This window comes from Peromyscus eremicus, chromosome 9, assembly GCF_949786415.1.
Source record: "Peromyscus eremicus chromosome 9, PerEre_H2_v1, whole genome shotgun sequence".
Taxonomy (NCBI): domain Eukaryota; kingdom Metazoa; phylum Chordata; class Mammalia; order Rodentia; family Cricetidae; genus Peromyscus; species Peromyscus eremicus.
The window spans coordinates 111329766-111401854 of NC_081425.1; positions in this window are offsets into that span (position 1 = coordinate 111329766).

Here is a 72089-nt window from a genome sequence, read left to right on the forward strand (position 1 = left end):
TATCTCCTCTGCTTTCATAACGTATTTATTTTATTGTTCAATTTTGATCACCTTACCCCCTCAGTTTAGAATTGTCCTCCTATTTCATCATAATTTCACTCTTCATAGTAATAAAATCTCAGTGCAAATATATACCTCATATTCTTCAATATTTATTCCTATGATGGATAACTAGGCTAGTTCCATATTTGGCTGTAGTGGATAGTGTAACAATCAACCTTGTGTACAAGTATCTCTATGGAATGATGACTTATAATCCCTTAGTTATATAGTGGTTTGAATAAGAATGGCCCCATAGACTTACATATTTGAGTGCTTAGTGGGGAGTGGCACTATTTGAAAGGATGAGATGTGGCCTTGTTGGAGTAGGTGTGGCCTTGTTGGAGGAAGTGTCACTTGAGGTGGGCTTTGAGGTTTCAAAAGCTCAAGCCAGGCCCTGAGTCTCTCTCTTCCTGTTGCTTTTGGATCCAGATGTAGACACTCAGCTATCATGGCTGCCTGCATGCCACCATGCTCCTTGTCATGAGGATGATGTACTAAACCTCTGAAATTGTAAGCAAGCCTCAATTAAATGCATTCTTTTTATAAGAGTTCATCATGGTGTCTTTTCACAGCAATGGGACACTAAAGTAACATAGATACCCAGAACTGATACAGCTGGATCATATTGTGGCACTATTTTTAGATTTAGATTAGTGAGGAACATTCACATTGACTTCCATAATGACTGTACCAGTATACATTTCTATCTGTAATTTTAAAAAGCAAAGAAAAAAAGTTAATAAAAGAGGTTCCTCTTTTCCCACATCTTCATGAATATTTGCTATTCTTTGTTTTCTTGATGATAGTCATTTTCATTGGTATATAAGAAAATTACTGATTTTTCCATGTTGATTGTGCACCCTGCTATCTTGCTAAATGTGTTTATCAGATCCAAAGTTTTCTGGTGGAGTCTTTAAGGTCTTTTAGGTATAAAATCAAGTTATCTGCAAAGGGGATAATTTGGTTTCTATTCCTATATGTGTCAATTGTATTTACTTTTTGTAAGTCCTTTACCTAAGACTGAGCAATATATTCAACAAGGGCTTAGAGAGTGGGCACCCTTGTCTCATTCCTGATTTTAAAAGAAATGCTTTCAGTTTCCTCCATTTAGCATAATGTTGGTATATCATCAATAACCTTTATTATGTTAAAGTATGCTTCTTCTCTTCTAAGTTTCCTCAGGAATTTTACCACAAAGTGATGCTAAACTTTGCTGAAGACCTTCCCTATGTCTATTGATATGGTTATGTAATTTCTGTTAATAAATCTATTCAATGTTGTATTATATTTATTGATTTGCTTATGTTGAACCATTTTTGCATACCTTAAATGAAACCTACTTGCCCATGTGCCTATTGGTCACAAAGTTATGTAATATTGTGTTAGTCTCTTTACTTCATATAGATTTGTTAAAACTGTGGTGTCCTCTTGGTTTAATTTTAGTGGGCCCTATGTATCTATGAACTTATTCTAGAGTTTCCAGATGTAGGAATATAGACTTTCAAGATATTCCCCAATGGTTATCAGGATCTCATTGTAATCTGTAGTAAACCCCTGTTTTATGTCTGTGGGTTCTCTATGTCTCTCACATTTAGCTGATGAGGGTTTGCCAATTTTGTTTATCTTTTTTTATTTTTTAGTTTTTCGAGACAGGGTTTCTCTGTGTAGCTTTGCGCCTTTCCTGGGACTCACTTGGTAGCCCAGGCTGGCCTCGAACTCACAGAGATCGACCTGGCTCTGCCTCCCGAGTGCTGGGATTAAAGGCGTGCGCCACCACCGCCCAGCTTCGTTTATCTTTTAAAAGAACTAGATCTTTTGTTGATTGAATTCATATGTTTTTCTTTTAGTCTCCCTTAAGGACCCCTGATATTAACTATTTCTTGTCATGTACTGCTTTTGGTTTTGCTTGCTCATGTTCTAAGATCTTTAGGTGTTTTGTAAGATTATTAATTTGAGCTCAGGCAGCTATGAACTTTCCTCTTAGAAATATTTGAGCCACATTGCAGATGTTCTGGTAAGTTGTGCTTGTATTTTCATTTGAGTCTAGGAATTTTTTAATTATTCCCTAATTTCTTCAATGACCCACTTGTCAACAAGACTGTGTCCCTCAGTCTGCATGTATTTGTGTAGTTTAAGTCATTTTTTGCTATTGATTCATAGTTTTATTTCAACATGACTTGATAAGATACAAGAAAATATTTTGATTTTTTAAAAAATTTGTTAAGACTTGATTTACAGCCTATAAGTGAAACCTATTTTAAAGAAGATGTGTTTCTTGGAGGCAACAGATAGTTGAATCTGATTCTTTTGTTTGTTTGGATGGTTGGTTTTTGTTTTGTGTTTTGGTTTTTGAGACAGAATTTCTCTGTGTAGCTTGAATCTGATTTTTTAATCCAGTCAGCTAATTCTGCTCCTCCTCCTTTCATTTTTCTGATGAGGTGGAACCATTCAAGGTTATTGTTGAGAGTGGTTTTCTAATTCCTGTAGTAGTTTTGGGTGCTTTTTTGGTTAGCTGAGCTACTGGTTTCTTGTTGTTTCTTTTCTTTCTCCTCCATTAGTATTAAGCTTTGTTATGTTGCACACACATTCCTGTGTAGCTCTCCTTTGTCCAGTTATTCTTTCTTGTGGTCACTTTCATGAATAAAAGTTCTTCATTTGTATTTGTATATAGTGTCCCTTAAGTTCTATTCTACAGTGCTGGGTTGGTGATCATGATTTGCCTTAGTTTGTGCTTCTCTTAGAATTTTCTTAACTCTTCTTATATTAAAAGATATTTTGAGGAGAAAACAAAGATAGTTGTGGCTGTCAGCACCCTCCCACAGAGCTTCTTGGAGTCTGAGAGACCCATGGAGGCTACAAAGGGTGATGTAGTAGGGAAAAGGAGTTTTCAGGGCCTGCAGTAGCTCCAGAACAACCTAAAAAGAAAAGAAAAAATAGACAAGTCCCATGGGAAGATGTTTTTAAAAAGTGGACTCACAAAATTGTAAAGAAAGATGGTTTAACAGAGCTGTGCATGGTGGATAATGATGAATCTCTACCCTTTGCTGTGGCATCTCTGCCAGCAGGCTGCAAGCACAGAAATGGAGTGTGGGACAGAGGTGCTCCCTATAGCCTACAAGCTCAACTGTCATGCCTAAAGAACCTTGGGGCAGCCAACATCAAGAACAGGGTGCTGTGCAAGAATGCCTGGAGCATTCTTGGAAACATGCCGTCACTGAATAGGGCTAGTTCTAAGCCCTCTGCCCCACAGCATATAGCTGCTGCAGCTGCACCCTGTGCTGCTTGCCTTGCTGGGAGACAGAGAGCTCTGGTCAGTGGCGCTGCTACAAGCACAAATGTCAAGCCTGGGTGGTAGATATTGAGGTGTGTGACAGCCAAGAACTCCCACAGACCCTACCCCCTGATGTCCTGTCTAGCCTCAACACCACTCTGACTGTGGACAACAGCAGGATATGCAAAGTCAAGTCTTGGCAATGATCCAGTATTTATGGTGCTTCAGAAACCAGAAACCTTGAACCAGATAAACCAGTTAGTTGTTGCAAGGAACATTTGCTTGTAAAACTGTTTGGGCAAAAATTGTACTGTTTGACACACTGTAGTTTACAATGCCACTACTATGCTATGAAGAGGTGGGAGACATGTTGGGACTGAGCAGTGAGTGCATGGTGGAGAGAGGCAGAACTAGAGACACAATGGCAGCGGCAGTGTGAGGGATGAGAGAAGGCTGCAGTGCTCAGGGGAACATGTCTTTGCCAAATTGGGCCAACAGGGTGGTGTGCAACAGCCTGGAGCTTTTGAATACTCATCCCCCAAACGCATTGCCCAGCTGCACGATTGCCCTGGTTCTGAGCAACCATAGGATGTCCAAGATGAAGAACTGTTCAGTTCTTTGATTGAACCTCCTCAAAAGACCACAATGGTCCATGCTGCCATTGGAGGCCATGTTGATATCCGTGGTCCACTTCCCCAGGCCATGTTGAGCCCAAAGTTCATGTGGATGTCCATGGTCTGGGCTGCCACTGGAGGCCATATGGATGTCTGAGGCCCTCGTTAGCTCCAGATGCCAGGTGGACTTCCATAATCTGTGCTACAGCAGGAGGCCATATTAGTGCCCATGGTCCAAGTTGCAGCCTATGCTGCTGCCAAGGATCATGTAGGGGTCTACGGTGCTGCTGCAGCTGGGGCTGTGTTGATGTCCATGACCTGTATTACTACTGAAGGCCAAGCAGATGTCTGTAGTCCGTGGAGCCAACTGAGGCCATGTTGCCTGTGGTTCTTCTATAGCCAGGGGTCATGTCTGAATCTGTGGTCCTGCTGCAGCTGTGTTGGTGTTTGTGGCCCACATTACCATTGAAGGTCATTCCAATGTCTGTGGTCTATGCCACTGTCTGAACCTATGTTGATGTCTGTGAACCATGTTGCCACTGAGGGCAATGTTGATGTGAGAAGCTTATATAGCCACCTGCATCCATGTTAATGTCCACAAGCCCACCTGCCACTGGAGACCACATTGGTATTCATGGCCCATGTTGCTCTGGAGGCCATGATGAAGTCCTTGGTCTGTGCTGCTGCCAAGGGCAATGATAATGTCCATGGCCTGCGCTTTGGCAGAGGGCCTGTTGATATCTATAGTCTATACTGCCACCTGAGACCATGCTGATGTCTGAGACCATATAGATGTCTGTGGTCAGTGCTCCCACTGACTATAACAGGCAAGGAAGCAACTTTTGCAATGGTACCTATGACTGCAGACTCACAGTTGAGAAAGAGAGACGTAGATAGCTTTTGTGACAACCCCTGCCCCCACTCAACCCACCCACCCAAAAAAGTAACAGTCTAGACAGGAAACCATTGAAGAGAACTCTTAAAAATTTTGAAAATGATGCTGACATATAGCTCTCCATAATTGAGGGCATTGGCAGGTAGGAAAGAACTGTTTCCTTTAAGAGGCTGGCTGCTAGGAGTTTGACCACACTCAGGTAAGCATATGGGCAACACAAATTGAACTTGTGGTTTGAGTTTGTTTGTTTTTTCTTCTTTTTTGGGAGGTTGGTGGTCACAAGAATGGGGGACAGACTGGGGAGGAGTGGGGAGTGTGATCAGGGTGCATAATGTGTAATTCCCAAATAATCAACAAAAATATCATGTTGGGGGAATAAAAAGCAATTATAACTGGGGTTTTTACTAGCAAAAAAATAGTTTGGCTGAGTAGAGAAACCATGATTGGCAGTTATTGATTTTTTTAGGGCGTGAACTACTACTCCATACTTCCCTGGTTTTAAGGTTGCTTAATAAGAAAACTGACACTACTTTGTTATGTTTGCCTTTGTAGGTGAGTTGATGTTTTGTCCTTATAGTTTCTTTGATTTGTGTGGAGAGGTTCTCTTTTGATCATAACTATTTGAGTTTCTAAATGTGTGATATGTTTTTGCATGTCTGGATTTGCATGTCTGAATTTCATCAGTTGGTGTTCTATAACTTGAATTTTTATCTTAGTGCTTTGTTCTGCATTGTGAATTCTTAGGTTTGGTTTCTAGATCATGTTCCAGAGATCTTTGACATTACTGTCAAGCTCATGTTTTTTTTTTCTTTATTGGTGTTTGAATGTATTATTTCCTCTCCCTTGACCTTTATGGCTGATAGTTTTTCCCTCTGCCTGTTTGATTCTATTGGTGGTGGTATCCACTCTGCTTTATTGATTGATTGATTGATTCATTCATTCATTATGCGATTCATTTTCATTTATTCTTTATTTTAAAATGCCAATTTTCTTGCTGACTTTCTTTCCCATTTAGATATTCTCCCTCACACACTTGCTCATGCTTTCACTGCTTTGTTGGCTTTCCCACTGTGTTGTGGGCCAGCCTCTCCAGATCCTGTGTAGATTTCCTTACTTCATCCATCTACTTGTTTGTATTCTCTCTGAGGCCATTAATTGCTTGTTGTAAAATTTTAAAAATATCCACTGGTGTTTACCCCCTTCAGTAGCTTTCATTTCAGTACTTGAGGAGTTATGATCTTTTAAAAGAGTCACATTGCCTTGAATTCTCTTGTCTTGCAGTTGAATTTGGTGTGCACATCTGTGAGACAAGGCTTCTGCTTTCTCTCCCACCGTGGGGAAGCTCTGGGGCTCAGCTGATTTTACTTGGCTTTCTTTAATTTCTTTTCCACGCACTGCCTTGTTTCTCTGAACTTTTCAGCTCTTCTATCTCTGCTTTTGTAAATTTCCAAAGCTCTTCCTCTCCCCTCACCTGTAATAGAACCAGTTTGTTTTCTTGCTTGTTTACTTACTTGTTTTTTTCCCTTAGCCTGATACTTCTTTTTCATCTAGCCACATAAGTTATAGCTTTAAATCTGCCACCAGTACATCACAACTAAATAGTGAAGGTTTTATTGTTGTTGTTTCCCTTCTCTTAATTAATTATGGTATTCACCTCCAGAAATAAAGGGCTGGTAAAGGCAGCATGTGAAAAGGGAAAAGACCACAAAGTAGGTGCTAAAGAAAGTTCCACTCTGGTTGTTCTCATCAAAACTCAAAATTTTTCCTAAACATAACAATCAACAATTCTACAGTAGCATAACAAAACCGTGGCATCACCGACCAACAGAAGTCACCTGCCTCCTGCCTTTACCACATCAGACTCAGAATTTAAGCCCAATATAACCCAAGGAAGAAGGCACCAGGAACTATTGTAAACAAAATTTGGGAAAGTCAGCTCTCATATGATGCACATTATAATAATGCTTCAATAATTATCTGTTGAAGTATGATCCTAATTAGTCTTAACAATAAAAACCCAGAGTCAGATATCAAGGATAAAAGCTGAAATATCAGAGAAGCAGAACAGCAGCTGCTAGAAACTTCTTACCTCTTCGAATCCTCAGACCGAACAGGGGGTCAAGATCCTATCTCCACCACCTTATATTTCTGTTTCCACCTCCCGATTGTGTTGGGATTAAAGGTGTGAGCCATCACTGCCTGGCTGCTATGGCTAACTAGTAGCTAGCTCAAGCCCTCCAATCTCCAGGCAAGCTTATTTGTCAGAGTACAAATAAAATATCACACAACCATCTGTTGATAATCAATTCTGAAAATGCTGCTGTGTTGTACCTTTTCCTGTCCTTCCCTCCTCTCCACTGTTCTCCTGTAACCACATCTACATTCCAAAATCTATGACAAAAAGCCAGGCTTTGACTGGAATATTTTCTTTGAACATTCTGTTTATTTTTATGTATATATAGGGTATTTTGCCTACACATATGCCCAGGTACCATGTGCATGCCTGGAGTCTGCAGAGAATGGAAGAGGGCATTGGATCTCCCTGGACTGAAGTTATAGGTGGTTGTAAATGGTGTGGATATTGGAAATCAAGCCTGGGTGTTTTGGAGAAGCAGCCAGTCTCCTTAACCCTGAGCTATCTCTACAGCCCCTTCTTTGGATTTTTACTACCAGTATTTTGTGAATACTGTGCAGTGTACTAGTCTAATATAGAAATGATTTGCATTAGCTCCTTCATGTGTGTGTTCATTTTACAAACTTATGAATCAATTAATTTGAAATGTTAATGGTATAAAATTCAATGTGTATTCATGGTGATTATCTACAAGGGAATGTCAGGTCCCAGGCCCAATTATGTGTACTTACTGAAAACACATTCACAAATGAATAGAACTCAAGATCATGGGTTCTATTAATTTTAATGTTCCCAAGATGAGTCAGAATTTTTAAAGAAAATGGTTCATTTGCTTAGATCTCTAGCTTTGGAAGTTGTTTTAAATTAGTGAAATTGGATGTCCTAAAATGTTTAAGTTGATGTAGAGTTTTCCTTCCACTTGTGAGGATCCTTTCAGTAACTAAAGAGGTTCTTAATTTTATTTTAGTATTAAATAAAAATTTTCCCTCAACATTTAATATTTTAATTGAATATACATGCTTTGCCTTGCATTATTCAGTTCAAAATTGAGTTTCAACCATTATAGATTGAACTTTATCAGTGTTCTAATGACTCTGTGAATTGCTGTATCATTTCCCACTGTTCAAACCTAAAATATTATGCGACAATAAATATTTAAGAGGATATATTCATAGCAATTTTGGCTGATAGCATTCACCATAATGAAGGAAAATATTATAAAAAATATGTAAGATCCATTCCACCAGACTATTGAATATTCTCAGTTGACTCTAAATTTTAGTAAAATATTTTGATATGATAGACACAATCTTGTACAAATTATTATCCAGAGAAGTAGCTTAAGTTAAATATGCATTGGCTTAAACACTTAATGATATTTCTTAATTCCTAATACTTATTTTCCTGTTCACAGATAAATTTAGCTACACATGACTGTACATCTATACATCTATTAAGAAAATTGTGATATGATTTAATGTAGCATTTATGTGGCTTTACTCTCACACAATAATTTATACAGATGAATACACACACACACATACACACACACAGTTTTCATAGAAAGTGTCTATAACTCCCATCAATGGATTAATACATTGGTGAGTTCAGACTTAATGATCTACTAGTAGGTGGTGCATAGTTGGAGAATATAGAACAATAGCAATGTTTCTTTGAAGGGTATATCTTATTGTTGGTCCCTTCCTGAGTCTCTCTCTCTCCTGTGTGTGTTTGTGTGTGTGTGTGTGTGTGTGTGTGTGTGTGTGTATGTTGAATGTACATGTTCATCATCCTTAGCCATCAGAGAAATTCTAATTAAACTGTATTGAAATTCCACCTCATGCTATCACAATGACTAGAATAAACAGGACAAAAGATAACAAATGTTATTGAAGATGTGTTGGAAAAAGAACCCTACACATACTAGAGGGAGTGGGAACTTGTACAGCCACTGTGTAAATGAGCATGAAGCTTTCTCAAAAGAATAAAAACAAAACTTCCATATGACCCAGATATACCATGTATGGATACAGAGACATATCTTAGTGCACCAGTCACAAAAGTGATGAAATGGAATCATCTTACACATCCATCAAGAACCAGATAAAGGAAATGTGTTACATATCCTCAATGGAATTGCATGAAGCCATAAAGAAGAAAAATCGTGGGCTGTGGAAATAGCTCAGTCAGTAGTTAGTAAAGTGCTAGCAGAAGTAGATAAGTCTGATCCCCAGCACTTATGTAAAAACTAAACAAAACAAATTGGCTGTTAATACATTCTTATAATCCCAGAACTGAAGAGGCAGAGAAGACAGGAGAATTCATTGGGGCCAGCCTCACCAAATTGGCAAACTCCAGGTCCCAAGTAGAAACCTTTTCTCAAAAATAGAAAATGAGATAGAAAGTTTCTGAGAAATAACCTCAATATTAACCTCTGGTCACCGTGTGCACACATGCACATATGTACTCACATCTGCAAACACACACACCATACAAACATATATGCACAAAGAGAAGAAAAGTGAAATCATGGCCACCTGCAAGAAAATGGATGGAGGTGAAACTCATTATATTAAGTAAAGTAGGTTAGATTCAGAAAGGCAAATACCACTGTTTCTCTCATATGCAAAAACCAGATTTAAAATACTGGTGTATATGTGTGTAGAAATGCTGAGGAAAAGTAGAAGAATTCTTAGGGACAGAGAGGGTAATGGAACACATGTGACATGAAAGGAGAAAGAGAGGTGACATGGAGGAAGGAAGGGGACCAGACAGAGGGACATCAGGAGCACCAGGAAAGACAGCGAGCAAGGGAATGGATTAAAGCAAAGTATAATGATACATGTGTGTGAAGACTCTTTGATGAAACCTATTAATCTATACAGCAAGTTCAAGTTCATTAAAAAGTGAAAATGGTGGAGAAATAAAAAATACTTCAAGATAAGCTCAAAGTAAAGCAATGAGGAAATAATTAAAGGAATCCTACAAACATTGCAAGAAGAGTCTTAATCATGAGAACACAGGAAGGAATAAATTTTATCCATGAAATAACTGAGCAAAGGAGTACTAGAAAAGAATCAATTACAGTCACCTCAGTAGACCAGCAAAAGGGAGAGTCAAAAGAACAGCACTGATCATAGCAACACAGAAAACAGCCAACAAAGTTACAGGAGTCAACAGCACCCCTCAATAACAGCCCAAATTTACATAGTCATAGTATTATATGTCATCATTCTCTAATTAAACAATACAGATCTGCTGAATGGATTGAAAATCATGATTCAACTGTTTGTTGCCTGAAAGAAATACATTTCTTTGCCAAAGACTCACACAGACTCAGAGTGAAAGAATAGATGTCAATATATTAAGCGAAGGGAACACAAAACAGAGCAGAGATTGCTACAGTTATACCAAGGAAGTAAACATAAAGTCGAAATTAGAAATGACAAAGAATGTCACTATGTATTATTAAAGTAAGAAATTCATTTATAAATTATGACAATTGTAAGTGTATATGCATTGCCATTATCATACTCAATTTCATGGGGCAAACACTGGTAGTCATTAAGGGTCAAATAGATTCACATACAATAGTCAATGCATCAATACCCTTTTTCATCAACAGATAGATCATCCAGACCAAAAAAAAAAAAACCATCAAAGAAATTTTAGAATTAAATTTTAACATCAACCAAATGGACTTAGCAGAATATTATGTCTAGCAATTACAAAATACATATTCTTCTCAGTGGCAATGGGAACTTTATATAAAAATGAATCATAAATTAATTTATAAAGCTACTCTTTTTAAGATTTTATTTATTTTTTATGTAAATTGAGGTTTTGCCTACATGTATGTCTGTGTGAGGATGTCAGATCCCCTGGAACTGGTGGTACAGAAAGTTATAAACTGTCATGTGGGTGTTTGGAATTGAACCTGGGTCCTTCGGAAGAGTGGCCAGTGCTCTTAACCACCGAGCCATCACTCCAGCCCCAAAAAGCAACTTTTAAGGTGCAAATAAATTAAAACAATTTTTATATTATTAGAGAATAAACTTAGAAATCAACACCAAGAGAATGAGAGAAACTATACAAGTATACAAAGAATGAACAATACATATTTGAATGGTGAGTGGGTCACTGGAGAAATCAGGGAATAAATGAAGTAATTCATAAATTCAAATGAAAATGAAAATATTCCTTATTAGATGTATTGGGATGCAGCAAGGCATATAAATGATGTTTATAGCCAAATAAAGTATCATAACATTTTATTCCAAATGTGTTCTGATGAATAAACAGACCATAAGTCAATGAAAAGGACTTCAATAACAAAGGGAGTAACTCTATATGAAGTTAAAAATGGCATCACATGACTAAAAGAAACCTCAAAGCAAAGGACACAGCAGAATGAGAAGTCTACATAATGGGAAACAAATTATTGCCAACTGTACTTCTAAAAGGGGAATAATATCTAAAATATATAAGAAAAATATCTAAAATATATAAGAACTTGAGAGTAAATGCCAAATTTAAAAAAAAAAGATAAATTGTTGGTCTGATTTACAGGTAGGGCAGAGGCAGGACCAATCCAGCCAGTCTTTCCCTGGGGCTGAGTGGGATGGTAAATGTCGATGGCCCAGACCTCCCCATTCCACCGGAGAGAAGCACACTGAGCCGGGAGCCTTGTCAAAGCAGGAACTCATTTTATTGCATCAGGAGTGGACTTATATAGGTTGAGGTGACAGGGGAATGGGGTGAGGATAGCAGGCCAATGAGATGATGCCATCTCAGCAGTTACTAGGTGGAGGCAGTTCTAGGTTGGGTAGAGCTGAGTCACTCATATGCGGAAGTCATGTCCGAAGACAGGTCGCCAAACTCGAGCTAGGCTCAGGAAGTTACACTGGGCCTCACACCCGGGCCTTATGGGACCCAACGGCAAATAAATTAAATGAGCTGTTCTCAGAAGAAAAATACAAATGACCAATAAACTTGTGAAATTTTTTCAACTCTGTTAGCCATTACTGAAATGCAGATTAAATTGATATGATACTCTATCAGTGAGAATTGCATCAACAAAGGAATAATAAGTGCTGGGGAAGGTGAAAGCAAAAGGAATCTTTATACAATGCTGATAAGACTGGACACTGGTGCAGCCACTGTAAAAACCAGTACAGAGGCTCATAGAGCACTAAAAACCCTAGCACTGCTCCTGGTTGTACACTCGAAGGAATCTAAGTGAGCACACTGTGAAGACACCTGCTGTAATATACCGTGTTCATAAATTCTCATTTCCTGTTGAAGCTTACTGAGAAGCTACCTCCCATTTCAGATGCATATTTGTCACAAAGTATCTTACACAATGATATTTATGATAAATGGTGCTGGTGGTAGAAAAGTCACGGGCCATGGCCACGACTACTAGAATTACAAAGAGCTTTCTTAGAAAGAAGGAGGGGATAGGAGGGAGGAGAGCCAGGCCTGGAGAGAAAGAAAGATGGCAGGAGCAGAGCAGAGAGCAGGGAGCAGAGAGAGAGGGTGGGGGTCCGTGTCTGGCTTTTTTAAGGTGCAGATTGTGTGACCACATAGCCGCCAGCACCTACTGATGACATAAGATGCAAGACCCTGAGCTACGCATATACAGGATCCTAACATTCCAGATATTTTGCTTATTATAAAAAGTGAGTGAATGGGAATAGGGATGTAATTTCTTCTGGAAAACTGCTTCCGGCTGACTTGGTGGGCATTGGTTGGCTCTTAGGGGGGTAGGGAAGGGGGCTTCTGATGTAGACAGGCATCCTGGGATGGTAGGTAAGGCTGTCCTGCTGCCCTGGAGCCATCCATCCCTCTTGGCTTGGCACTCTGGCTGCTTTTGTATCTGACAGGATGCTAGTGAGACAGAAAAAGCTTGAAGTAGATCTGACCTGTCCAGATGGATTTAAGCTGGTTTCTGGCGCCTGGGAAAAATTTTTATCATGTTAAGAAGCAGCCATGAGAAAAATCAGTGACCATTTGTAGTGTTTAGTACTCTGCTTGTATTGGTTAGTGTTAACGAGAGAGACAGAGATATTGGAACTTTTAAGCTTTATCAGAGACAGATTATTTTAAGGCACCTGTTTCTTTTACTAGGTTAGCATCCAGGAGAAACAGGGGATCAATTTTTGAGAGCATTTAACAGTGATAGATGATTATATTAAAGTCTGTTTTTGTAGAACCCAGACACTTTTGGGTCTGGGGGTATAAATACTTTTAGCTGTTACAGTTTCTTACTTGATGATATCTGGACTCCAGTTCTGTGGTGATCCTGTAACCATTAGCTGAATAGTTGATTAGAAGAGGTAACTGGGAAAAGAAAAACTTGTGGTGCATGAGAACTTATTTTTTTTTTTTTTTTGAATTAGGGACAAGGCAGAGATCAGGGCCCTGTCTGTGTACATGAGGAGGAGAAGCACTGTTTACAGGTCTGGAGTGAGGCCCATGGAGGGAACAATGAAATGAAAGCTCCTATCTTAACTGGAAAATCTTTTCCCATTAAATAACCCTAAAAGTACAATTAAATCGGGGGGAGGGGTGTAAGTCTGTCCTCCCTACCCCAACAATAGGGAAATGAGGAGAGGTGAGACCCCAAAACTCCCAGGACTGGGTTAGTGGCTCTGGTATCCAAAAGGAAAAAAAACAGATCACTTCCATGCTGTGTTCTAGTTCCCTGCAAATGAGCCTGTGGCCAAGCCTAGGTCTTCTATAGGTCTTTGTCTGTCCCCCTGCCAACTGGTGCCTGGGGGCAGTCAGCTGACTGTTGTCTTTCTAGGTGGCACTTCGAACAAGGCTCAATTGATGGCCTGGCCTGGCAGGGCACACACTAGCCCACATGGCCTTCTTCCTGCTCCACACTTAAAACAGGGACCCAATGCCTTTCGGGAGCCAGCATGTGCGAGCACTTGGCAATTCTGTTCTCCACCTTTGTCATCTCTCCCCTGGTACGTGTTAAATGCCACAGCTGAAACTTCCACCTGTGGGGTCAGGAGCCTTGCTCTCCAGATGCTTCATTTCTAGTCCTCTGTCGGGGAGGTCTGGGGGACAAGAGAAGGATTTTACTCCATGTCTTGATTTTTTTTTTTTTTTTTTTTGAGGACAGCCTTAGGAAGACCTGCCAAGAGGCAGGCTATAAACTGATCTCTGGCTAAAGAGCCATCCTTATTACTGTGATCCCCATGTGTGTTTTGATCATAAACTTACATGGATCCTAGCCTGCTTTCAGACCCACCCGTCTGTGCTTCTCAGGGCAGCTTGAGAATTAGTGGGAGGAGTTAAAGTGAGTTAAAGCCTACCCACTGCCAGAGAGTGGAGAGTGGAAGTCACATAGACAGAAATGGTTGCACGTGGCAGAGGAAGAATCAGAAGTGGACAGGGGGTGGGGGTGAGGTTCAGAGCTTTGGGAGAAAGCTTGGAGATAAGGTAACTCTTATAGATAATTCCCAAGAATACATTATGTGGCCAAATTTACTGGTATCCACCCCTACATCCCATGGCTGCAGTGCTAAGAGAAAAAAATAAAAAAATTAAAATAATGAACTGGGATCAGACTCCAGTCACAGGCATCCCTGAGGTAGGAGAAGGATCTATGAATCAGCACAAGTTACTCCCTGTATCATCAAGAGAGGAGTAAGGGCTGGAAGTGTATGCATCACGTGGACCCCCCAGGAGTCTGACAGCATTGACCTCCTCGTCAAGGGAGAGAATAAGTTGTTGCCAGCACAGGCTGAGGACCCCCCACCCCCTCCGGGGTCTGGCATGAGTAATATAGCTCAGGCTGCAGCCGCGGAAACAGCAGGGGACTCACCAGTCTTGGGGAGATAGAGCAGTGGTGGTGGTGGGAGCACAGCACTGTGGTGGCGGGCAGTCACAGGTCTTCAGTTAGGTTTCCAACAACGTTCAGCCCTGGATGCTGAGTGCATGGAATTTCCTAGCTGAGATCTGAGTCATGGCACCAAATGATAAGTAAATGGCACTGGTGGTGGAGCTGGTTACTGGTGGAAAAGTCACAGTCACAACAGAACCCAATGGTAGTTTTTAGAGATTTATTAGGAGGGGAAAGGGATGGGAGAGAGAGAGGGGAGAGTTAGGCCTGGCAGGGGATGGAAGCAGGGAGCAGAGCAGAGAGAGAGCAGGGAACAGAGAGAGAGAGAGGCGAGAGAGGGTGGGGGTGCGCATCAGTTTTTTAAGGTGGGTACACAGTCTCCAGTACCCGCAGATTACGTAAGATGCAAGACCCTGAGCTGTGCATGTGTGGGAGTGAGGGCAGGATCCTAACACACAATCCCTTGTCTGGAAACAGGTTGGCCTCCTGAATCTTTGAAAAGGAGAAAGGAGAACAGTAAAACAGCCCAAGTAAAAACATCATGCCCTTGAGAAGAACAAAAGATACAACATCCTCAGGACTGTCTGGTACCAGTGCTAAACTTAATTTCAGTCTCAGTTACGTTCAGAGTAAACATAAAATGCCCATGAAGGGAATGGCTCATTGGAAGTCTCACCTGGGGGAAGGCATTCTCTCTAGGATCCTCTTTTATGAGTCATGGATAAGATGACTGTTTTCATAGAGCATCTTCAGTCACTCCTGATGGGTGGTGTCCATGCCTAATCTCATCTTCTGCTATTTACCCACTGTTACCATTCATTTTATTTTATTTTTACTTGCTATATATTTAACAACTTATTCAAAACCAAAAACATGGCTCTGGCAAATTGCTATCTATATGGAACATGTGCTCATCTATGCTTTTTACAGTATTAGACACAGCAAAGATAGGGAATGAGCTTATATTCCCATTACTAGATCCATGGATGCAGAAATTGTGGTCAATAAACTTAATGAAGCTTTTTGTAGCTATAAAGAAGAATTAAAGTGTCATGTACAGAAAAATGGATTAAATTGGAGAGTATCATGTTAAACAAAATAAGCCAGACTCAGACAATTTCCTCTCGCATGTGGAATTTAGATTCATGTGTGTGTGTGTGTGTGTGTGTGTGTGTGTGTGTGTGTGTGTGTGTGTGTATGCACACACACATTGGACATCAAAGTACAAGGGAAGCCATTTGGGAAATCAAAGGGGTCCTAAGAGAGGGGACAACTAGAGAGAACAACTAGAAAGTCAGAGACGAGTATCATGTTTTCTTTCTTTGGAATCATACTTAACAATCTATTTGGTAACATGTAGTTGTGTATATGACAGAAAAGCAAAGGAAGGAAAGGTACCAAAGAGAGCAAGGCAAGATGATTGGGGCAAATATGGGCAAAGGTGGAGAATGTTCCAAACAGAAAAAGGAAAGGAAGAGGATTCCAAGTGGCACTTAAGGGCTGGCAACTGGTGCAGTGGGATGGTCCTTCTATATGCTGTGAACATGTGTTGCTCTCATTGCTTGATAATAAAGCTGTTTGGCCACTGGGGAGGCAGAATAAGGTCAGGTGGTACAATCAAACTGAAGATGGAGATAAAAAAGGGCAGAGTCATGGCAGATGCAAGCCAACCTGAGAACCAGTAAGTCACGAGCCATGTGGCAATGCATAGATTAATAGAAGTGGGTTAAATTAAATATAAGAGCAAGTTAATAATAAGCCTGAGTCATTGGCCAAGTATTTATTATTAGTATAAGCCTCTGTGTGGTAATTTGAGAAGCAGCTGCCAAGTATTTGGGAGTTGCTGGTAGGACTATTCTGTTTACATATGGCACCAATATATTCCAGAAGAGATAATGGGCATTGAAGAAAGTCCATATAGAGTTTGTTTCCTTTATGGAAAAAGCTAGCCATGTGGGCAAAGAAACTGTCCTTGCCTTGACTGCTGACAGTAAGTACACTGTCCAATTTGGACAGGCAGGACACAAAGAAAAGCAACTGCTGAACAGGGTAAGACAGTCCTTCAAATTTTCCTGCTTCTGAAAAAGGTCTGTCAGACATATTAGGCCTGTAGCCAAGAGTTGGATGCCTCAATGTTACAGAGGAACTTTGAATGACTGTCCAGGGAGCTTGAGGTCCCCATCATTAGATAACATTTCATCTTTCTGGAGTCTTTGATGGAGTCAAAGATTAGATAGTTATAATTATAGTTTTCCCCAGTTATGATAAAAGTTTAATTAGATATGAAACTTTAGGCTCACCAAGATAACATATATAATTGAATATTTTCTATGATTTTGTCAAACACAAATAGACTAGACATTATAACTATAATTCTTACTTGATAACTCTTTTGTTATATGTAACTTTATGTTTTATTTATTATTTATTTAACTTAGCTATGTTCAAGTTTAAGCCTTTCTTTTTGGTTAGACAGAAAGGGGGAAATGCAATGTGATGGTCTTTCTGTATGCTGTGAATACATGTTGCTCTCATTGGTTGAAAATAAAGTTGTTTGGCCAATGACAAGGCAGAATAAGGTTAGGTGGTACAATCAAACTGAAGATGGAGATAGAGAAGGGCAGAGTCATGACAGATGCAAGCCAGCCAACCAAGAAGCAAGATGCCAAAGGAACAGTAGGCCACAGGCCACATGGCAATGTGTAGATTAATAGAAATGGGTTAATTTAAATATAAGAGCTAGTTAGTAATAAGCCTGAGCCATCGGCCAAGCATTTATAATTAATATAAGCCTCTGTGTGGTAATTTGATAAGTGGCTGCCAGGTATTTAGTAGTTTCTGGCAGGACAGAAACTTCTGTTTACAAACTGGGACCTCTGGGGCCCCATCAGACTGCCCTGAAGGTCATGTCTTACTCCCACATTCAAAATATTTGATACCTATAGTGACTGTAAAAGCTAAAGCTGGAACAAAGCCCAGATTAGTTACAGATTACATCAATTTTGTCCCTTGTACTAACAATCTGACATAAGGAGCAACACCACTTTTATGCTGATGAGTATTGTCATGCTGTTCTACACCCATAATGCCTGGCATAAAATCATCAAATCAGTGATGCAGATGATGAAGCATGACCAAGACAGAGATAAAAGTCAAAGATAACAAATCTTGGAAGAGCTCAGATACTGTATTTATCAGATGTGAATTTTCAAATAATTATGATAAATAAATTAAAGGAAACTGTATGAAATTAGGAAAATAATGAGCATTAGAAAAGGTAGAAACATTATTCAAGAACTACATTAGTTCACTATTTGGTGCTATAGCAAAATATCTGAGACAATATACTTTATAAATAAGGATTTATTTAGCTTGTGGTGCTGGATGCTATATAAAGTCCAGAAAAACTAGTGCCAATATCTGCTCTCCATCTGATAAAGGCCTGTGGCATCACAGCATGAGAAGTCATCTGTAGCTAGAGTTTTCCTGCCTGGCCCACAGTCAGGACAAATCTCTCTCACCTGCCAGTCCCACAGCCGCTCAGACCCAAGCAAGTAAACAAGAGACTTATATTGCTTACAAACTGTATGGCCATGAAAGGCTTCTTGCTAACTGTTCTTAGAGCTTAAACTAATCCATTTCTATAAATCTATACCTTGCCACATGGCTTGTGGCTTACCGACATCTTCACATGCTGTTTGTCATCGTGCCAGCTGGCAGTGTCTCCCACTCAGCCTTCCACTTCCCAGATTTATTCTCCTCCTTGTCCCACCTATACTTCCTGCCTGGCCACTGGCCAATCAGTGATTTATTTATTGACCAATCAGCAACACACTTGACATACAGAACATCCCACAGCAGTCATCAGGTATTGAAACAGAGCAACCTTGCCAGCTTGGGTCTTTCTTCCTCTTATAAAGCCATTATGGGGTCCGACTTTCATGACATTATCTAATACTAGTTCCTTCCTTATTGCCTCTCTTCTAAATGTCAATAACACATCCTTGGAGGATTAAATTTTTAGTACATAGACTTTGGAGATGAAATATTCCAACCACAGCAAAAATCAGAGAACCGACAAAGTAAGAAACAGTCTCTCTAAGAAAATATTCCTAGGTTTTCCATGCCCTTTCAAAGTTTGACCTTTAAATTACATTATATCTACATAAATAAACAAAAATTATAAAATTTTAAAAGTTAGGAGGGGCAATAAGAAGTAACAAATAAAGTGATGTACTCCAAAGAACCAGGAAAGTAGTCAGAGAAAGGACAGGTGGAACATATAAAGTAAAGAACCAAGATGATGACTAAAATCCATCCATATGAATGAGTACATTAATTGTAAACAGACTAAGCACGCCATGTAAAAGCCAAAATATGATCAGAATAGATTTTTAAGTCACAAGAATCAACTATGCTGTGTTGATGAAACATAGATAAAAAGATGCACAGTGATAGTTACGCTTGGTTATCAACTATACTAAGAAGTGTCAAGGCTAGTGAAATGCCCTTGTATGTGTAGCTAGAGTTTTCCTGCCTTGCCCACAGTCAGGACAAATCTTTGTCACCCGCCAGTCCCACAGCCGCTCAGACCCAAACAAGTAAGCATACAAACTGTATGGCCGTGGCAGGCTTCTTGCTAACTGTTCTTACAGCTTAAATTAATCATTTCCATAAATCTATACCTTGCCACATGGCTCGTGGCTTACCGGGATCTTCACATGCGGCTTGTCATGGTGGCGGCTGGCAGTGTCTCTCTGACTCAGCCTTCCACTTCCCAGAATTCTCTTCTCTGCTTGTCCCACCTATCCTTCCTGCCTGGCTACTGGCCAATCAGTGTTTTATTTACTAACCAATCAGAGCAACACATTTGACATACAGAACATCCCACAGCATGTATGTCTCCAAGTGTTCCCTGAGACTAACATGTGGGACAGTGAGACAGGAGGGGAAAGGCCTTCCCTGATGAGGGTGGCACCCTCCTGTAGGTGGACTACCTATATAGAAAAGTGAACTTGGGAGTGACTAGTTTTGGTTTTATTTCTGTTTCTTTTTTTAAATAGGGTCTCACAAGGTAGTCACTATTTCAATGAGGCAGATCTCAAACTCCTGTCAACTTTTATGCCTCAGCCTCTTGAATGCTAGGATTACAGACCTGAGCCACAAGCTTGGTAGTAACTGTACCTACTACTGCTACCAGCCCTGACATCATGCTCCTGCTTCTTTGACCATTTAACATGGACTCAATATTAGTGACTCCCTAGGGAATGTCTAGATTTCAGCACCAAACCGAAACTAGTAAAGCCTCCCACTTTTTAGATTGGAAGGCTGGTTCTCTGTTTCTGAAGCATGCAGATAGCTAGTGTTAGAATACCCACTTCCTACAAGTAAGCCAATGAAATAGATAGATAGATAGATAGATAGATAGATAGATAGATAGATAGATAGATGATAGATAGATAGATAGATAGATAGATAGATAGATAGATAGATAGATGGACAGATGGATGGATGGATGGATGGATGGATGGATGGATGGATGGATGGATGGATACTTTCTATTGGTCTGCTCCTCTGGAGAACCTTACCTAATATACTTATAAAAAGTAATGGTGTAACATATTTCTCACTATAAAAAATATAAACTATACAGCTGGACATGGTGGCACATGTCTTTAATCCCAGCACTCAGGAGGTAGAGGCAGACTGATTTCTGTGTTCAAGGCCAGTTTGGTCTACAGAGTGAGTTCCAGGATATCCAGGGCTATAAAAAAAACAAAGAAAAATAAAATGAAATATCAAAGTAGAAAAAAATATGGAAAATGCATAAAGAAAAATCAAAAAGTCTTTCATTTAAATTCTATAGGTAACAATATCGTAAGTTTTTAAGTCAAAGCCAAAGACCCCAAATGATACCCATTTTGAGGCAAAGAAATGAGAATAAATGCCATATTTTCTCTGAAGACAGAAAGAAAAAGTTAAAATCCTACTATGTCCTTTACCAAGAAAATTGAATTCCGGTGGGAAAAATTTATTCCCATAAATAAACTCATTGTAATATTCTGGATTCTTGTAATTAGATTGTGTACTTATACATTACATAAGCCAACCCTCTCTGTTGCTGTCCCTGTCTCTGTCTCTGTCTCTGTTTCTGTCTGTCTCTGTCTCTGTCTGTCTGTCTCTCTCTCAGTGTATGTGTGTGTGTGTGTGTGTGTGTGTGTGTGTGTGTGTGTGTTCCTTATTCATAGATTCAACCAACTACAAACAAAGTATTTGGGGGAAAATGTTTATCTGTACTGAATATGTCAAAAATCCTTACTTTCTTGTCATGGTTGTCTAAGCAACAATGACAACATAACAATTATTTATACAGCATTTAGATTGTATTAGAAACTATAAATAATCTAGAGATGATTTAAAGTATGTAAGAGAATCACATAGACTACATGCAAATGTTATTATTTTGTATAAGGGATTTGAGCATCTATATCAATGGGCTATCTGAAATGGCACACACATATTAATGGAAACACACACCAACCATTCTACGACAAAAGTAACAACAAATATAAATAATTAAATTCTATTTACTTGAGGTAATGGGGACTCATAAGAAGTATTCAGACTTGAGCAAGCAGGAAAATTGCTGCAACCAAGGGAGTATTCTGGTTTCCCTTCAATAACCACAGAATGTTGAGGACATGGTATGCTTTGAATCTGAAATCTGCCATATAGATGTTTTCAAGTACTTGTTCCCACAGCTGCTGTCCCTATTTTGAAAGGATATGGCATTGTTGGAAGGTAAGGCCTCGTAGGAAAAAGTTGGTTACTGGGGTAAGTTTTGGAAGATTATATTCAGTCTCTGGTTCTGGCAATGATCACCACGTTCTTGTTTTCCATGATGTGAGCAGTGTCTGCCACACACTACCACCATTATAAACCAAGCTGTTTTGTCTTACCTTCTCCACCACAAGGGATTGAAACTCTTTGAAACTGTGAACCAAAGTAAACCATTCCTTTTAAGGCATATTGTGGTCAGAGACACAAAAATAGTCAAGGGGTGTATATTATAATAAATACTGTGGGATATAAACACACAGGCACATTGATCCTTGGAAGTTAGTACAAGGAATGACAACACAAACTTGGAATGCTCATGGAAAGATGAATGACTGTGGTGAATCACAGAACAATGAACAGAACAATGCAGGGAAGCACAGCTTTATGTACACACTTGTTGATAAGATTGTGTGACTTAATTGCCATACTTTGAGAAGTGTATGAATAGGTAACAGTATCTGATAGTAATGGTCTAGAGACAAATGAATATCATAAATGCAGATCCTAAATGCTAAGTAAGGAAAAAGAGTCAGTGTCCATACAGCAAACCATTCACTTGCCTGTGACTGAGGCTTCTTACTAGTCTATAATAAGAGAGAAGTAATCAACTTTAGGGCAGTAATGGAACTCCCTCATGTACTCATTTATGTATCCACCAAGACTATAAGTTCAAATGAGCCCAACAAACTTTGTTTGAGCTGCAGAGATCCTGAGTCTTTCTCTCTGTTTGACATGTTGGTTGACACTGTACATCTGTGACTGAACCTACAAGAGAGAAAACAAACAAATCAAAAGACTATCAACAACCATGTCCAAAAAAAGTCCAAATCCTTATGGAGTAACCCATAAATAAAATACAAAACACACAGATAATATATCAGTAAAATGTGACACAAGATCACATCCTAATCTCCCAGATGTTGTAAGTCTACACACATCTATCTAAATTATATTCTCCCCTTTCAGAGTCAAAATGATGCCCTCAACCCTAAGTAAAGTAAAGTAGCAGCACTGTTCTTTCCCATCTTCTTCCAACCATCTGGCAATTCTAAGAGTCACCTGAAAGCAGAGAACAACCATGCCAAGCTGTAAAGGACCCTGGATTTTAAATCTCACAGGGATGTACAAAAGTGAAACAGAAACACTTAATGGAAAACTGAAAAAGAGTAGATGGTTTCTTGCCCCTGAAACGTTTCCCAGAACAGATCCCATTTTGAAAACAATGGAGCAGGCTTTGCCTAAAACTCATCAGAAGAGATGTGAAAGAGAGAAGAAAGGGCCTTTATTTAAAAAAAAATGCAAGAAGTATAAAGTGCAAAGGAAGAATTGGCTTCCCACAATGTGAGTCAGAATCAGAGTTGAGCTGCTTTCCCCAAACCGAGGTGAACTTCTTGAAGTCTCTACTGTGGGCACCAGCACTGGAGGTGTAGGGAGAGCTCACTGAATCTTTCTAATTTTGGTTGAGGCCAGAAATGCAAGGAGGATAAAAATACTTCAAGCACGCTCCATGCTTCCTCCTCTTCACTCTGAATCCTAAACCACTCCTCATGTTAGGCCTATGGTCTGCTCTGCATTTCTAAAGGTATTTACAAGCCCTTATCCAGTGTTGTGAAAGAGAACATGTCCAAGAGCCAAGAAGGGTCTGCTCTTCATTTGGAAAGTGCACAGTCCTAAGGTAACAAAGAGTCATTGAATTTTATGCTACTATGAACATGATAACTTGAAATAGGACAAAATTCACTGACAATATTTAATTTGAAAAGTGCTTTGCTTACATTTCTGACTTTTTTTTGAAAAACAACTGTTCCTGAGCCCTGCTCTAATGTTTTCAAAGACAATCATTTGAATCAATTTTGGGTAATTATTTTTGCACAGCCATCCATATCTCCAAATAACATACCTATATTGTTGTTTGATTTTTCCAATGGATTATTTCTCAATTTGGTTGATAAATGTTTGTATCCTGCTTCTCTTGCCTCACACCCATCTCAGTGTATTTCCCAGCCTTAATAATAGCTACATAGAAAGGATCAAAAGTCATGATTGCTGATATTACAATGATAAAACTCTATCCTTAGATGTGCCATGAAATGAACTATACTTGTTTTTACTTGCATACATTTCTAGATTTTTCTCTGGTGCTAATAACTTTGCTACTATTTAATGTTTATTTTATGTAGCTGAGTATGGCATGCACATGTGTGTGTATGTGAGTGTGAGTGAGTGTGTGTGAGTGTGTGTGTGTGTGTGTGTGTGTGTGTGTGTGTCTATATGAAGGCCAGAGGCCAACCTCAGGTGTCATCATCAGCAATGTTTTGTAGAATGTTTTGAAGTTGGATATTATAATTCCCTCAGCTTTGTTTATTATTATTATTATAGTTAGTATCACTTTGGCTTTAATGATTGTTTTGAAGTTCTATATGAATCTTAGAATTTTAAAAGAATATTTCTGAGGAGAAAGTCATTAGTATATTGATGAGAATTGCATTGAATCTATATATTGTTTTGGGTGATACAGTCATTTCAAAAATAATCTAAAATAGTTCTACTGATCCATGAATATGGTATGTCTTTCCATTTCTTTTTGTGTTAGCAATCATTTTAATCAGTGTTTCATACTTTTAATTGTAAAGATCTTTTCTATGTTTACATATGTTGATTCCTGAATATTTTATTTTTGTGATTTTTTTTTTATTTCTTTTGGGCAAGTTCTTTGTTGGTATGCTGATACTGCAACTTAAATGAATTTGTCTGTGAGTCCCGAGGTCTTTTCTGATGGGTTTAGCTAAATAAACTCTTTATGTATATTGTGTCACAGGCCATGACATAAATACAACAGATGGCAATTAATAATTTAGGTGTCAACTCTCTGATGGAGGAACTTCATCAAGCAGCATACAGAAAACTGGTTGCTTCTGTCTGTAATTTTCTCATGTGCTGCCACAATTCCTCCCTAAAAAAAAACAGCTGTGGGGTTCTTTCCACAGCCTATTGGTGGTGTGTTTTATACTTTCTGGGCACATATGTCTGTGGATGGTCAGAAAGATGATTTATTCTTAAGTTGTATAATTTTGATAAATAAAATAAAGCTAGGCTATTTTTATAGCTCAGATTGACATAGGAAAATAACAATATTCTCAGTTACAAAGACAGCTTTTTACACCATTAGCTGATTTAAAATCTCAGAGCAAATTCAAAGCAGACTAGTTGCTCCTGCAAATGAAATGCACAAGGACAAGTTCCCAGGTATGTGTTCATGGAACCAAGATCAGGCATGAAATAACTTTAGTGCCAGTTCTTTGCTTTCAAAATGCCTGGTGGATAACATTAAAGACATAACTTCTCATACAAATTATCTCAGCAATTGACTCTCTGCATGTACTCCTAACCCCACTTCTATGATACAAGCAAGTCTCAAGGTTCAGCCAACTAACTGTTTATTGTTCAGGTCCTGAATTTCAATGTCACTCTCTGTCGAGGGACACTGACCGCTCAGAGCTATGTGCCTGCTTCACAGACTGCACATCAGGGAACTTGGCTGATATCTAAGAGTTGGCATGATTACTCACCTTGCCCAGTCAGCACCATGTCTCTAGCCTGAAAGAAACTGATTTCTCAAGTATTACCAGAATGGCTCTGTTTCTTATTGTTTACTCAAGAAATGCTATGTGACCCTGAAAATGTAACTCATATATTGTCTAGAGTTTTCTGTTGAGATTTTTCAAGGGGGTAGAAGGGAGAGATGTAGCTATGTAGAAGAGAGAGCTGTGTAGAGAGAACTGTGAGGGAGAGCTGTGTAGAAAGAGCTGTATAGAGGAGATATATGTAACTATAAGGAGAAATGTAGCTGTGTGGAGAGATATATAGCTCTGTGGAGACAGAGAGATTTTGAGAGTTTTTTTTTAAGATGAGGTAAAAGAGAAAGTTACCATCAGAAAGCATGAGTTTCTCTCTTATTCTTCTCAGATAGAAAAAGTCTAGTCCTTGCCACATTTGTGGATTTTTTTTTGCATATCCTTGGAAATATAATTCAAAATTGTTTTTAAATTAATATACTAGCTGTTGGCTTGTTTTAGCTTATAGAAAATTTTAGCAGGAATTGTGGATAACTACCATTGTCATATATGTCTGTATATATACATGTGTGTACATACATATACCCTCTCCACATAGTTCCCCTTATTGTTAACATCTTACATTGACTCTTGGCATTGGACATTCTGTATAATTTGATGAATGTGCAACAAAACATAACTGCTATTCTGGTAATGTAGAATATAGCTTCATCATTCTAAAAGCCCTCTAGCTATTCATCACCATCCTCCATGTTTATCTTAAACTATTAACTACTGGTCTTTTGCTGTCCCTATAGTTTTTGCCTTTGTCCCAGAACTTTTTATTTTTCAACATTCTCCTTGGATTAAGAATGTCATTGTTTTCCTTTTAAGCAATTAATGTTCCAATGGTACTTGACATAGGCAATAAATTAGACCAACACTAAATTTCCAAGATACTTGAGCCAAGAATTGGAAAATAAAAAAAACTATAAATTTTGAATCAATAAAAATTTAAACACACAGCTTGGTAAGATAATATGGTAGATTAGCAAAACCAATAAATAAAGGAAATTGATGTAGCTCAAAACAAGATTTTTCACTAATAAATTGTCATTTTGGGTGATATTTTAAAAGTAGAAAACTGGACATAACCAACATGGATTTGTTTTCAATTAAAGAAAAGTAAAAGTAAAGTCAGGAAAAATAGATTTTGGGACTGGAGAGATAGTTCAACATTAAGAGGACTGTCTGCTCTTCCAGAGGGTCCAGGTTCAATTCCCAGCACTTATATGGCTGCTCACAACCATCTGTAGTTCTGGTCCCAGGGGATCCAATGCTCTCATCTGGCATCTGCAGCCACTGCAAACACATTTTGCCTAGACATTAATTCAGAAAAAAATATTTATACACATAAAATAAAAATAAATAAAATCTCAAAAAACTGCTTCCTATGAATTCATAATCCCCCTAAAATGCTATGATGCAAAATTATCTTCTACACAAAAACATGAACCATGATTTTATCTAGACTATTGGAATTGATATGAGATTTATTCTTTTATTTATAAAAACAATATTAGTTAAGAAAAGAAATAGATATACTTACTTGGAAAATTAAGTGATTAAATAATCAATAATGGTCTTTAATTGTAATAAACATAATTATTAGTTTTAGGACCTACCAGATTCTGTTCAGATATTTTAATAAAGAAGTAACTAATTCCCGCCAGGCGGTGGTGGTGTACGCCTTTAATCCCAGCACTCGGGAGGCAGAGGCAGGCGGATCTCTGTGAGTTTGAGGCCAGCCTGGTCTCCAAAGCAAGTTCCAGAAAAGGTGCAAAGCTACACAGAGAAACCCTGTCTCGAAAAAAAACAAAACAAAACAAACAAACAAAAAAAAGTAACTAATTACTGATGTTATACAAAATATTATTAGAAAAAAAGGGGAGGGTTGGAACCATAGCTCTAGCAATGCATAAACTTCAGTCATGCATAAGCTCCTCCAAACCTCAGTATCTTCACATATAAATCCTGCTTACTTCATGGTTGTTGTGGATGCTAAAGATGAAGATAAACATGATACATACTGTCACACTACTAAGAAAGGTGTTAAAGGAATATAGAGTTGGGAGATTGTCAATTTATAAGCATGTTTTGGGTCTGGAGAGAAGAGAGGAAACAAGGATAGGTTGAAGATATTAGAATGGAGATTTTCTAAGATCTCTAAATATAAAGATAAATAATAGAAATAAATTTAATCATCCTTAAAAAATTTTTAGAAACTCTTTCCAAACTGAATCAGAGTTAAATATTTTTCATGTTCTTCAGTCAAGTGTCATGTTTATAATAATAAATTGTTCATACAGATCCATGTCCTTTACTTTCTGAAAACTTATGATAGCCAATTAGCAACACAGAATACCATCTATCTTCTGTCCACTTCCTAGTGAGTCCACTCTATGTTCTCATGTCACATCCACACACCCTGATTATAAGAATGCACAGTGTTAACTGTCTGCTCCTTCTCTGTTTTCTTAAGAAATCTAAACAAAATGTAATTGGGAAACTGGATTGCTTTGGGAATACCTAAGAACTTCACCTATAAATCTTTATTCAAAACATTTTTTTTTTTTTTTGGTTTTTCGAGACAGGGTTTCTCTGTGTAGCTTTGCGCCTTCCCTGGAACTCACTTGGTAGCCCAGGCTGGCCTTGAACTCACAGAGATCCGCCTGGCTCTGCCTCCCGAGTGCTGGGATTAAAGGCGTGCGCCACCACTGCCCGGCTATTCAAAACATTTTTAATGTAATGCATTTACATTAATTTCCATCTCTAGAGCTGCCAATCATTCTGCTTTCTTGCTGAGAAATGTCACTGCTGAGAATAAATAAATAAATAAATAAATAAATAAATAAATAAATAAATCCCGGTTAAAAAAAAAAAAAAGTAACACTGCTTGGCAAAATAAGGCAGAAGGACCAGTAATTTGTTTTTCCCAGAGACAATCTGTGTCTTCTAGGTAGTTAGAAGATGGAATATAAGTTCAAATTGCTTTTATTTTTTATTTCATGCACATGTTCAAACTTTTCCTCTGTTCAAGGAATCTAGAGAAATAATTATTACTTGTAATAGATTATTCATATTCAAAATTTGACACATTATAAGTTTGCTAATGGTGTTGTTCACACAGACCTAAAATTCTCTGCTTTCTTTAATTTCTAAGGGCAGAGTTTCCTAACAAAGATTTGAGAATCCAGTTGAACTTCATAACTCTGCTTCATTTTTTCAGCTCGGATAATTCAGGAAATGAAAATCTAAGCTGTTCATGATGAAACGAATATGTACTATAATTAAAGATCCAGGAAAAGCACTAACCTAGTTAAACACATGTCTTTTATTAGGAAAGATCTAGAATAAAAACATAAACTTGTGTTTTCAATATTTCTGGCTTCATTCTCAGAGATGCTGGCATGAAAATGAGATGATGCTATAAATGCCAGTTTAGAGATGGAAACAAAGAGGGAGAGAGTCAACAGTTGTGAGCATTTTTCTCTTGGACACAGTTAACCAGACAGAGTTTGTCTAAAGTGACAAGACTCAGATCTAAAGAACCAGTCCTGAGAGTCAGGCTTTTTATGCAAAGTATATACTACATAAAAACTATGCTATGGCTAAAAACACACCCATCTTCTCTTTTAAGAAAAAGCAACCCCTTTTATTCTAGTGCTCTTTAGAATCTCACTTAGGAGAAGACAATAGAATCTCAATTGCTATTCCAATTGGAATGCTGAATAAGATGTCATTAATTTTGAATATGGGAGTGGGAAAGGCGGTTCCTTATTGTTCATCTGCATAAATAGGGCTCCAGAAAAGGTTTAAACATGTATCTTTGTCTTTGCTGAGAATCATCTGCACACTTATCTTACTTTTATGTCCAAAGTCTTGTTCTTAGCAAGAACTATGCAGTCTTTTCCTTGGGCTTGGAAACTTTTTCCCAAATTACCACATTCTAGATTCTCTCTCATTAAGGTTGGCCACTTTACCCTATATATGTATGTGGTACATACAGTGCCTGAGAAAATATTTATGTTTGCATTCATACATCGATATATTTTCCTACTAACTAGAATCTTAACTCATCAAGACCAGGATGTGGATGTTTATTTCTATTTCTGATTCTTTAAATAGCATTTGTCCACAATAGAGAAATAACTGATAATATGTGCCTTAACAATAAAACTGTAGTCTGCTGTTCTCTAAAGTGCTATGGGTAAAGCAGATCTCCAAAAGTCATTCAGTCTCAAAGAAATCTATTCTCACCCTCATAATCAAATAAAACCAACTACTCAATCCAGTTTAAAGTCAAAAGAAATACTTAAAAATAGAAGCTTCATAGTGAAGATCCACAGCACCTAAAAAATGAGGAGCGGTGTTTCCTGCTTTTCAGAATTAGAAATAGGAAGAAGAGCAGAATTGTGGGGAAGAGGGAAGGAGAGAGGGAGGAGAAAGACAAGGGGGAGGACCAAGGGTAGAAAGGGGACAAAGAAGAGGAGGAAAAAGAGGAAGGAAGCCAAACAAGGAGGAAGAGGAGAAGGACTAGGTAAAACACTCAAAAAGCTTTTTAAACGTATGCTATTTTTCTAACCAAATACCATATATCTAAATATAAATCCATTGCAAATTTTGCACATGAAGTGTAAGTCATATTGAAAGAAAATTGAATTTTACTTGAATAAGCTCAGTGGGAAATAATTTAATTCTTTCAGAGTATGATGGTAGAGTTTAAAATATAGCTGTTCACTTAGAATTAATATGTTTTTAAAAGAACTGTTGTAGTAAAAGTGTCTTTAAAGCAGGAAGATGTATATAGTAGGGTCAAGAAAGTGATAAAGAAGAAAATAACCAAATAAAAACACATAAAATCAAACTAGAAGAATTAAATTTAGAATTATCTATATATTTACATTAAGTGTTTAGACATAGTAGATATCAGGAAATTAGTTATAAAATAGCTGTTTTATAGCAAAAATTGAATTGAAAATCAATAACTTGATATGGTTAAACTTATCAACTATTTAAGATTTTCTAAAACCAAACACTTATAATAATAAATGCCACTTCACAGCATTTAATCCTAATGACATTACTATTGGCATTTTCTAAGTAGACAACTGAAGATACATCAGTTTAGAGATGGCAGATTGTCTAAGTTGAAAGACTTGGCTGGGGACAGGGAAAGGACTCAGAGGGGAATCTCCCAATCTCTAAAACCTATCTTATTTCCACTCTACCACTCTGTGCTCTAAGCACATACTTTCTACTAATTACCAACATCTTTGCCTAAAGGTTTCTGTTTCCATTGCTGACCCTACCTCCTTGATTGGATACTCCAACTGAGCATTATAATTAACTTTTTTTGCATTGAATTAACAAAATAAGAAAAGGGAATATCTTGGGGATGCATCAGGCTATGCCATGCCATTTCTCAGACCAGTATTTGTCTATCAATAAGTTCCATTTTCATCTTTAAAACCTTATTATTGTACTATTTATTTGGGGGAAGCACAAAAATTAAGTTTACAGGCTAAGTTAGGCTCTGAAGTATAAGATATAATAAGAAATGGTATACTTGGAGTCAGATAAATCATTTAGCTTTGAAAATAATGTACAGAAAATTGAGCTTAGCCCAGAGAAAATGTAGATAAAATGAGTTTAGAAGCAAATAATATAATGTAGAAATACATTTAAAATGGAACAATACTTGAATTTAATGGATAAGAAACTGTTTTAAAGTTTAGGGTGAAAACACTCTATACAACAAGAATTGCCAAATAAACACAGTAGATGTCATGAAAGCTGATGGTCAATGATATTGAAAGTTATGGGTGTGATTAAGGGAATTTGTCATTTGGTAGGGATTTACCTACCTTCCTGTAATCATTTTCAAATATAATTAGATTGTTAAGTATTCCCTATTAGCATGAATCAGACAAAGCAAAACAGAATTGTGATCTTTATTAGCTTCATTATATCAAAAAGGCATTGATTTCAATAAGCTTACTGATGAACTAAAATAGTTAATAAGGACGAACTCACAGAAGAATAAATAATATGGCACATATTAAAAGAAACTTATAGTCTATAATTCATTATACATGAAAAATTAATAATAATTGTAGACATTGCAATAAAATAAAAAAGCATTTTGCCTGCTGGAAGTGTTATAAACTTGCTTACGTAATTTGAATATCTGGGTTGATAAGCACAAAACCCAACCCTAGACAAAGAACTCCAAGCAACTAAAGAATGCTAAGAGCAGGGGAAATAATAGTCTTCCCTAGGCCCCCTAATTGTTTATTCAATATCAAGGGGTCAGCCCTAAGATGATATACATACAAGTAGTATTGTATGGACAGAGCAGCCAAGCTGTACTTAAATATTGAGGAAGATAAATATATGTACATATAAATGAACTACTTTTAAAAACAGGCCATGAATTTGAAAGAGAGTGAAGGTGCTGGAGAGCATTTGGAGGGAGGAAAGGAAAAATTGATGTAATTTTATTTTAATTTCAAATTTTAATATGTGTAAAGAGTTAATGAACTAAAAAAGAAGTTGAAAAGAAAGCTGTTAGTTCCATAATTATTAATTTATAAGGATGCCCATGGTATTAAGTGAAAAGAAAGTAGCATCCAGGATGATTCTATTTCAACAGAAACAAACATTTGTGTTTATAACCTGATGCATTGGGTATACAAAACAACAGGAAGTGGAATGGGCCGAGTCAGGCTGCGAAGACACTGAGATGAGAAAATGCTAAATTTTGCAGGCATATGCGAGAAATTGTACTGTTTACATTTTAAATGCAAAATCATGTTATTTTTGTAATTTGAGAAGCAAATGCAGTTTTTCTATTTTGTTCTGGAGACAGTCCTGCCATGAAGCCTAGGCTGGCTTGAAACTGCCTCAGCTTCTAGAGTACTGGGATTACAGGTGTGCACCACCATGTCTTACAGCACCCTAAGATGAGGGGACTCTAATTAATGAGGAAGGAAGTAGATAAGTACCAAAGAAGAAGGGAGGAAGATAAAATAACAGCTAGGATTCTGAAAAAGTCATAAGGAATCATAATATTAACAATCTACCTAAAAACACCTGTTATATATGTAAGTCAGGGTATAAATATACACATACAGTTTATGAAATTTCCTCATCTGAACTGACAATGCCCCCTCCAAAAGACAAAGACCACTTAACAAAAAACTCAACACCAGTCATGAGAAGTTCTTTTTTTATTTGTTCATCAGGGTCATCCAAGAGACCCCCAAAACATTATAGGCTATTGTTATTGCTGCTCTCCCAGAGGTGGAAGGTAATATTTTGTTGCTAAAGACACAGGGCCCAGAAGCCTCTGAGCTAAAACTGACATGAATTTCTCCTCTCTGAGGACCAGTTTTCATATTATCAAAAGGTGCCATGCAAGATTCCAAAGGAGAGAAGCAACCAATAGTACCTAGCTATGATACCTATGAAACACAACAATGGCCATCATGGCACAATAACCCTAAGGGTGTAGTAGTGGCATGCATACCTTAGCAGTAACCAGCAACTTCCTAACCTGTGCAACAAGAGGGAAATCACATCTGTTGTTGAAACCTAGTCAACCACCCAGGGATAGTGAGCTCATAAATCTTGGAAGAGAACCTACAACCACCACTTTACTAAATCAGCACAATCCCTGAACCACATTCTAAATATTTGTCGTTATGTTTACGGATAAGTGAAGTCATCGAGCCTCATTAAGGCAACCTCTCTTTGAAACAGACAGACCATTACAGAAAACCTCAACCAATCCAAAATGTAGAGTTGTGGAGGCCAGTCCCAAAAGATATATATACAACACAATTCCTGCACCTAAGGCTCAGAGATCATTGCAGAAAAACAGGGAGAAAGATTGTAAGAGGAACAGGGAATTTACTGTGAGATTGTGTTCCCCAGGAATATCAGAAACTACATCCATAAAATCTCACCAACATGACTGCCTAAACATGAACTGAAGTCTTTAAAATTAATGTTACCCTCAAAATATCACCAAAATGTAATAGCATCTAATCTTATGGAATCACATAGCACATGAGCAGTGTTTTAGCTAAGTTTGCAGCACTCTTAACTCATCCTTGGTCTGTAAATTCAAACAAGTAGCCAAATTCAACTTCTGCTAAAATTGTCCCCAACATTGTCAAGTTGGTTATCTAACTTGAGCTCTGAAGGTCACATGAAAGGCAAGAGAACCCAGAAGCTTCTAAAATTATAGGGGTCTGATTTAGAGGAGGTGGGGGAAGAAAGTCTAGAAAAATCTGTAATATATAACAAGAAACCTAGAACTCCTCATTTGAACCATCTGAGGTACCCAGGAGCTCATGATATTGTATTGATATGCTTAATTCAGCCAATTTCAGGTGTACCCCAGCTAGCAGGAGGGAATTATTAGTCATGTTATCTATTTAAGTCCCTTAGAAAATCCATGCAAAGTGTACCAACTTCACAGAGAAATGTTCACTAGATCTATAAAAAGCACAATTATACCTGAGAGCCCCAACTCATGTGACTTAAGATATCTGCTTCAACAAAGTGCATAACACTTTGGCCCCACCCCTTAATGCATTTGTTGAAAATGTGGTGCTATATAGAGAAAAAGCACAATTTTTGCCAGGGTAGATGCACACTTATGCCAGACATGTTGCATCAAAGGATTGAGACTATCTAGGAGAGAGAAATAAGCAGGTCAAGAAGGCAGAATTTATTGATCAGGTATATCTTCTCCAAACTGTTTGTGAGGGTCCTCAGATCTTGGGGTGGCAGGAGTATCCTGGGGGCAGAAAACAGGCTACTGACAGAGGGGATGTTTACTCAACTTCCAGGGTAAGTAAAGGCTAAAATGTTGTGACCCATTAAACATGTTTTCATCTCTTCCAGAAGCACGTCTTTGACTTTGTGGACCACTTTATTCTCACTGAGGAGTCTAAGGTACTTCATTGTAGTGGCAGTTTGAGGATGGAACCTAACTGGGCCTTTTGTTTTTCCACCTGCCACTGTCACATCTTCAAAGCGACATTCAAACCACAGAGGTACAGCTTTGAAACTGCTGTTCTCCCTGACATGAGAGCTGAGCTAGTGTAGACAGGGGTACTCTTCTCATCTACTTAAACAAATGCTCCAAAAGGGAATCCGCATTAAACAAATGCAGGCTGCTCTTTGCAGGCAGGTCATTCCAGCTGTGCATCAGAACAGACTCTACATGAAAGCTCTGGCCTCTACCCACAAAGACATGAACCCAGAAATAGCCTTTTGAAAAAAAATGTCCTCCACAGAATGCACAGCATTCACTTGACTCTACTTCAGCAGTGTTTACTAGGCCAGGTGGGCCTGGGGCCTTGGGACAAAGAAGGCACAGCTTGAGGATGCTTAAATACAGTTAAAACTGGCCTTACCTTCACCTTCAAGGTACAAGAACAAGAGGAGCAATTCACAGAGCTACACTCAGAAAACAAACGTTACATGAAAGGAAAAGTTCAAAGAGGAGAAATTCTCCAAAGGTGGGAGAAGCAGAAACAAAAGAAAAAGGTGGTAGGAGGGCTGTTAATTAAAACATTGAGCAGATCCAGAGCTCAGCGTGCATTTCAGTAGCACCCACTACTGGACATGCTGTTCCCCTACAAACTCATACCCTGTTACACGGATGAGGATTGGCTTCCTCTCAGACTTACTAGTAAAATAAAAAAGAAATTACAATAGGGACCAACTGAGAAGCCAAAATAATGCTAACAACTAAAATACGAACTGCTTTTGTATTTAAAGGGTGGTCGGGTATTTTATTACATTGTTGTATAAAATTATGCTAAAATAGTTTTTAAAAAGTTTTCTATATGTTAAAGAATTTTTATACATAAAAGAAAATTCCAAAGTGCTTTGGAAAGCTTTGGGTTTATGTGAAGATGGTAAAACAGGGCCAGGTGAGCCTGTAGAAGGGATGGGTTCAAATATGAATCAGTAATGAGCTACTGAGAATGCAGGAGATGAAAGAGATTCTTTGGCACTCTGGAGGGGAAAAAACAGTTGTTTTTCTTGGTACATAATATGTTGCATCTTTTTATATCATTTACAAAGGAAAAGTTCTTTGGTTCCTAGTAAGAGCTTCATCTAAAGCTAAGTTGGCTGACTCTGAAAAGCAATGATTATAGATAGCAAGTGCAATTAAGATAATTACAAGAGAAATGGGTACAAGTCTTTATCATGATGTAACTTTAAAATGCCATATTTTTTTTAGCGAAAATGGAGAAAATAGAGGGTATTCAAGCATACATATTTAGGCCATTTAGACAAACAACTTTTATTGAGTAGAAGTTCGTTTTTAATGTAGCAAGATGTTAACAGCCTCAGGAGTGCCACCAACATATTCTTTCATGATGGATCAATTTGGAAGAAGCAGTTCTGAAATCCAGCTTAGTCTATGGTTTATCTTTCCCATGAGGATAGATCACACAGAATTCACTACAAGTGCCCAGAGTGGGCTTCTGCAGACCTAGGCAATGACTGTGAAAGTTTAATTTATGGATACCTTTCCTTCACAGTAACAATGTTGTTGCCAGTGAGACTCAGATTATGGCCTCCAAGACCCACACTCAGTAACTTCAAAGAATCAGCAAGCCTTTTCCCAATCTGTTGGATAAAAGCAGGTACAACTGGTAGATATATAATTTCTTTCACACATATTTCAAAGAGCCTAGGGAAAGAAAGGTGCCACTTCTGTCAGCTGGTCAGTCAATTGGTTGGTTGTCTGGTGCGTCAGTCAGTCTGTCAGTCAGTTCTTCAGTTGGTGGAGTAACTTCGTTGTTTCTATCTCACTAAATATCTCTGCTAGGTTGGAACTGTGATGATCTTTGACTTGTTTAAGCCTAGAAAGCACTTTTTAGCAAATGTACTTTTCTGATACAGTGGCTAGGAGATGTCCACCATGAACTATGTAGACTTCAGGAACCTTAGAAGATTAGCTACAACTGGTCGAGACTCTGTCAGTTGTACCTGCTTGTTCATCTTGAGCTACCTCCTATTAGAAGAGGCCTTTTTGCATAATTATATTATAGTTTCGATATGAGAATGATCACTTTTGGCACCAAAGAGATTAGTTTTATATAACTATGCTCCCATCCCAAAAGCTCTGCAAAGATTAATATAGAGCTTGTGGAAGCTGGTGAAGTGCCTCCAGCTCGGAGTCCTCCTCACCCTCTAGACAGGCCCTAAGAACAGGAGATTCCCCACTTTTAACTACATATGAAGAAAAAAAACAAAAGGAAAGGAGGAAAAGAGACTGTGCAGAGTCTAAAGTCAGTTCAAATAAGATAACAAGCACAGAGAGAATAGTAAAAAATAAAAAACGAAGAATATTCTAGAAACTGAGACTGTCTGCAATGAGTTACTAGTAAAATCATATGCTTTTACTGGCCATGGAGCATGCTCACGTGCCCCCTAAGATGTTACAGAGCAGTAAAGAAGGTTGCATAAGGTATGTGCAGTAAACTGGTAATGTTCAGACAATTATCTCTCCTGTCACACACATAGCTGTATTCCTCTTGCTTCATTACACTGTAGGCTTTTGAGGATCAAATTGTAACTAAAAGATAAATAAATAGCACTAACCCCTTTTGACCACTAAAAGATAATACTAGGCCCAAAGTATTCATTTAAATGAGAATAAATGTAAATGAATAAGCCAACACGATGGAAAAGGTGATCAATGCTAGAAAGTCAAATGAAGTCCAATTTTCATGCTTCCTAAGTACCATAGGAGTCTCTGTGTATAGACAGGAATTCTTTATGCAGCATTGATGGAATTCTGATTGCTTCAATGCAGACTGCATTACAGCTGCATTGTATATTATGCTGTGTTAGCGGCTCACACAGTGTGAGTCACAGGATCAGGAAGGAATGGTTTCTCCTGATCTCTGATTATTACAACTATTTCAGTCTCATAGAAAGGATGGAGAAATGATGCATGATGATTACCTTATTATTTGATCTTCAAATTAGCACATCTATTTTCCTCTAATGCGTGAAGTGGGCAGTACTGTCAGGGACTAAAGGAGCACATTAATCCTTCATCTCTCTTACCTAACATAGTCACCTTGACAGATACCAAGAAGAAAGCTACTTCCTGACTCACATTATATTACAGTTCAGCCAAGCAGGAATAGGATGCTCCAGTGGGTTATAATAACAGCATTTTATACTGTGCTTTTACCAAAGACATGAAACTCTAGGTGCCTATAGGTATGTTTTCTCTTTAGGCTCCTTTAATTAAGGAAGGTTTCCAAATACTCATCCTTTCTTTGCCATTTTCTTGTATTACATCTTATCTTCTCATATTTATACCACATTGTAATTGGATAAATGTATCCACTTTTCCATGAGTGCAGTAGAAAGCATGGATAGCTGGGCATGTGGCAGGTAATTGGAAGAAAGCAGTGGAACCAAAGGTAGGTCCAGGAGGTTCCCTACCTTCGACGGGGAACCCCTTCTGCTTGGAGTGCACTCCAGAAAGCTCCTCTCATCTTATCTCAAGTACCTTCTTGCCTCTCCTCCTCCCTTGGCACTGCCATCTGGGACAATCCAATGCCTAGAAGTAAGTGTTGTAAATCAGACTGTCAACATCTGCTCACAACTTAGGAGCTGTGTCATTCAACAGACATATCTAATGAGTAAGGTACAGGAACATAAAGCTCACTCCAGAGAACATAAAATGATGAATGAATGTAAAAATATATATAAAACTTCAAGAGGATTCCAATAAGTATTAATGAGACATACTTGAGCTGCTATTCCCATCTACCAAACTTTTTTTTGAAATGCAGAACAACTAGGGAACTGAGGAGATATCTCCGTCAGCAAAGAGCTTGGTACATAGCATTAGGGCCAAAGTTTGGATGCCTAGACAGGACCACATACAAATCCAAGCACAGTGTCACACACCTGTAATCCCCACACTGGGGAAGTGGAACAGGAGGATCCTGGGGCTTTATTAACCAGCCTGTCTATGGAGAGCAACTGAAAAAGCCTTCCTGTCCTCCACATATATGTGCACTTACAAGCATGCTAACTCAAAACACATGTACAAACACATAAACACAAGAAAAACAACAGCTAATGATAATAAACTTGAGATGAAATGGGTACACTCATCCACTTTTGGAAATGACAACAGGAAGAGAGTGAAGAAGTTAATCGTTTTGAATACTTCCTTAAATTCACACTGAGATAATTCAAAGTATAGTTAATAAGCATAAAAGTATTACTTCAGTATTTTTATCATTACAGACATTTGGAAAATACCTCTTAGAGCTTGTTTGTGGTACCAAAAGTGATAGAAAGTTAGGAAGGCATCAAAGACTGATCAAATGCAATGGGTACTAAAGAGTCCATCTATGGTAATCAGAATATAAAACAATATATGGAATATACAGACATTCCCTCATTCAAGATCTTATAATACATCTAGTGCATAACTATATTTGTTACCTTTCTATTGCTTTGATAAATCACCATGACCAAGGCAATGTGCCAAAGAAGGGTTTATCTGGGCTTCAGTTCCAAAGGGTTAGGAACCATCATGGAAAGAACAACACAGAAGCGGGCTGCAGACACGGCAGCTGGAACAAAAGCTCAGAGCTGATGGCTTACTTCTCAAGCTACAGTCAGGAAGCAAAGGAGAAACTGTGATGGCGTGAGGCCTTGAAATTTCAAAGCCCATCCCGAGCGGCATATTTCCTATAGCAAAACCACACTTTCTAACCCTCTTCAAACAGTACCACCATCTGGAGACGAAGTATTCAAATGCCAAGACCCTATGGGAACACTCATAATGCAAACAACCATTAAGTCTGTCATTATTTTAAGAGTTAAAAATGAATTTTCAAGAAAATTTTGTTTTGTATTGAGCTTTTATTTCAGTTGGTTGAAATAACAGTTGATAGACAGATGATAGTCCAATAAGAAAATTAACAATGGTTTTTCCACCAAGAACAATAGCTCATTACTTCAGCCCCCAAAACTATGTCTATAAACAAGAAAAGTAAAATGATTTTGCTTAAAACATAGAGCCTTTTAAAATTACATTTGTTTTCCAAAGTTAACATATCAGAGCTCTTAATAATGTAAAAAATACTAAGTGTGTCTATTTGAGGAAGGCATAAACCCAAGGAAATTTTAAGTCTCAAGAAAGAAGATGAAGTCTATTGTACCTTTTCTCTCTTTGTATTGGCTATAATTTTACCTGGCTTAATAGAATCATATTTTTATAGAGCTAAAATTCCTAGAATCTATATGTAAAGTAGGTTTGTTTGCAATCTTGCTTATTTCCTGCATACTTTTTTTTTTTAACTATTCTTGATAAGATTTTGCTTATTTGGCATGTTCCACTGCTTTAGGTCTCCACAGGGAGAACAGCCCATGAGCAAGGGTCTGGGATGTCTCATTTGCTAAGTATCCCCAGCACTTGGCAGAGTGCTTGGCAAAAAGCATAGTGTTAAATTTGGTTCTCTTTCTTACAACCCATCTCTGCTGTGAGTTCTACTCATAAAATACTTCCAAAATACCTCAACTACTTCACATGACATAATTATAGGAGACAGTTCCCTGTGAATCTCTTGTGCTTCTTATGTGTGAAGCCAGTGTTGACTGCTATGTCATGCCAGAGTTTCATGACTACCACCCATGAATCTACATCAGGCTAAGCTGCTAGTTTTGTAATCCATAGGGCAAAATCCCCATCTCTTATAGCTCCTGTAGTCTTCTATGCCTCCTTGGCAGTATCAACCCTCCCTCCTACTGGGGGCTCCTGCCTTTCCCCTGTTTCTCTATAATCTTTCTGTATAGGACAAGAGTAATACTGAAAATTAAAGATGATGAACAATTCCTTAACATCATCGCAATTAGTCTCCTGTCTTCACATTACTATACACTATGCCTTTCTCTGTCTTGTTCCATTCTCCTTGCTGCTCTGTGAGTGTTCTCTGCCTCAAATGTTCTTGCTCAGCTCATTCCTTTCCTGCTTCAGGTTCCTGCTCAGACTACACTTTCTCACAAGGTCTTCCTACCCTATTTAAACACTGTAAAACCCTCCTTTATGCTTAGCACCACTCCCTCTTGTGATTTTTTCTGCATAACCTCAGCTTCTTCACTATTGTTTTTGTTTCTGTCTCATGGCACAGGAGAACTTGGCTTCATTTTACCTGTGTTTCAAATCTGAAACAGTTTACAGAACCATACTGGTTAGTTGTTGCCACTATTTGGCAGTATGTGGAGTCCAAAAGTAAATTGGACTAAAGTCACATATAATAACCAGGTTGATTTAGGGCATCAGACAATTTATATTCTGAGGGTTAAGCAAGGTCATGTGAGAAAAGTTCACTTGAGTTCAAGTTGTATACACCCACAAAGGACAAAGGCACATGAGTTTAGGCTGCATACAGTCGGAAGGACAGCTTGTGCTTGGAAACATCGTTCTGAATAATAATAGTAAAATGATGGATAATATGAAGTAAACCAACTCCTATTTACACCTGGGAGGGACACAAAAGTACATTCCAAGAACAAAACCATGTGATGGAGGAGCAGACTCTTGTCTTGTTTACTTGGAGTTTTCTCACAAGGTCTCAGAAATCTACTCACACAACTTTATTTATGGACTGTGTTCTGACAGTTAGTGCCTAATAAATTCTTCTTAAATGACTATCAACTTTTAGTCAAGACAGAGTCAGTCTTTTATTCTGTCAGAATTTTATATTATTTGATATGTAATGAATTAATAATCAATGTTAACTTATAATGTGTTGGCTAATGACACAATTAATATATTAATATGCAAAAGATGAAGCAAGTGTGCCTGAGTTCACACATAGGGTCTATCTACAGTTTCCCTCTCTATTCTGCTGTAACTTTACCTGGTTGAATTAAAAATCCTACTTTTATAAAGGCATAATTCTAGAAACTATATATAAAGTAAGTGTGGGCAAGTTACATGTTCTCTTTGAGATTTAGTTTCATGATTATAAAAAAAAAGAATTGTCTTCCTCATGATTGTTGATTATAAGAAGAACAAGTGAAATTGCCTATCAACTATTTAAATTACTGATATTTTCACTTACAATCTCAGTGAAATTTTGTTTACTTGTTTGATTTACATATCAGTTTATTTTGATATTATTGAGTGACTTTTTCTAAAGACATAAATAAATGTCTATTTGTCCTAGATAAGGCACCAAAAACAAACCAAAAAAAAAAAAAAAAAAGATTCCATCCAAGTCTAACTTGATAAACCAGTTAGTTTATTGAGGTTACCTACAGAAGTATGAGTTAGAGTACTTAGAAGAACCTGGGTGACTCAAAAACAGACATTTGCATCATTGGAAAGCCTACCCAATATGTGTGACAACTCATCAAGGCTATGTCCCTTGTACAACTTGCGGTCATATCAGAGGGCCAGGCAGTTCTCCTCAACAATTGTTATCTCATACATAACCTTGGAGAGAAGCCTTATACTTCTTGTAACTTTTAGAAGCTTCCTTAACTTTGTAAGTTGTGTTTATTTCAAGTCTTATGAATTCTCCCCCTCCCTCCAGTACAGAACGTTTAAAGCAAAGTTGTGCAACAGTTATCACAAAGGAAAACTTGACACATTATAAATCATTATGCCTATTTTTTTCATCTTATATCCTCACACATAGGTGTTTCTCAAAAAAATATAGTAGCAATAATGTTAATTACTTTTACATCTCTGTGACAGAAACCTAAGAAAACCAACATAATGGGAGGAGATGTCTCAGAGATATTGGCTTCTTTAATGCTGAATCTGTGGTGAGGCAGAGCATCATGAAAGCATGTGAAGGGGAAGCCATTCACCTCATGGCAGACTGGAAGAAAAGACTGAAGAAAGGACTCTCAAAGCCACACCTCTAATGGTTACTTCCTTTAGCAATGACCCTTCTCCCAGAGTTTCCATAAACACCCCAAATAGCACCACCAGCTGGAGACCAAGTATGCCACACATGAGACTGTCAGGACTCACCCTGTCTTCAAACCATGACAATCAAATCTGTGAAAAATGGTAATCACCAACAATCTTATCATAGTAATATAATTATTATAATTTAGTTGTATTTTCTTCTAGATTATTTCCTATGACTATTTTTCAGTTTAATTGTAATGTACACATATTTTTGTATCTTGATTTTTCACTTGTTACATAAATATAATATATTCCCACTTAACCATAGTTGTTTTCCAACCATTATTTTTTGATAGCTACATCATTTTGTCAACTAAATGTATTATAATTTACTTGAATGTTTTCCAATCACTGGTTAGTTGGGTGATTTCCATCAGTTCAATATAATTTAAAAGACCCAAAAAAGAGAAGGGAAAAAAACCCTAGTTTCCTTTTTTTTCTCCTTTCTCTCATCCCTCCCTCCTCTCTTCTAAACCAAAACACAGCAAGTCTGACCCTTTTGGAGAAAGAGGAACTGAATTCTTCCAATCCTCATTTGCAAGAGAACACTCCTGAATAATTCATGAGCACATAACGATGAAAGAGATATACAGCATCTAGCTGATTATTAACATAATACAGCCAAATGAAACATTATCCTAAAAAGTCACCTAATTGCAGCTGTGAAAATGAGACTTTGAGCATTTTAGAAAGTCATATTTGAGATGTAAATAAATACATTTCAAAATTATTTTAAGACATTGCCTAGTGCAAATTCTTCCCTATAAATGGTAGTTATTGGAGGTTGCCCCCCTCCACCTAAACAAGAATAGAAAATCAGCCCTTTCAACTTACTGAGTGAATAATTGAGAGAAAAAAGTAGTAAATTTCTAAAATTTCTACAAATAAGAGGTAACATAAAATCCCCTAGATTTCTGTATGTAAATGTTAGTTTTACTTTTTCATCAGATGCTATAAGAAACAACTCAAATGGGAGCATAGAAATTGTGATAATTACTTCAAACATTGGTAATATTTGACTATATAATCCATCAAATGAGTATACTTCTCATATAAAAAAGGAAATAATAAGCCAGCAAAAAACACAAGCAAAAACAAAATATTTATTTTACTTGGAACCAAGAAAAAGGAGAAGCAGGAAGTACAGAGCACTAGTACCAACGTCTTTGAGGGCCATGAAGTGCAGGAGCAATTGGAAACCTTGGGAGGTGTGCCCACTCCAATTGCTTCTCAGGCCCTCCCCAGTGTAACTTGTCTTCTGTTCCCTGCTGGCTGCTCTCTAGGTCTCATCATGTTCAGGGCTTTCTGTATTTCCTGTTGCTTCCCAGAATCAATGACTTCTGATCATTAGTTCAGCCCTTTACTGTGGTGAAAATGGTTCCCCAGTAGCTTCCCAAGAAGGCAAGTGTTTTGAGTACTTCCATGTCTGAAAGTTTTCTTTCTTCTCCCTGCTATCCTCTTCCATGACCAACAGTTTGGCTGGGTTCACACTCATCTTTTGAAGACTACATTCCAAAGTGTTTAACATCAATTATTGGTTGCAGTTGAGAAATCTGTGCCATTCCAAAATCATGGTAAAGGGGAGGCCTAGGAAGATGTGTCTGTCAGATGTTTGAGGTTAGCCTAAGGGGGAGAGGTAGTCCATATTATCCCTCTGTTTGGAAAATTGACTCAGTCATGGTTTCAGTCTTTGCCTTGGTTCTTCTCTTCACTGTGCTTGATGTCACCAATGTCAAGCCTCCTGTTCAGAACCTCCAGAGCCTAGAATTATTATTGAAAGGCAGACAGCTAGGGCAGTTGCCCACTGCCTGACAGGGAGGAAGTCTATAAAACCAAATGCTCACATTCCCTCTTGTTTTATCTGTATATATACCTTAATCCCACTTCTACAAGACTTGGCTCTTCCCCAAGCTGGACAGGATCAGAGTATTTTTAGGCTACATGGTCCCCCCATCTTCTTTCTGTTTTTCAGTTTGTTTTCAGCCACTCCAATCTCCTGTGCTCTGTGCCTTAATAAGATAATATTTATAGTTATCAATTATTGATTTTCATTCAATATATTGAAAAATTGTATATATCAGACATAGTGGTGCTCTCTTGCAGTCCCGATGCTGGCGAGGTGGAGATACATGAATCCCTGTGATAAACTGACCATCTAGCCAAGCTTAATCAGTGAACTTCAGACCAATAATGAAAAACAAGGCTCATGACTCATGAGGAATGGCAACTGAGGTTGGCTTAGTGCCTCCTTAAGGCTCATGTGGGCACACACACACACACACCAGGGGAGAAGATATTGAGAAGATGGCATGCTTGCTTACTCTTTGTCTTAGTTAGGATTTTTATTGCTATGAAGAGACATTATGACCACAGCAGCTCTTATAAAGAGAAGCATTTTATTCGGGCTAGCTTACAGAGTTTTAGTCCATTATCATCATGGAGGGAAGCATGGTAGTTCACAGGCAGGCATGGTGCTGGTAATGGAGCTGAGAGTTCTATATATGGATCAGCAGGCAGCAGGAAGAGAGAGGCACTGGACATGGCTTGGGCATCTGAAACCAAAAGCCCACCCCAATGACAGTCCTCCTCCAACAAGGCCACACCTACCCCAACAAGGTTACACCTCCTAATAGTGCCAGTCTCCATGAGCCTATGGGGGCCATTTTTATTCAAACTACCACACGCTTCAAGTGATGGCCTCTCTGAGGCCTCCTTGGCTCATCCAGTCTACTATTCTATTCCTCCCTCTAAGTTCTTGGAGTGCAGTAAACACAGTTCTACTTTCTTTTTTTTTTATGAAGATAGTATTCACAATCTTTGAAATTTTAATAATGTCATATACATATCATATTATTACAATTTTAAAATTATTTTTCACAATTGCTCAAATCATCAGAGTTTAAGAAATAACTTAATGTTTCACAAATTATAAAAGCCAGACACAGAAATGGACACAAACCATAAGACACTTTCTCTAGCAATAGTGATTTTACGGAGTCAGTCAATGGTTTGCTCAATGGTTATCATGTTATGAGATTTCTTTTTCATTAATCCTCTAAGTTTTTATCATTAATTTTAGATAATGTGAAAAAATGATGTAAGCCCTATGACACATCCCACAGCTGCTTCCAAATGCAAAGCAGACAATATGATTGGAAAGTCTCCGGCTGTCATTTTAAATGTGGATTTGACTGAAGAGTTCTTTTTTCTTTTCTTTTCTTTCTTTCTTTCTTTTTTTTTTTTTGCAGTAGTTTTGCTGATGACAAGGAAAAAACCATGAATGGTTAATCAATATGAGTAAAAATTTCAATAACAATAAGCTTACAGCTTCTGGACTGGGCTTTCTTGAAGAGTTTCTGATATTGACGTTCCAACAGAAGCCTTCTTTCCTTTCAGTTCGGTTCCTTTGTGAACAGAGACCACTCTGTATTCTATTATCCATCTATTGGTGGTGACTTCTTTTCCCTTAAATGCTCAGGTATTTTTTTAAACATTCTCTTAAGGCTTGTGTTATTTAATTTCTTTGTTCTTTCTCCTGCTGCAGTGACATCCAAACCAAACAACAAACAACAGACAACTTCTCAGTCCCTTTCTTTGACTCCTTGTTCCTTGAACTTTTGGATTGCTGGTTCTATTTTTTTTTTAATTTTTATTTTGCAATACAATTCAGTTCTACATATCAGCCACGGATTCCCTTGTTCTCCCCCCTCCCAGCCCCCTCACCTTCCCCCCAGCCCGCCCCCCATTCCCATCTCCTCCAGGGCAAAGCCTTCCCCACAGACTGAGATCAACCTGGTAGACTCAGTCCAGGTAGGTCCAGTCCCCTCCACCCAGGCCGAGCCAAGGGACCCTGCATAGGCCCCAGGTTTCAAACAGCTGACTCATGCAATGAGCACAGGACCCGGTCCCACTGCCTGGATGCCTCCCAAACAGATCAGGCCAATCAACTGTCTCACCCACTCAGAGGGCCTGCTCCAGTTGGTGACCCCTCAGCCATTGGTTCATATTTCATGTGTTTCCATTCGTTTGGCTATTTGTCTCTGTGCTTTATCCAACCTTGGTCTCAACCATTTCTCTCTCATATAAACCCTCCTCATTCTCGATAATTGGACTCCCAGAGATCCACCCGGGGCCTAGTCATGGATCTCTGCATCCAGATCCCTCAGTAGTTGGATGAGGTTTCTAGCACGACAATTAGGGTGCTTGGCCATCCCATCACCAGAGTAGGTCAATTCAGACTGTCTCTCGACCATTGCCAGCAGTCTGTTGTGGGGGTATCTTTGTGGATTTCTGTTGGCCTCTCTAGCACTTTGCTTCTTCCTATTCTCATGTGGTCTTCATTTACCATGATCTCCTATTCCTTGTTCTCCCTCTCTGTTGTTGATCCAGCTGGGATCTCCCGCTCCCCCAAGCTCTCTTTCCCTCGACCCTCGCCCTTCACTACCCCCACTCATGTCCAGGCTGTTCATGTAGATCTCATTCCATTTCTCTGTCATTGGGTGATCCCTGTGTCTTTCTTGGGGTCCTGTTTTCCAGGTAGCCTCCCTGGTGATGTGAGTATCAGTCCAGTCATCCTTGTTCCACATCTAGTATCCTCCTATGAGTGAGTACATACCATGTTTGTCTTTCTGAGTCTGGGTTACCTCACTCAGGGTGATTTTTTCTAGATCCATCCATTTGTCTGCAAACCTCATGATGTCATTGTTTTTCTCTGCTGAGTAGTATTCCATTGTGTATATGTACCACATTTTGTTTATCCATTCTTCAGTTGAAGGGCATCTAGGTTGTTTCCATGTTCTGGCTATTACAAACAATGCTGATATGAACATAGCTGAACAAGTGCTCTTGTGGTGTGGTTGAGCATTCCTTGGGTATATGCCCAAGAGTGGTATAGCTGGATCTTGGGGGAGATGGATTCTCAATTTTCTAAGAAAGCTCCATATTGATTTCCAAAGTGTTTGTACAAGCTTGCATTCCCACCAGCAGTGGAGGAGAGTTCCCCTAGCTCCACATCCTCTCCAGCATAAGGTGTCTTCAGTGTTTTTGATCTTAGCCATTCTGACAGGCGTAAAGTGGTATCTCAGAGTTGTTTTGCTTTGCATTTCCCTGATGATTAGGGATGTTGAACAATTCCTTAAATGTCTTTCAGCCATTTGAGTTTCCTCTTTTGAGAATTCTCTGTTTAGCTCTATAGCCCATTTCTTAATTGGACTGTTGGGCATTTTGATGTCTAATTTCTTGAGTTCCTTATATATTCTGGATGTCAGTCCTCTGTCAGATGTGGGGTTGGTGAAGATCTTTTCCCATTCTGTAGGCTGTCGCTTTGCCTTGTTGACTGTATCCTTTGCTCTACAAAAGCTTCTCAGTTTCAAGAGGTCCCATTGATTGATTGTTTCTCTCAGTGTCTGTGCTACTGGTGTTCTATTTAGGAAGTGGTCTCCTATGCCAATGCATTTAAGACTACTTCCTACTTTCTCTTCTAGCAGGTTCAGAGTAGCTGGATTTATGTTGAGGTCCTTGATCCACTTGGACTTAAGTTTTGTGCACGGTGATAGATATGGATCTATTTGCAGCCTTCTATATGTTGGTATCCAGTTTTGTCAGCACTATTTGTTGAAGATGCTTTCTTTTTTCCATTGTGCACTTTTGGCTTCTTTGTCAAAAATTATATGTTCATAAGTGTGCGGATTAATGTCAGGGTCTTCAATTCAATTCCATTGGTCCACAATGTCATTTTTTATGCCAGTACCAAGCTGTTTTTATTAATGTAGCTCTATAGTAAAGCTTGAAGTCAGGGATCGTGATGCCTCCAGAGGTTGTGTTATTGTACAGGATTCTTTTGGCTATCCTGGATTTTTTGTTTTTTCATATGAAGTTGAGTATTATTCTTTCCAGGTCTGTGAAGAATTGTGTTGGTATTTTGATGGGGATTGCATTGAATCTGTAGATTGCTTTTGGTAAGATTGCCATTTTTACTATGTTAGTCCTGCCTATCCATGAGCATGGGAGATCTTTCCATTTTCTGACATCTTCTTCAATTTCTTTTTTCAGGGACTTAAAGTTCTTGTCATATAGGTCCTTCACTTGCTTGGTTAGTGTTACCCCAAGGTATTTTATGTCATTTGTGGCTATAGTAAAGGGTGATGTATCTCTGATTTCCTTCTCCGCTTCTTTGTCCATTGTATATAGGAGGGCTACTAATTTTTTGAGTTGATCTTGTATCCTGCTATGTTGCTGAAGGTGTTTATAAGCTGTATCAGTTCCTTGGTGAAATCTTTGGGGTTGCTCAAGTATACTATCATGTCATCTGCAAATAGGGAAAGCTTGACTTCTTCCTTTCCAATTTGTATCCCCTTAATCTCCTTATGTTGTCTTATTGCTCTGGCTAGAACTTCAAGTACTATATTGAATAAGTATGGGGAGAGTGGAGAGCCTTGCCTCGTTCCTGATTTTAGCGGAATTGCTTTGTGTTTCTCTCCATTTAATTTGATGTTGGCTGTTGGCTTGATATAAATTGCCTTTATTATGTTTAGGTATGTTCCCTGTATTCCTGATTGCTCCAAGACCTTTATCATGAAGGGGTGTTGGATTTTGTCAAATGCCTTTTCAGCATCTAGTGAGATGATCATGTGGTTTTTTTCTTTGAGTTTGTTCATATGGTGTATTACATTGACAGACTTTTGTATGTTGAACCATCCTTGCATCCCTGGAATGAATCCTACTTGATCATGGTGGATAATTGTTTTGATGTGTTCTTGGAGTCTGTTTGCCAGTATTTTATTGAGTATTTTTGCATCAATGTTCATGAGGGAGATTGGTCTGTAGTTCTCTTTCTTTGTTGTATCCTTGTTTGGTTTAGGAATCAGGGTAATTGTAGCCTCATAGAAAGAGTTTGGTAATGTTCCTTCTGTTTCTATTGTGTGGAACAATTTAGAGAGTATTGGTATTAACTCTTCTTTGAAGATCTGGTAGAATTCTGCACTGAAACCATCTGGTCCTGGGCTTTTTTTGGTTGGGAGACTTTTAATGACTGTTTCTATTTCGTTAGGGGTTATTGAACTATTTAAATAGTTTATCTGGTCTTGACTTAATTTAGGTATGTGGTACCTATCCAGAAAATTATCCATTTCTTTTAGGTTTTCCAGTTTTGTGGAATAGAGGTTTTTGAAGTATGACCTGATGATTCTCTGGATTTCCTCAATATCTGTTGTTCTGTCCCCCTTTTCATTTCTGATTTTGTTAATTTGGATGCTCTCTCTCTGTCTTTTGGTTAGTTTGGATAAGGGCTTGTCTATCTTGTTGATTTTCTCAAAGAACCAACTCTTTGTTTCATTAATTTTTTGTATTGTTCTCTTTGTTTCTATTTTATTGATTTCAGCTCTCAATTTGATAATTTCCTGGCATCTATTTTTCCTGGGAGACTTTGCTTCTTCTTGTTCTAGAACTTTCAGGTGTGCTGTTAAGTCACTAGTGTGAGATTTCTCCAGCTTATTTATGTGGGCATTTAGTGCTATGAATTTCCCTCTTAGTACTGCTTTCATAGTGTCCCATAGGTTTGGATAGGCGGTGTCTTCATTTTCTTTGATCTCTAGGAAGTCTTTAATTTCTTTCTTTATTTTTTCCTTAACCCATTGGTGATTCAGTTGGGTATTATTCAGTTTCCATGAGATCGTATGTTTTCTGTAGTTTTCGTTGTTGTTGAAATCCAACTTTAGACCATGGTGGTCTGATAGAACACAGGAGGTTATTCCAATTGTTTTGTCAAGTATGTGGTCGATTTTAGAGAAGGTTCCATGGGGTGCTGAGAAGAAGGTATATTCTTTTGTGTTAGGATGGAATGTTCTGTAGATGTCGATTAAGTCCATTTGAGTCATAACATCAATTAAGTCCTTTATTTCTCTGTTAAGTTTCAATTTGGGAGATCTGTCCAGTGGTGAAAGTGGGGTGTTGAGGTCTCCCACTATTAATGTGTGGAGTTTTATATGTGATTTAAGCTTTAGTAATTTTTTTTTACATATGTGGGTGCCCTTGTGTTTGGGGCATAAATGTTCAGAATTGAGACTTCATCTTGGTGGATCTTTCCTGTGATGAGTATGTAATGCCCTTCTTGATCTCTTTTGATTGATTTTAGTTTGAAGTCTATTTTGCTGGATATCAGGATGGCTACACCCGCTTGTTTCTTTTCATTTCTTTTTTTTTTTTTTGGTTTTTTGAGACAGGGTTTCTCTGTGTAGCTTTGCGCCTTTCCTGGAACTCACTTGGTAGTCCAGGCTGGCCTCGAACTCACAGAGATCCGCCTGGCTCTGCCTCCCGAGTGCTGGGATTAAAGGCGTGCACCACCACTGCCCGGCAACACCCACTTGTTTCTTAAGACCGTTTGATTGGAAAGTCTTTTCCCAGCCTTTTATTCTTAGGTAGTGTCTATCTTTGAATTTGAGATGTGTTTCTTGTATGCAGCAGAAAGATGGGTCCTGCTTTCATATCCATTCTGTAAGCCTATGTCTTTTTATAGGTGAATTAAGTCTATTGATATTGAGGGATATTAATGTCCAGTGATTGTTCATTCCTGTTATTTTTTGGTGGTGATGTGTGTGTACTTTTCTTTGTTGGGGTTTACTGCTGTGGCTTTATCTATTGCCTGTGTTTTCAAGGGTGTATCTGACTTCCTTAGGTTGGAATTTTCCCTCTAGTGCTTTCTGTAGGGCTGGGTTTGTGGATAAATATTGTTTAAATCTGGCTTTGTCATGGAATGTCTTGTTCACTCCATTTATGATGATTGAAAGTTTTGCTGGGTATATTAGTCTAGGCTGACATCCATGGTCTCTTAGTGTCTGCATTACATCTGTCCAGGTCCTTCTGGCTTTCAAAGTCTCCATTGAGAAATCGGGTGTTATTCTGATAGGTTTGCCTTTATATGTCACTTGGCCTTTTTCCTTTGCTGCTCTTAATATTCTTTCTTTATTCTGTACGTTTAATTGTTTAATTATTGTGTGGCGAGGGGACTTTTTGGGGGGTCTAGTCTGTTTGGTGTTCTATAGGCTTCTTGTATCTTCATAGGCATTTTCTTCTTTAAGTTGGGAAAGTTTTCTTCTATGATCTTGTTGAATATATTTTCTGTGCCCTTGAGTTGGTATTCTTCTTCTACCCCTATTATTCGTAGGTTTGGTCTTTTCATGGTGTCCCAAATTTCTTGGACATTTTGGTTCATGACTTTGTTGGCTTTAGTGTTTTCTTTGACTGATGAATCTATTTCTTCTACTGTATCTTCAATGCTAGAGATCCTCTCTTCCATTTCTTGCATTCTCTTGATTATACTTGCATCTGAAGTTCCCAATCGTTTTCTCAGATTTTCTATTTCCAGCATTCCCTCTGTTTGTGTCTTCTTCATTTTTTCTATTTCCCTTTTCAGGTCTTGGACTGTTTTCTTCATTTGTTTCATTGATTTTTCTTGATTTTCTTTCAGTACTTTATTGTTCTCTTCCAGAACTTTATTGATTTCTTCTAATTTGTCTGCCCTTTCCTCTAGTTGTTTACAGCGTTCTTCACATTTTTTGTCTTTTCCTCTACACAAGCCTCTAGCTTCTTCATGATGTCATTCATAAGGCTATTTTCTTCTGCTTCTTCCAATTTCTGATGTTCAGGTCTAGGTGTTGGAGGAGGGCTAGGTCCTGGTGATGCTGTATTGCTATTCATTTTGTTGTATGTGTTTCTGCCTTGACGTCTGCCCATCTCCTTGTGGTTCGTTCTTGGCCTTATCCGCACACTTGGTTCAGACAGAGCTGACAGATTCAGGAAGTCTCTCTCTCTTGTCCAGATGGGAGCTCTCTTGTCCAAATTGGAAGTCCAGGGCAGGATGGGAGCTCTTGTTCAGAAGGGAAGTCCGGGGCAGGATGGGAGCTCTCCTCTCTCTCTCTCTCTCTCTCTCTCTCTCTCTCTCTCTCTCTTTCTTTCTCTCTCTCTCTCTCTCCTCCAGAAGGGAAGTCCGGGGCAAGATGGGAGCTGGGGGCCAGCCTCTAAGTCTCAGGAAGAGGCTTGGGGCTCAGGCAGATGGGCGTGGGCGTAGGGCGTGGAGACTGCAGGGTCTGCCAGGGGTCTTGGAGAAGGGGATCCTTCCCGGTGGGGCTAGAAGGGAACCTGCCCGGTGGCCAGGAGCTGGGGCCAAGTTGGGCAGGTCTTCCCCTGAGTGGCTGGTGCCCAGGGATGGGGTCCGGGGCAAGCTAGGGGACTCACCTGTGCTCTAGAAGGGAAGTCCAGGGCAAGATGGGAGCTGGGGCCAGTTCTACTTTCTACATTGCTTTCTTCTAAAAGTACTACACCTACATCCCATATAAGATATTTGAACACTCACACATGTTCCGTGTGCCTTGCCTTCTGTTTCAAGGCTCTTATCATAAGGACAAAGACTACTACTATTATACAGCTGCATAACACTTGAAATAGGCTACCTCAGACTTTAGTGTGCTATGGATCACTTGAATTACTTGTTTAAAATGCAGAGTCAAAGACTTCATCTCAAACAAACTGAAAATGTCTCGAGGACTGGTTATTTAACAAGTACACCTACATGGTTCTGACATATGTAGTCCTTGGTTGACTTAGTTTCATTTCCCATTAATGTGATAAAATTTTATGGCAAAAGTAATCCAAGGAGAACAGGTTTATTATGGCTCACAGTTCAAGGGTATGGACCACCACAGTGAAGAATTCAAGGCAGAGAAAATGGAAACCGCTGGTCACAGTGCATCCACAGTCAGGAATCACAGAGTGAATATATGTACGTATGCTGCCACTCAGCTCCCCTTTACCACTCATACCATTCAGGATCTTAGCTAAGGAATGGGGCTACCCATTGTGGGCAGGTCTTTCCACCTCAATTAACATAAAACATACCATAGGCATGCTCCAAGGTAAGTCATCTCCCAGGTGACTCTAAATTCTGTTAAGTTTACAATTCATACAAAACATTACCTGGGTCATTGTATGAGGTGTATTTCCTAAAGACAAACCTGAACCTTTGCCCAGGCACTAAATGGGCTGATTACACTGTTTTTTTGTTGTCGTTGTTGTTCTCCATTTTTATCTCTAAATGTTGGAATTCCAATTCTTAACATGTAGCATGAATCTGACATCCACAAAATTGTGTCAGTCTTTCCTTGTCTGGCTCACTCCTTTTGATAATGCTTCATAGAACTGCAAATGTCTGAAGGTTTTAGTCTGCTGTATAATGTACAGTTCTATTTTGCTGTGCTGCCTTTAATTTATCTCTTACGCCAGGTGGTGGTAGCACACACCGGAGGCAGAACCAGGCAGATCTCTGTGAGTTCGAGGCCAGCCTGGTCCACAGAGCAAGATCTAGGACAGGCACCAAAACTACATGGAGAAACCCTGTCTCGAATATATATATATATATATATATATATATATATATATATATATATATCTTACAGGGATTCTATTCTTGGATTTGAAAATTTACTAGTAAGTTCAAGCCATTAAAATATCACAGATAGGTGATTTGAAAAAAATGTATTTTGTCAAAGTTCTGGAACCTGGTGTTAGGATCCTGCCCTCACTCCTCCAGGTCTAGCATCTTACATCATCAGCAGGTGTGGGTGACTATGCACCTGCTGTGGCCTGTGACTTTTCCGCCAGTAAATAGCGCCACCAATCAGCGCCGTTTTACTATCAGCTGGAAATCCAATATTTGGATACAATTATAGCTCAAATAAATATGTATACATATACAGAACTTCTTCAGTAACTTGAATGTAGCAGTTCCTCAATAAACATTTGTTTTGTGAGTGAAATAGCCAACTTCTATAAGGCAATACTACAAAATGGTGAAGAGAAGAAGACTAATGGTGAAGAGAAGAAAACTATGTAGTGTGTTCTGCTTTAGACAAAGTCAACACAAGAAAATATGGAGGTATGAATGTTCCCTGTATAAGAGAAATCATTAAGGCTTCCATTGGACATAGAAAGCATTTAAATATTTCATTTTCATGTGTTTGTTTTCTCAATAGTCTCTGTTTAGTACATTGAACTACAAATATCAATGAAGATCAATTCAGATGAAGTTAGCAGAAGGAATAATAACCAAACTCATAATTTAAATAGTTGCTTTTCAGATGTTTCAGTGATATGAGATTTTCAATAAGCTGAAGTAGAGAAAGTTCATTGGAAATAGATATATTCACTCCATTTGTCTGTCTGTCTCCCTCTCTCTCTCCCCCTGCCCCCAACATGGTGTATATTCAGAAGTGTATGAGCACATGTATTAGTGAGTGAAAATGTACATATGTGAACTGTGGAAGCCAGGCATCATGAGTCTTCCTTTATCACTCTTCCTACTGAGGCAGGGTCCTGATGAACCTAGAGCAGCTAGTTAATTCAGCCAGTCTAGCCTGGCAGTTTGGCCAAGGACCCCCTAACTTATCTCTGCCTCCTGGGGATTACAGGACGGCTGCCACACCTTTCTGGTTTTGTTTGGCTTTTCTTATGGGTGCTGGGGATCAGAACTGCTTCTATACTTTTTCACTGCCATCTCGCCAGCACATCCACCCACTATAGTCCATTGGCCAAAGGTAGGTTCCGTGATCACACCCAGCTTTCACAGTGGAAGTGGGCAATGAATAATAATAATACCTGTCACAAAAACTGTGGAAACGTTTTCAACACAAAACTGCTGCTATTAAAATAGAAAAAAATAATGAACAGGCTGGGTGGTAGTGGCATATGCCTTTAATCTCAGCACTCAGGAGGCAGAGGCAGGAAAGTCTCTGTGAGTTCAAGGCCAGCCTGGTTTACAAAGCAAGTTCCAGGACAGCCAGGGTTGCACAGAGAAATCCTGTCTCAGTTAATGATAATAATAACAACAACAATAATAATTGTTGCTATTCTCCAAGGTGTTTGTTGACACGGTTTATTTTTACTTATTTGTGTGTTGGCAAAAGTGTTTGACCACCACATAGAATATAAAAGCAAGAGATGTGGCTACAAGTAGATAGACAGAAATTGCCTTTTTGTGTCTGTTTGGTTTCTGAGTGGATCTGAAAAGACAACTTTTGTCTTTGAGGTTTCAAACTTGATTGAAAGTGAAACAATTAAAGCTTCTTCCTCTGCCTGGCAAACTCAAACCCTGAGCAGCACTCCCAAGAGAACAGCATTAAGAAGCTGCATGCTCCAGAGAAGGAAAGGCCGTAAGTCTCCCTCAACAGTCCTTGGCATTGCCTCTTGAAAGAGTTGAGCAGCAAGCCGCTCACCAGAGGGAGAGACACCCGCTTCTGTGGGACTCTCATAGCACACAAGAGTCACACTTTCTTGTCTTGGAAAGGTTAGTGCAGGAAGAAAATCAACAAATGTTGCTGTTTAGAATCAACCTCAGCTCCTAGAGAAGTCTTGAGTGAAAGTCAAGATCAAGCCCGTCAAAATTCAAGAGTAGATAGAGAAGCCAGTTTGTAAAGTTCTGCCCTAGCAGAGGAGCTATTGACTGCAAGGGGCAGGGAGGCAGTTTTCCTCAGGAATGTGGTTCCTGCTAAGTTGCCTATGCTCCACTGAAAGGCCTACACCCATACATGCACTAGAAGTCCTATCTGGAATACAGTGGGCTTAAAAAGATAAGACCGAGATATGGAGATGTCATCTGGGAGGAGCTGGAGTTGGGGGAATAAGGGGTAGATGTAGTCAAAATACCTTGTATACATATATAAAATCCTCAATGATTAATAATAATACATTAAAAACTGAGGCTACTGGAAATATTTCAATAAGGATAATATATTACATTATATCTTTGACCTACTATAGGTTTTCTTACTATGATAATGGTATTATATTAATATAGGAAAATATATTTACTCTTCAGAGATGCTGACTGAAGTATTTTGGGGATATCGTGTTATATCTTCAACTTAAATTGTTCTTAAGTGTGTGTGTGTGTTTGTGTGTATGTGTGTGTGTACACGTGCATGCATGCATTAAGAGTGATAATATGGCTGAATATTAAAATTGGCCAAATATGGTGATTCTCTTAGTGTATTTTAAAATGTTTACTGAAAGCTTATTATTATGCCTAATTTTTTTCTTTCATTATAGGATCATGTATTTCTAATTAGGGTTGTGCTTTCAGCCTACATAAATCGAATTGTACTTATAAAGAGATGCATTACTTAAGATAAAGTAAAATTACTTGCAAAACAGCGAGCACAGAGTTCTTCTGAATGCATGTTTTTTCTTTATGCTTTTGTATCCCACAAACTCTCTTTTACTGACTCTTCCAAGACATTCCAGTTTGTTTTTATACCACAAATGACTCTTTCTTCTCATATTCACACTCCATCAGTTTACATGCCATGTAATTAAATATTATAATTGAAACAAGTACAACTGACAATAGAAAGTTTAGGGACAAAGTACAGCTGTCCTGTGGTAAGTAAATGACTGTGTGGGAATTTCCAAAGTCTTGGAAGTACAGGAGGGCAGGTCCCAGTGCCAAGCTTTTGGTGTGCTTTAGCATCAGTGAACTTGTCACCAGTTGAGCTGATTGATCTTCTACATGGAGTTTGGTCAGCTGGTCTCTGTTGTAGTAAAGTGTGGTGTAAACAGAATTTAATATTGCTCATAAGCCATTGAGTTTTGCTTGTATTAACTTCCCTTGATTAGATTAGCTTATACACGAGCACTTCAGTCAAGATATTGCCAGGGATTTTTTTCTCTAATGAAATGGAATAAAAGGGCCTCAGACTTAGGCTCTGTCTTTTGCAGCAACTGCAATCTCTCTGCATTCAGGAATGCAATGACTCTGTTGTGTCCAGAAGACACTGGTTCTCAGCAACCCTTTCCAATCACTGGCTCTTGTCATCTTTCCAGCCCCTCTTCTATGATACTCTCTGAGCCTTTTGAGTAAAGAGAGGGATCTGTATGACTACAGTCGCATGTTCCCAGTACTTCTGAGGATCTCTGTTCTAATTACCACATACTGCAAAAGGCAGCTTTCAGATGAGGGCTGAGGACTGCACTAATCTACTGGTATAAAGGTAAGTGCTTAGAAGGCAGTTTGATATCATAGCCATTTAACTTTCTCCAATATTAGAATCGAAACAAAAGGCTGAAAAAATGCTCAATCCATAAAGTGCTTGCCACACAGGCATGAGTATCTGAGTTTGATCACCAGAACACATGAAAATAAAACAAAACACAGGTCAGATGTGTCCAGGGGTGCTTATAATTCCAATGCCAGAGAAAGAGAAAAGTAGATTCCTTCAGCCCACTAGTGAGTCAGCCAAGCTAAACCATATCCGAGGTTGTCTGCTGACCTTTACATCACTCATGCACATGTCCACGTGTGCCACCACCACCAATACCTCCCATACACACACACACAGTATACACACAGAATCCAAATCAAGCCCACTGTATTTCTTTGTTTTGTCTAAGTTGATTTTTAACAAAGGTACAAAGATAATTCAATATTAAATTACACTTTTTTTCAACAACTGGAACTGTAACTGGATATCTGCATAGATCACAAGATAAACTTGAACCTCAATTTTTCACCACACACAAAATCAAACTCAAAATGGTTCATACATGCAAATTTAAAGGTCCAACCCATGAAATTTGTGTTTAAAAATTTGGAGGGAAAATCCATAAACTGCAGTTGCTATAGAAGACAAAGCCTAACTGAGGGCCTTTTGCTGGGGATATCTTTCTGTATGCTGTGAAGGTGTTGCTCTGATTGATTGATAAATAAAATGCTGATTGGCCAGTAGCCAGGCAGGAAATATAGTATAGGCGGGATAATCAGAGAGGAGAATGCTGGGAAGTGGAAGGCTGAGTCAGGAGATGCTGCCAGCTGCCGTTGCCATGAGAAGTAAGATGTAAAGATTCCGGTAAGCCACAAGCCACATGGCAACTTATAGATTAATAGAAACGGGTTAATTTAAGATGTAAGAACTAGATAGCAAGAAGCCTGCCATGGCCATACAGTTTATAAGTAATGTAAGTCTCTGTGTGTTTACCTGGGTCTGAGCAGCTGCAGGCCCGAGCAGGACTGGAGAAAACTCCAACTACACCCTTTTACTCCATTTCATTAGAGAAAAAAGTCCATCCACCAAAAAAAAAGGATATTCTGTAAATGAACACAAAAATCTTCAACAAGAGAAAAGAATGATGACTTTAGACTACATGAGAGGAAAAATTTCCTGTCTTCAGAATATATGACTAAGAATATGCAACTGTAAGCCAGACTGAGAAAGTGCTCAAAAGAATGTTTCGAATAATGTTGTTATATCAAGAACATACGCTTACAACTCGCTAAGAAGACTGGAAATCCAAGAAAATAAATTTAATTCTATTAACAAACACTGTGAGACCTATAGACTTGACCACACCACACCACCAATCCCTACTACCACTCCCCACCCCACATAGTGGTCCCAAGTCCAGCTATTGGTTGGTATTTCTTACCTCTTGCTGCTATGTCAAGGGTAAAATACTGCTTCATGAGTATTTCTAATTTTATTCCATTTTAAATCTCTCTCCCACCCTATGGTATGTAACAAATTTGAAAACAGAGAACAGACTTCATTATATATGTTAACCAGCTTCTTAGAACTGGTTCAGTCCTGCTCCATTAATCATGCTTATCAATGAAATGTTTACATTAGTGACTGAAAATAAAGCAAGAAAGGGAATAGTAGTACTCTACGTGGTTCAGCTGTGAACAGAGTTGGCTTAGTTGTTGAGATGTGTTATGATTTGAATTTAAAATGTTCCCTGAAGGCTCCAGTGTTTAAACACTTGGCCCCAGGTCATCGAGCTGTTTCTGGAGATTTGGAGACATGTGGACTACAGGACCTAAGCAGCAGCTTAGCTACACTGTGCTGTGACAGGTTTCATAAAAACCAGCTACAAAAGGAGGCCTGGATCCAGGTTACTGGCAGGCAACACCTGGATCCAGGAAAAGCCTTAAGCTGACACCACCCAGGGATGGGCCAGTGTCTAAGGAGAAAAAACTGGCATCCCAAACATTCCAATCATTAGGTAAGGTTAGATAAGGTCGCTGGATGTCCCTGAGCCTAACAGACACCTACTTTCCTTTCACCAAGATACCCTAGACAAATGTCAGGCAATCAGGGTCCTGAACCCTGAAAATCCCCTCAACCCAACCTCTACTATGATAAAACCCCACCCTGCCCGGGCTCAGCACTCTCTGCTCTTACTGCTGTATTGGACAGATGGAGAGTCCAAGCTCAAGTGTGAAATAAAGGCTCTTTGCTTTTAGGGGATTTGGTCTCCATGGTTGCCTTTTGGGGGCACTCATGACTTGGGCATAGCAGGGACTAGCTTGCAGATGTGAATCTGTAAGGGCAGGATTAGAGGGTATAGCTGCCTGAGTTCTGACCAGAGGTCTCTGCTTCCTGGTCAATTGTAGAGAGGTTAGCAGACTGCCTCACATATTCACTGTGCAGCCCATTCCTCCATGTCTTCCTTGCCATGATGAACTGTATCATCTCAAAACGTGAGCCAGAATAACCCCTTCTTCCCTTACCTTGCTTCTTGTGAGGTATTTGGTAACAGCAATAAGAAAAGTGACTAATAGAAAATATAAGCATTGGATATAAACTTAACCACAGTTATAACTTTGTTAACAATAATGAATTGGAAAGCTAGAATTTGGGGGAGGAACTGAGAATTAAACCAGAAATCAAATCTTGTAAAATGTACACTGACTCACAAAACTATACCAAACCAAACTATAATACCGAGCATATTTAATATCAGTTGATTCAGGTTTCTACATACAGAATAAAACAATAAACAAGTGGAAAAAGTTTAAGAAGCCCTTCTCTACTTAGTTACCACAATGATTGTCCTCAAGCCATTGATATGTTTCCCAAGGGACTCCCCATCTCCATCCTGCATAGTGCCTTCTAAGCCTTAGGGTCCTGCCACAGCAGTCCTTTGTACTTACAAATATGCATTCTGCTCCCTTCTACGACAATCCCTTTGTGAATAAAGTGTTACCTCTTTCTGGGTCAACCTTCCTCATTTGGAGGATCTGATTAATGCATCCATCCAATATCAGCTTATAATCAATTACACCATCATTGGAAAGCCTTTTTGGCCACCAGACCAAAGGCATCAACCTCTTACTACAAGGGCTTTTGCACTATGCACCTAAGTTACACTCTAAGCCACCACTATAGTGTGCTTGCTTTTGCGGCTGTAAGGTAAATGTCTGTTTGAGGTCCTTATGCCCTATTGTATACCGGGTTATAAGCTCAATTAGGGCACCAACCCAGACTTTGGTCTTGTTGTGACTTTGACCATTGCAACTTTTTGGTAAATGCTCACAGCTGAGTGATTAAATAAATAATAGAGAAAAGATCAATGTTCCACATAGCAGAAATTCAATAGTTCATATAGTCTTTCTGCCCTCAAGGAGAGGTCTGTAATACCCACTAATGAAAAGCACATGTGTTGATTGGGTATCCATTTTTAGTCCCATCACCATTATTTTCTAAGTACTACTGTTAGTGTTAAGGGAACAGAGATAGTTTTATATTGTCCTCCTCAGCAGCCCAAGGAGCTTCCTTAATCTTTCAAGGATCTCAATTCAGGCAAACCCAAGAACCATGGCTTCAACGCAGAAAAGAATTCAGGATTAGCCAGTATTAAGCAGAATTGGAGATTTTATTAAAGATATTTTTAATATAGTCTTTAAGCATGAGGGTTGAGAGAAAAGAGAAGTTTTCAGTAGAAAAGAATTGCCAAGTGGGTGGTACAGGCTCCTCAAGAGAGAGTCACAACTATGTATATTAGCATTGCCCATATATAAGATTCTGGTAGATCCTAATTTATAGCTCAAGGACTACTGACACACCCTTCCCTCCCTTCCTCTTCTCTCTTTTGATAAGTGAGAATACAGGAGTCTCCAGAGATGCCAAGGTGGGTTATAATCTGACCAAGTAAAAATCGGAGCCACAAGGGATGGGAAATTTCCAGAAATTTTCAGATTTACAGCTGGAAAGGGAGATAGTCTTAGAATCCATGCATAAAACATTTTCAAAAACCACTTTAAATTCTAGGTTTTGGTTTCAAATGTATTTGCTCATTCCCTAAACTACAAAGCAGTGTATATATTTTCCATCATTTCTGGACTTTTCAAATCTAATATTCTCTATAACATGCAAGTTCTTTTTCTCCTCTAAAGTCCCTCCTTAGCCCCATCCCTGTGCATGGTGACAGACTACATTCAGCTCCAGACTAAATCCCAGATATCCTGCCTGATTCCCCTTCCTCATATACTGTACATCTAAACTCAGCTTTTCCCCTGTTCAGAACCCTGTAGTGGATCCCCTAATTCTTAATTCCCAAATTTGCATGTGACCTTAAGACAGGCCATGATATAACTGTAGCAGAGATCCCATGCTGAGACAGAAAGTGACCTGAGGCTCTGGTGGCCATGGGGGAGGTGGAGACACCTCTCAAATGAAGCTCCCAAGATGCAACAGCCAAACTCACAGCAAAATCTACATCTGCGTAATGTTTAGCTTTTATTTTTATATTTCTTATATTTATATTTATATTTAAGTTCTAGCTGCTAGAAGAAAGAAATAGAGAACTTACCAATTTTCCTCTCCCTAGATCTGGCCAAAAGAGGGAATTACCAGTTTCAATCTCCCTTTAACAGTACAGTTCTCCTTTGTCACCTCTTCTGTCTACTTTTTCTGTCGTCCCCTTCCTTGCTAGTTCAGCAGTTCTGGCAACCTCACTATGTCTCAAAAATACACATACCCACTGCAAAAATCTTTGCACGTCTTTGCCTGTGCCCCAGAGGTTTTCTTCTCGCAGATCTCTCCCTGCCTTAGACTTGACATCCTTCAGAACACAAAACAGCCAATCACACTTACACAACTGTAATCCCAGCACCAAGACCATGGAGGCAGGAAGACAATGAGCTTCAGGGAAACCCAGCCAATATTGTGAGCTTCTGTCTAAAAAAATTATTAAAAATACATCCTTACTGAAATGAGAGGCTCTTCTTCCTCATCATGATTTAAGACAGTTCCTATTACTCTATCATTTATTATCATTTTTGTTCTTTTAATGGCACTTATCACTAAGGACATTGTATTCCATGTTTATTCATTTATGTTTTTACCACTATATTGTGAACTCTTGGAGCTCTGCTCATGTGGCTAAGCATCTAGTTTCTCAATAACTACCCCATGAATGGATGAATAAATGAATGAATATGAGTGTCAGTGTCCAACTATGTGGAATTATTCAACAGTTTGGATTTTTCAAGTTCATTTGAATTTGAATAGGAAGTTAATAACTAAGACTAAAAGGGATAGCAATGCAAAATACAATTTAAAAATGATTAGCTGAGAATGATTGCCAGTCTCTACAAACCGCTTATGAAAAATAAAAACCTTATTGTTGTCATTTCCTAATTGATTTAAGAAACTTCAGGATCAGACAAATTATTTTTTTTTCAGTTTCCCTTTAGCCTTACTCTGAAAAGACTGCAATCAGCTTCTGATTCTGATAGCATTATAGAAATAATACTGTGTGTCAATGCCGAAATGGTATCATTTATAAGGGAAAACAGCAACACTCAAAGTAGTAATACTGTTAAATGATTCACCCTGTGACTACTGGGCAGGAAAAATATGAGATGTGGACAAAAGGTTGGTGTTCATTTGTCTCTGTTATCTTACCACTAGAGACTTATTACATTTCTGAGTTAAGCAATAAGAAAACAAAACTGAAGACAAATTAACACTGTGGTTTCTATCTTAGCTAATGCACACTTTACCTTTAGACTTCCAGGATGTCAGAGGAAAACTAAAAGTATTATTATATATTCTTACCTCCATTTCCTTTATGGTAGAGTCACACTGCTCACTCCCACTCCACTCTGTCCTCTTCTATATTCAGTCAACCAGAGTCCAATCCATTTTATCTGCTAATTAAGTCTCAAAGTCACCAGCTTAGGTCACTTGATAGCCACTGCCTGTCTTCTTATTAAATTACAAAATAGCTCCCTAAAAGGTCTCCCATAGTCACCTTTTCTTCCTTCTGGTCTACCCTATGCTACACAATATTGATATTCTACTATACACATCTGATCTAGGAATACCTCCTGTTTCTTAAAAGCACACAGTGACCTCCCTTTGCTCTTGGGAAGATCCTGGTCTTTAAGTGGATATATGTATTGGTCTCAACAAATGCCCAACTTCATTTTTGATTACTCCTGATTTATTTCTTTAGATAAGAGCCTTTCTAACCTCTTGAAACCCTTTTTAGGCATCATTCTGGTTTCAGATAAAAGGTGGCTTCACTGAGAAAGCATTTCAGTCCCTTCAGACTAAAAGTCCTTCTGTCATTCTCATAGTTCTGAACACTTTCATCCCAACTCATACGACAATTACAGGTCAAATGTGCTCGTATGTACAGTATTTCTCATCTAAATCACAGTGTACACATACTGAAAATAGGTACCTTCATAGTATTACTCACTATTATACCCCAACATTTAGGATAAAGGCTAGCATGTAGTAGAAAATTAATAAATATTTATGGCATAATGACATGAGAATACATATGATGCAAATGATGACAGGGAATTTAGGCTGCATTTAAGAGAATTTTCTAAGCATCAGCAAACATTGGGCTGGGAAATAAGGATAAAGCTAGAAAATCATTTTGTATCTAAATACTTCAAAATGGAATATATTTTTATCTACCTAGATCTTCACTGTTCAACACAATAGCTGCATATGCTTATTAACACTTCAGAATGTGGCTAGTCTTGAAGTGTGCATTACAGAGACTTAGTTAAAATACATAAATCACTTCATTAATACTCTTAAATTGTATATTAGTTATTTGTTGAAATGACATTTTGACTACATTAAATGAAACATGTTCTTATCTTTTTTTTTTACCTTTGAAACAGTATTACTGGGAAATTCAAGATGTATAGGGCTCAATTTATATTAACTTTCTGTTAGACCTTGGTGTTCTGTAATTTGAATGTTTTATGTCTTATCTCAAATATGTGTTGAAAAGTAATCCCCAGTCATAAGAGGTGGGGCTTTTAGGAGTTCCTAAGCCATGAGGATCCCACTCCCATGGATGAAAACAGGGCCTCATTAAAAAGCCACAGGCCACTTAGGCCTTGTTCATCCTTGTATTCATCCTGCCATATAAGGACACAAAATCCTTCCCATCCAGAGGACTTCATAACTTGACCTTGAATTTCCCAGTCTCCAAAATGTCAAGAAACAAATTTTCCCTACTTTAAATAGCACACTCCATTTTGTTACAGCAGCAAGTTCAAAGACAAGATCCTGCCTAAAGCTAAGCATGACATGACAGGACAAACCAGGGACATGTGTGAGATGTGTTAAGGAGTCATAAAAGAACTTCTTGTGTTAACACTGTGTTTCTGTTCCCCAGCACCTCTCAGACTCCCAGATGTTCCTACGCTGTTTTACTACATGGACAAATATTTGCTCAATATATTGCCTCACTTGGCCGCATAGTCTTTACAAACTGAATTCCAAAGGCTCTCCTCATGCTTTTATTTAACCAATATCCTAGTTTGCAAAGTTCAACTTTCTTATTTTTCTGAATTATAAATGGTCAGTCTATTGATAGAAGGCTTGGAACAAATCTTGGTATAACAAGCCATTTCTACCCAAAGGAACTAGAAAACAAACACTGCAAGTGGCAATTGTGTTTAAGAATGACACACAAAGTTTTTTTAATTTCCTTTATATCTCTGAAAGCTTCACATACATATGCATGAGAGCATGTGCATACATGCACAAACTCAAACACATGCATGAGACATTTTTAGTACAGTCATTTAAGTTTGGTCATTTCTACACATTCTCGTCCTCTGAAAATCCCAACAAAAGTGACCACAGGATCCATCTTGATTTCTTAGCATCTAACATACCACAGTGCTTAGCACAACATGAGCACTCACCAAATCTTTCCTTGAATTCATTGAATGAACATTATTTTCCTTATTCTGGCCATTTTCTGCCTCTAACATTAACATTTAGTGTGGTGGTTTGAAAGAAAATGCCCTTCATAGGCTCACTACTAGGAGGTGTGGCCTCTGGGAGTAGGTGTGGTGGTATTGGAGGAAGTGTGTCACTGGGGGCAGGCTTTGAGAACTCATATGCTCAAACCAGGCCAAGTGTGGCATTATCTTCCTTCTGCCTGCCAATCCAGATGTAGAATTCTCAGCTCCTTCTCCAGTACCATGCTTTTCTGCACACTCACCACCATGTTTCTCACCATAATGATAATGGGCTAAACCTCTGAAACTATAAGTCAGCCACAATTAAATATTTTCCTTTTTAAGAGTTGCCATGATTATGGTATCTCTTCATAGTAACAGAACCCATAACTAAGACACTTAGTATAAGTTCAATTTATAGGATTGTGCATAATGAACTACTATTGTCCAGGGTTTTATTTAATACCATTTCATGAGTATGTATTCTGAATGGATAAATCAAAGATAGAGTCTTTAACTTCCTTATAATGCCTAGAGTTAATATATAAGCACTTTAAAGTTCCAATATATAATAAACTAACAAATTGTAATCTTTAAACCAAACACTATTCTGTCATACACATACAGGACTGGACAACCAAAATCAGCAATTGATGCCATCTTGGGCAACAGGGTAAGTTTATGAGTAAAACCATTATTCATACGACTTTGTGAATTTATTTCCAAACCTAAGCTATAGTTTAAGATAAGAGACTTGCACTGAAGTACAAAAGCCAAATGATTCATTTAAATGTGAATTCTATAGGTATAATTTAAAAATTACATCAAAATATGTACTGAAATTTTTTCTTAGATGATCAGATTTTGATGAGTGGAGAAATAAATAACTGCACAGAAATAATGAGCTAGTATGAACAACCTTCATGTTTGACCAATTTCAGCCAAGCCCTTTCTTCTACGTGAGGACACTCACTGAGAGGCACTGCAGCATCCTCCTAACTGCCAAAGCTCAACAGCATGAGACAGACAAACCACCTTGATAGTTAGGAACTCCTGAGAGTGCCTTTGTTTCAACAAAAGTATCTGGTAACATAAACAGTCGAAGGACACAGAAGCAAACAGCCATATTTGAATACTCTTGCTAATCAGAGAGCAAAGTGTACCACTGGGCTGGGTCCAAGATCTGAATGAAATCTGAATATTAACTCCTCAGGTATAAGCTAGAACTTCAGTTTCAGGATTTTTAATTGGATGATTCTCACTAAGGAGTCACAACCTCAAGACAGAGGTTGCTTTGTTTCACAGCATGTTTTTCTTTGAAACTGATAGCCCAGATAGCTGTATTCTTGGCACAGTGGAATTTAATCACGAAAGGTAAGTCTGTGGACTTTGTAAACATCAATAGTCAACTAGCATTTATGTATACGAACGGCTAATTTGGCCCATTGACACGGCCATTACTATTTCATCTCTAGTGACCACAGACTGCCTTGTTGATAGTCTATAAAAATGTGGATGGAAAATTACAGTCCCATTTCAGTAACTGGCAGTGTGTTGTAGGCATCATGGCAGTCGCCTCTAACCCTTACATTTTCCCATAAACAAAAGAATTGGCTGTTGAAGCAGATTCAATCAGTTTACACACATTATCTGTGCAGTTGAATTCCTTTTTTGTTAAGAACACAATTTAAGAGCTTGGTGTGATGTTGCAGGTCTTTAATCCCAACACTTGGGTGGCAGAGGCAGGCAAATATCTGAGTTGGAGGCCAGCTTGGTCTACAGAGCAAGTTCCAGGAAATCGCAGTTATGCAGGGAAACCCTGTCCAGAAAAACAACAACAAAAAAAGAGCTACAGTTTACCTTGGATTGAGTGTTAGCAAAGATGTCCCATACAAACTCACAAATCTCCAAGTAACCTATTGTGAGATGCTAGAGAGCAAGGAAATGAGAGCTATAGTACAAAGAGACAGGAAAGAAAAATGAGATTCTATAGAATGATAATACATGAAAAAGCTCTGAGAATCATAAATTAATTTAGGACACTTTATAAATTATAAATTGATTGTGAGAATTCAACTCACATTTGTAATAGTATGTTTCTATAAGAAATGTGACCCAAGGCTCCTACAATCCCTCCTCCCTTTCTTCAGGAGAACTCCAGGAGCTTGGTCTAGTGTTTGCTGTGGATCTCTGCATCTGCTTCTATCAGTTACTGGATAAAGGCTCCCTGATGATAATTAGGGTAGTCACTAATCTGATGACTGTGGAGTAGATGGCCGGTTCAGGCATCTTCTCCACTATTACTAGGAGTTTTAGCTGGGAGTTTCCCTGACACCAGGTTTCTCTCTAACCTTGAAATGCCCTCCCCACATCAAGACATCTCTTTCCTTATTCTCCCCCTCCATTCCACTCACAACTGGCCTCCCTTGCCCAGCTTGCCCAACCTGTTCCTTCAGGTTCCCATTCCTCCATCCCCCCACCCTGTCCCCAGTTTACCTAGGAGATCTTTTCTATTTCCCCTTCCCAGAGAAATCCATGCATCCCTCTTTGGGACCTCTTTGTTATCTAGCCTCTCTGAGGTTGTGGATTGTAGCCTTTACTTTATTACTAATATCCACTTATAAGTGAGTACATACTATGTGTTTCTTTCTGAGTCTGGGTTACCTCATTCAGGATGATTTCTTCTAGTTCCATCTATTTGCCTGCAAATTTCATGAGGTCATTGTTATTTTTACAGCTGAGTAATACTCCATTGTGTATATATACCACATTTTCCTTGTCCATTCTTCAGTTGAGGGGCATCTAGGTTGTTTCCAGGTTTTGGCTATTATGAGTAATGCTGTTATGAACACAGCTGAGCAAGTGCCCTTGTGGTAAGATCGTGCATCCTTTGGGTATATGTCTAAGACTGGTATCACTGGGTCTTGCATTAAACTGATTTCCATTTTTCTGAGAAACCACCATGTTAATTTCTAAAGTGGCTGTACAATTTTGCACCCCCACCAGTAGTGGAGGAGAGTTCACCTTACTCCATATCCTCTCCAACACAAGCTGTCATCAGTGTTTTTGATCTTAGCCCTTCTGACAGGTATAAGATGGTATCTCAGAGTTGCATTTGTCTGATGACTAAGGATGCTGAACAATTCTTTAAGTGTATTTTGGCCTTTGGAGATTCTTCTGTTGAGAATTCTCTGTTTAGATCTGTATCCAATTTTTAATTCGGATTATTTGGTATTTTGATGTCTAGTTCTTGAGTTATTTCTATATTTTGGATATCAACCCTATGTCAAATATAGGGTTGGTGAAGATCTCATTCCTAGTCATTTCCCAGCTACACGACTGCGCATGTGCTGTCCAGCAGACTGGCAGAATGCTTAATCACTCCAGGACATCACGCTCTATGTAATCCATTTGCAACACTATTGATCACATAATATATGCGCATGCATGGTGCAGCTACTCAAGCCCATATAAGCATGTTCAAGGTGGCCTATAAAAGCAGGCTCCATCCGCTCCCTGACTTCTCTTCCGCACCTCCCTTTCCAGTAGGCCTATTTGTACGTTCCCCCTTTCCCTTCCCTAATTAAATTCTTATAGTGGGTTCTGTTGTACTTCCTGTTTTCACATGCCCGGTAAATAGCACCACAAATAAATAACACTTTTCCCATTATGTAGGCTGCCATTTTGTCTTCAGACTGGGGTGAGGAAAGTGGGGGTAGGTGGGTGGGAGGGGGGGCTGGGGGCGGGGTGGGCGTTGATTGGAGGGGCTGGGGAGTCAGAGTCATGACGGGGGAACCCACAGAGAGGGCTGACCTGAGCTCTTAGGAGCACATAGACTCTGAACCAACAGTTAGGGAGCCTGCATGAGACCGACCTAGGCTGTCTGCATGTGTGTGACTGTAGTGTAACTTGGTCTGTTCGTAAGGCTCCTAGCAGTGAGATCAGGATCTATCCTTGGCACTTAGCTGGATTTTGGGAATCTATTCCCCATGCTGGATTACCTTGCCCAGCCTTAATGCAGAGGAAGGAGCTTGGTCCTATCACAACTTGATGTGCCATGCTTTGTTCAAGCCCATGGCAGGCCTGCTTATTCCTGAATGGAGATGGAGGAGGAACAGATGGGGAGGCAGGTAGATGTGAGGAGATGGGGTAGGAAACTGGAGGAGAGGAAGGAGGGGAAACTGAGGTCAGTATGTAAAATAAATGGAAAAAATGTTAATTAAATAAAAGAAAAATTTAAAAAATGTGACCCAAATGATATTCTGGAATAAATTCTGCATTAACTCAAAAAAGTTAAAATGAAGGGTAGAAGAGATAGTGTTTGCCAATTGTTTTTAAAATCAAAGACATTTATTGATTTACACAGTAATGCTCTTTGAGCAGATAGTCAATTGAATATAGCGTAAAGGCTACTTGTGGCTTTAACAGAATACAAGATGCATGAGTACAAAATAGTCATAAAATTATCCTGATGAGGGCAAGAATGTGGCCAAAGGAGGCAGTTATAGGAGGAATAATTCAAAATAGCTGTAAGAAGTTGAAGGGAAGACAGTTTTCTATGCAAAAAATAAATAAATAAAATAATATTTCTTGAGGCAGAAGAAAATATAAGTTTAGTAAAACCAAGAAGACAACAGATGAAACCTCACAAGCAATCTGGGCTCAGGGTGGTACTTAGGAGTTCATATAAGGATTTTGTTTTACTCTGAAGACAATTGGAACCATTAAAGGGAAGAATTGGTTCTCATTTGCATTGGATCTCATTGGCAATCTCATCCAAACATCATGTAGAAAAGTTAGAGAAGGATACATTAGAGGTATAGAATGCCAGTAAAATCATAATTCTACTTAGAGATAGGTTTTATGTACATGGACATAAATATAAGGTCTTGAGAGTTATTGTAGAAATTAATGAAACAGAAACAAAGGAAATAGTACAAAGAATCAAGGAATCTAAGAATTGGTTCTTTGAGAGGAAAAAACAAGATCAACAGACCTGTTGATCTAGAAAGAAAGAGAAGACCCAAATTAACAGAATCAGAGATGGTCAGGGAAAAATTATAACAAACTCCAAAGATATTAAAAACATTATAAGGAATACTTTAAAAAGTCTTAGTTAAAAAACAGCCTACAAATTCGAAGGAGAGTGAGGAGGACTATACAGGAGAACTCAGAGGCAGGAATGTGAAGGAAGAAATGTTGTAATTACACTATAATCTTAAAAACATTCTATGCTCCATTAGGTTTAAAAAAAAAAACTATAAGAAATTGATGGGTTTCTAGATTCAGCTGAATCACCAAAGATAAACCAAGAAGTTGTCAACCAACTGAAAAAGGTTGGGACCAGATGGATTCACAGCAGAATTCTACCAAACTTTCAAAGAAGAAGTACAACTAATACTTCTCAATTGATCTTTTGAAAGAAAGAAACTAAAGAAGTCCTTCCAATTCCTTCTGACAAAGCCAGTATTATATGAATACCAAAACCATGTGGAGACACAACAAAAGAGAAGTAAAGTGAGTTTCTATTTTAAGCTCCAGAAAAGTAGTGGCATTGTTTACCAAGATGATATTAGAGAGGAGGTCCTGCTTGGGCAGCAGATGTATAGTTTAATTTGGATGCATGAGTTGAAGGTACCTAGGGAACATACAAAGACTGATATACTGGTAGCCATCTGTGGCTGAAACTCATGAAAGATAATTTGGGCTTTAAATACGGGCTTTCAAACCACATGGACACAAATTGGAAACCTAGAAGAAAACAAATTCCCCTCAGAAACGCATAAGACAAAACATAATCAGAATGCTGAAGAGTAGAGAAAGAAGGAATAATGGCAGAATGGTTTTGGAAAAAGAAGGGATGCCATTTATTCAACATAAAAGGATTTCACAGAAGAGAAAGTGGTCAACGAGGATGATCACCTAAGATGAGGACTGGTAACTATCAGCAAGAGTGAGCTCCTTGCCAGGAACTAGCCACTTTGGGAAGAAGGATATGGTGGAACAACTCAGGGCAGGGCTGCACTGTAACAGCCTATGATGCAGATGACAGATGAGTAGATGATCCATCTCTTAAGGGGCAAATAAGAGAAATATATGTGATGAGAGTAACCAGGGTTTCAGATGGGTGAGGATCTGTTTTATTTTGTTTGGTCCCTTGCCCAGGTTAAGCAGACAGCAAGAAAAAAAGAATTATTTGAAGAAATAGAAAAAAATCTTGAGTAATCCAAAGATGAGAAGAAGTAGAAAGGAAGGAGAGCACGGGATTAAAAGAGGAGGTAGAACAGACTGTATCCTTTATAGGAGGAAAAAAGAAAAGGAATGGGGCTAAGAAAAGGATGGATAAGGTAATCCCTTTGCTGCTGGAATCAGGAATATTCCTTTTCATGTTTTCCACAGTGTCTGTACCACAACAGAGATGAGCCATCAGCTGAGAAAAGGCAGTGTTGATGAAGTGCCACAGGAGCTGATGAAGTGACAGCACAGAGGTACTAGTGTTGTTGCATGAGTTGTTCACACAGGCATGGAGGGCATCATGACCAATGATATGATTGCAAAGGAAAAACCAAGGCATGAATGGCCTTAATTCATATGCAGAAAGTTTTTGATGAAATAGGTATGGTGGCCATGCTGTAATTCCAGAAGCTAAGAGAGCAGCATATTCCATAGCAAGATAGAGGGTGTGGTGAATGTTGCTGGATGGTGCATGGCTCACAGACCAGGAGGCACAGAAAGGTGAAGAAGGAATGGATTGGAACTCCATTGTGGGGTGAAT